The following is a 72,089-nucleotide window of genomic DNA, read 5'->3' as shown; positions in this document are numbered from 1 at the left end:
AAGACGTACTTAGACTTTAGGACACACAGAGAGTGGACCATGAGTTACGTGGTTCCATGCTGCCAATGCACTACTGCAACCATAACCTCTACGGCTGTACAATCTGCACCTAGTTCGGGCACCGACCCTCCACTCCACCAGAGTGGCCAACGCAGGAACTCCACGGTCCATATAACCTCGAATAGAGAGCATAACTCCTATTCTGATCAGTCACCTCAACCTTTATCCCGCTATAATCCTCGTGCGAGAACCACTCAGCAAATCCTGTTTCATCGCAAAGTCTGTTCCGTGTGTCAGACCGTCATATGTCGAATGGCTGATGTTACTTCCCTTCCAACCTGCGCACCACACGTGAGTGGAGGGAGTCGTCTGTTGCCTTATGCTGCAGAAATCTGCTTCGAAACACCCAAAAATGGCGTTATCAACCGAATCGAGTATTACAATTTAACTCCAACGGCCAGAAACGTGTATCGATAACTGTGGTCCAAGAAACCAAGTTAAGCAGCCTTGTTCTCTTCTCTTGTGAGCTCTGCAGATTTCAACGTAATAATATTATGCAAATATAATATTATTATTAAAGATCGCGAGCGAGATAATGGTTGAAGCCTAGCCTCCATATTGCACAACACTTTTTGGATAAAAAAAAATCCTTAAATCTCTAGCCGACCCGAATTCTTCAGGTTTCTTCAGGTGCAGTTTCTGCTGCGATGTTTTGAAAGAAACTAGGAACCGCTATGGAGAGTGAGGGGGTTAAACACGTTGGGGTGCTTAAATGATTTGTTCTGAGCAAATTCGGATATTGCTTTAAGTGGTTTACGCCTATTTTTTTCTAATAACCCAGCTCCCGAGCTAGATAAAATTTTTACAACTTATAAATACATAACAAGATTGTTATAAAATATGTTATTAATTCTAATTATGTAATTAATTAATGCAGTACCTGTAAAACGTTGAATAATATTCCGTATACGTAGCGTACGATTTACCCTGATTATGCAAATACATATAATATTATTTTCCGCTGAGTTTCGTTGGTTTCACATTTTTTGCTGCCCATTTTAATAAGATTAAAGCAAATTTAACTATGAAATAAAGGCACACTGAGTTTTGAAGTTGGATTTTTTACTACAACACATTTGCTTATGTATAAATAGCGGTACTTTAGAAAAGAGTGGCCCTGATTAATAAAAATGAAGCGAAATAACCTAATTTTATAAGGCGTGTCAATACTTTTGTTTCGCTATAATTAGCACTTTTTTCTTTTTATAATTAAACAAATATAACAGATAATTAAATGAATTAAAGCAAATATAATTGATAATTAGTCGTCCTAACTATTTTTTTTTGTATACAAAACTTATTTTATAAGTGGTAAAATACAGTGGTAAAGACGAGGTATCTTCCTGTGCCAATACTTTAGTTCGTCACTGTATGTATGTACATAAGTATACTTATGAAGACATTATAACGTATGTGTACCGAATGCAAGTAGCGCCGTAGTAGCCTAGCGCGTTGCCTACAATTCTCAATTAATAACAAATCTTTAAATTAATGATTTTTTTTGTTTCATTAATATTGCAATTAACAAGCAACATTTTAGATTATCATTTAATTCATTTTACGAATATATAATTAATTTAAATCTTCTTCTTAATTGGCGTAGACACCGCGCGCCAGTCGTTTCTTCTTTTCGCTACGTGGCGCCAATTGGATATTCCAAGCGAAGCCAGGTTCTTCTCCTGCTTCCCCCGGCGGATACTGCGTCAAATACTTTCAGAGATGGAGTGTTTTCGTCCATCCGGACAACATGACCTAGCCAGCGTAGCCGCTGTCTTTTAATTCGCTGAACTATGTCAATGCTGTCGTATATCTCGTATATCTCGTACAGCTCATCGTTCCATCGAATGCGATATTCGCCGTGGCCAACGCGTAAAGGACCATAAATCTTGCGCAGAACTTTTCTCTCGAAAACTCGCAACGTCGACTCTTCCGTTGTAGACATCGTCCAAGCCTCTGCACCATATAGCAGGACGGGAATTATGAGCGACTTATAGAGTTTGGTTGTTGTTTGTCGAGAGAGGACTTTGCTTCTCAATTGCCCATATCAATATCATCGGCTTACGCCAGCAGTTGTATACTCTTATAGAAGATGGTACCTTCTCTATTTAGTTCTGCAGCTCGAACTATTTTCTCCAGAAGCAGGTTGAAAAAGTCGCACGAAAGGGAAGCACCTTGTCTGAAACCTCGTTTGGTATGGAACGGCTCGGAGAGGTCCTTCCCGATTCTGATGGAGCTTTTGGTATTGCTCAACGTCAGCTTACACAGCCATATTAGTTTTGCGGGGATACCAAATTCAGACATAGCGGCATAAAGGCAGTTCCTTTTCGTGCTGTCAAAAGCAGCTTTGAAATCAACGAAGAGATGGTGTGCCGATCCTCTTTAAACGGATCTTTTCCAAGCTTTGGCGCATGGTGAATATCTTGTCAGTTGTTGATCAGGCCTAAAGCCACACAGATATGGTCCAATAAATATATTGACGGTGGGTCTTAATCTTTCACACAGTGCGCTCGAAAGAACCTTATATGAGATCTTGAGTAGTAGTCTCCCTTTTTGTGGATTGTACAGAGCACACTTCAATTCCAATTTTGTTGTTGTTGTTGGTTTCATCGTTACGAGTTTTCCAAGTGTTTCTCTGTGGTATTTTCGCTATTCTCTTTTGTGCGGTCATTTGTTTACGTGTTTAAGTTGTCACAGTTATAGCAGAACCAGTCAAAAACGCTACTCCCTTCCTTCCTTTTCCTTCCTTATCGAGCAAAATGTGTGAACAGTTGAGCCCGTGGTAAAAACGCAGAAATCAACTATCTTTGTTTGTTTTCATTTGAACAATCTTGCCATTGCCCAATACGCATATATAGTTTTGAGCACATCTATGCTTTCAATTACTATTTTTTACAATATAAAATATCAAAACTGAAAAAAAACTATTAAAAATAGTTTATATATTTATAAATAATAGCATTCGACTCTGATTTGGAGTTATTTTAAGAAAATTTCAAACATATTGAAACATATTAAACAGATTGAATTATAAAAGTTGATAATTACTACAGTATATCGATATTGGTAACCCTGCGTTGTGAGAGAGCAATCAGCTGACACGTTTCTGCGGCAAAAATCCAAATTCCGTGAATTCTCACGGCATCCTACGTCAAAGAGAGAAGGGAGTAGCGTTTTTCACTGTTCACTTACATTGCGTGCCCGTAAGATAGGTCGTATCAGCTGACACGGGCCACGATTCTACGTTCCCACTGTTTCTGCTATTATTGTATGACGCGAGTTAGTACTTACCACAGCTAACACATGGCAACTGAACTAATATCAACCTACAGCACAAACTGCACCGATGACATCGTGCATAAAATATTCATATCCAGAACTTTTTCATGAAGGAACGACAAAGCTACATTCTGGAACTACAAGAGATAAAATATTATGTAGCTTTACTTAGGTATAAATACAGCAACGAGTTAAAAAATAATAATATTTGTTTATTATTTTATCTACTTGTTGAGTTTAATATCTCCACCTTCATGTTTGATGGCAATACTAAGCAGAGATAAAGAGATGTTTAACTCCTCTCTCACTGGAAGTGGGAGAGCAATTACTAAACGTCAAAACCACCTAAACTTTGACAGTTGATCGAGTTCAGGAGGTTTTGACGTTTAGAAATTGGACACGAGCGATGGACAGATTGAAATCTTACCAAAAAAATATGTAAACGGAGGGCTTTGTTGCGTCGTTCAAGACCACTTATAAGAAATGTAAAACAATGAAAATTTAATAAATTTGAGAAATTTGACGCATCATAGTATTATTTTCAATGGAAAATGATTAAAAACATTTAATGATTCAGCGCTGGCAAGCTTAAATTCTTTTATTGGGTATTGAAAGGTCAAAAGCCAGCTGTTCTAATATATTTTAAAACGATTTAAGTAGTTTCTCCATATAAAAAATAACCACTATATAGCAATTTTTATTCGTACTAAATGTTGGGTATTGGTTTAACAAATGCCCAAAAATTATTATTTTGTTCAATCTGGAATATAATGGAAAATGTTATAAAAAAACGCAAATTTTGAAGCGCTCTCACACTGGAATAAGTTGAACATCCCTTTATTCCTGATACTAAGACTTAAGGACATGAGGTTTGCTTCCAACTATTTGTACTATCGACAGTATATTCATGTTGTTCTGTTGTGTTCTTCTTTTAGCTTATAAATATATTTGGATAAGTTCTTATCTATTACCGATAATTACAATACATTATTACGAGTATCTGTCATGATACTTGTTTTTATGTTTACAGCTGATAAGGATTTGTTGACATATTTGGGTTCGTGAGTATGATAAGGAATGATATCTTCCTTAACTCTCCCCTCTGTATTAATGTCTAAAATGAAAGGTCCTCATTTCAAAGGCGCTGTGTTTGGAGTCGCTGTACCTCCATTTCATATACCTGCTCGAAAGCTCGGCGTTTTTTGGCTTCTTGATTAATCTGGTAACATTTAAATGCCTTTACTGAGGCGTATATAAATAATCCTAATTAATACAAAAGAGTGGCATAGCTTAAAAACTGTAAAGGGCGTTCCTCAACAGGAATTAGGTATTTGTACATTTCTTGTATATTAAAAAACTAGAGGACTCGTCCACGCTTCACTGTGGCTGATACATAGATAATACTACTACTATCATCTATATGATTTCTATTAGTTGAATTATAACTATTAGTTAATGAGATATAGCGTTTTTGTGAAACAACTTGTGTTAGTTTACAATAACATGGATCATAAACATTTCGTATGTTAATAGAGCATTGCTTTTTGTGGGAAAATACTGTTGAATTTGAGCTCAGGGATGCGTGAAGATTAAAGTTGAGTTTGGGGTTCATACATAGTTACTCCCAGATCAACAAAACTGCATACTTGATCCAACCTAAAGTTTTGTATTGCGTATGAAGTAGGGTCTACAGCTATACGTGAAAAGCACATCGTTTTACATTTTTTAAGGTTCAATGGCATGTCATTTCTATCACACCAAGAAACTAGGTTGTTTATGTCTGTTTGCAACTGACATCTTTCGCTGATGGAAGTATATGTTTTAAAAAGTTTTACATCGTCAGCGTGTAATAAAACTTTTGAATACTTAACAACACATGATATGTCATTAATAAATAACAAGAACAGAATTGGACCAAGATGGCTACCTTGAGGAACGCCTGAAGGAACATTGATTATGTCAGAAAAAGTATCGTTAAATATGACTTCATGAATTCTATTATTAAGATAATAAGCAACCTATTTTAGAAATATTGGTTCAAAACCAAGAAGATCAAGTTTATTCAAAAGAATTGAATGAAATACTTTATCAAAAGCTTCACTAAAATCTGTGTGTATAACATCAGTATTCTTATTCTCCCTAAAGCCCGTTGATACATGAGACATATATTCATGAAAATTAGTTATTTTAGATTTTCCTTTACGAAAACCGTGCTGAGAAAAAGAAATTAGTGGAGAGATCCGGAAGGTTATGTCGTCTGTTATAATTGCTTCAAAGAGTTTAGGTATTGCTGACAACTTTTCTATAGTTTTCCATATGGACGGAAATAAGCCTTGCATAAGAAATTAATTAAATAGTTTTGTTAGGGGGTGGTATATTTTGCACATTCGTTAAGAAAGCATGAGGGAATCATATCTGGGCCATAATTATATAATTGTTCTAACAAATTTAACTGATTTAAGACGTCTGCTTCGGAAATGGTAGGTGCATTAATGATAGAAATCGGAAAAAACTTGTCCTGATGCGGGACATTTTTTGGAGATTTTGGAGAGTAATTGGACTTAAAGAATTCAGTGAACATATAAGAAATGGTGTGGTTGTCACTAGGCATACTAGACTTGTAATGGGGTTTCGTCCATAGCTGAGGTAAGCTCAGCCGCTCCAGGGTCAGCCTTGGGACCCATGAACCCTTAGCAAATAAAAGATTTGATTTTAATAAACGAATTGTCCACGCCCCCCCTTTCAGTGGACAGCCAGACCAGCGTGATGTGTACAGTGGTGATGAAAACGAACGAGATTGGTGAGCCGGGCGTTGACGCTTGTTGCAGCTGGCACGGTGATGAAAACGAACGGGATTGGTGAGTCGGCGTTGACGCTTATTGAAGCTGGCACGGTGATGAAAACGAACGGAATTGATGAGTCGGCGTTGACGCTTGGTGAAGCTGGCACGATGATGAAAACGAACGGGATTGATGAGCCGGCGTTGACGCTTATTGAAGCTGGCACGGTGATGAAAACGAACGGGATTGATGAGCCAGCGTTAACGCTTAGTGAAGCTGGCACGATGATGAAAACGAACGGAATTGATGAGCCAGCGTTAACGCTTAGTGAAGCTGGCACGATGATGAAAACGAACGGGATTGATGAGCCGGCGTTGACGCTTATTGAAGCTGGCACGGTGATGAAAACGAACGGGATTGATGAGCCAGCGTTAACGCTTAGTGAAGCTGGCACGATGATGAAAACGAACGGAATTGATGAGCCAGCGTTAACGCTTAGTGAAGCTGGCACGATGATGAAAACGAACGGGATTGATGAGCCGGCGTTGACTTCCCGCTGCCTACTGCTGTTCCCGGTGACCGTCCGATTCGGCGAACTGGAGCAAAAGAGCGCACTCAGTGCGAAGTGCTTGCTTATATAGCAAGCACAGCGCAGCTTTCGTCGCGGTAGCGAGGTGAGTATGCGTATGGTGCATTAGGACGTATGGTGGAAAGCTCTAGCGGGGTTCAGCATCGTTGTGTGCGTATGGTGCGGGTACATGGTGTACTGTGGGGCGAAGTTGACGTAACTTATTGGAAGGTGGCAAAAGCCACGTTACAGTCCCCCCCTCACTTCGGACAATGATCCTTCGCTGGCGGCAGGTCGGAGGAGATCTCCCACGATGGTTCGGCTGGAGGCTGGCTGGCTGTCCTAGTTGGCGTGTGCCGTGAACGGGGAGCGGGTGTGAAAACCTTTATTTAATAGTAGTTTCTTAGCCTATAGTACCAAGGCGTCTTATAAACTAGTATTACAAATTTTTAAATTAACCTATTGTACAAGGTGTCTTATAAACTAGTATTACCAATTTTTAAATTAATTTTAATATCTTTCTTGTCATTTTGATTATCTGGAAAGAGATGAGCAAACGGACGCTTCGATTAGCGTTGGCAACGTCTATTGTTGCATTACATTAGTGCTAAGTGGCTCGGAGCTAGAGTATTCGGTTGGCAGCTGCTTTAAATCTTGCAGATGCACATGCTCGACTTGAATTTTCTGACGATATATGGGCCAGAATATTTCGGAGCAAGCTTCTGTGCAAATCTGTTTACTGCGGAAGAGAGCGGATGAGCTCTTTTGAGTACTTTCTCGCCGATGAGTGGCTTCCATGGTCGTCTGCGCAAATCGTAGTATTTCTTCTGGCGTTTTGCTGCAGTAAACAAGTTGCGAGAAATTCCTTGCCAAAGCTCGGTGAGTGTCGGCACGATGGTGGCTTCTTCGTCAGGCACATTCCCATCTTTACGGATTTGTTTCGGTGCAGCCGGTGTGTACCCGAAGTTTATCTCAGCTGCTGATGTTTTTGTCGAGTCGTGTGGTGATGTATCTATTGCGGAAGCTATTTCGGCTAGTTGGTGGTCCCAGGTTTGATGATCGGCCTTTGCTCGTCGTGCACTCATGGCTTTCACGATTCTGTTTGTGTGCTCGGTTGGATTGATTACTTCCTGCATCACTGGGTTGCGTGGAGAATATCTCTGCTTTAGTGGACGGTCGTGTTTAAGACGAATTATGTGTTCGGTGGCTGTGCTGGGGCCGGTGATCGTCGAGAATACTGCTGCGTTTTCAGTGAGGAGAGTATTCAATTGGTGATTCTCCTGTTCCGTAAGATGTTGCCTTTCGGTTAGCGTAGCAAGGTGATCGGTAGGTGCCTGTGTGCTTAGGCGTGTTGCGGTTAGGGGCTGACCATCGATGGTGATAGTCAGGTCTCGCTTCCTTAAGAAATCCATGCCTAAGATGACATGTTCCGAAAGCGTCGGTAGAGCTGATACAAGTAGGTGCGTAGACTTGTTTCCCAGCTCTATCGTAACAGGATACATTTTCGTGCTAGGTATATACGTCTGGTTAGCTAGCTGAATGCGACTGGTCTGGCGTCTGGCTTTAATTTGGTGTTTATCTAGATGACGTTGAAGTTCTTTGCCGATATATGTGAGCGTGGCTCCGGTGTCCACCAGAGCTTCTATCTGCATGCCTGCGACAGTAATGGGCAAATAATAACGGCCATCTGGTTTCCCTTCTGGGTACGGAATCGTTGCTTTGAGTGCTGTTGTACTGGGTTTGAACGGAAAAGCTCGCACTGTTGTATGTGTAGGACAATTGCAGTCCCGCGACATGATTCCGTCGCGTCCACAGCGAGAGCAAAATATTCGCTGTTGGTTGCGACATTGGTGTCTTCGGTGTCCCGGCTGCTTACATCGCCAACAAACGTTCTCGCTGCAATACTTATTACTTACCGCCGTCAAACAGTGATTGGTGTTTCTCGCTTGCCTGGTCTCCTCGCCTTTCAACAATTCGAATTCTTCCGTTAATTCGAGTAGTTCGTCCACGCTGTTGAAATCGCTCCGACGGACATATAAGCGATATTCCACCCTTAGACCGTCATATATACGCTCGGTGTGATCTTCATCGCGTAGTTTCGGGTGCTGGCGGATGAGCGTTTGGATGGCCAGTACATAATCCTTTGCTTTCTCTCTGGGTAATTGCTTGCGCTGATGGATGGTTTCCTCCAGATATGCGAGGTGACGTTTCGGTAAAAAGAACCGTTGAGCCTCGTAACGAAAGTCGTCCCACGTGTTGATGACATTGCGTTTTATACGAAACCATTGCAGCGCTTTGTCCTGCAAAATTTCCGGCATAGTAGCAAGAAGCTGGTTGTTTGCTATAGAGTAGCATTCGGCGAGTTCCTCGCATCGCTCTAAAAAGTCGTGTAAATTTTCGCGACCGCTGTAGCGTATGTTCCATTGCCGCACGGAGTTTATAACCTCCAAATCCGGCACTCTTGCGGCTGAGGTTATGTCACGTGTTGCTATCGCTTTGCTGGGGATTCTCACTGTGGTGGTTGGAACGAGTATGGTGGCGTTATCTTCCTCCTTCATTTCCCTTTCCAAAGCTTTCACCAGATCTTCCGTGGATTTATTGTGGCGCTTTGCACGGATGCAGGCGCTCAGCTCGGTACGGAGATCTGCTACGGTGCGCCCTTCGACAGCGATGTGGTGTCGTCTGCACTCGGTGATTAATCGGTCCTTCTTCAGCCAGTAAATCCAACTGGTCGTGTCCGTCTCAAGCGTTAGAGCCTTGTTCGCTGGAGTACTGCGATGCTTATGATTGTGTGGGGGGCGCGGCGAACCTGATTCATGAGCGTTGGTGACCGTTTCATGTTTTTCACTGTCACTCACAAAATCAGGTCCCTGCTCGGGCGCCATTTGTAATGGGGTTTCGTCCATAGCTGAGGTAAGCTCAGCCGCTCCAGGGTCAGCCTTGGGACCCATGAACCCTTAGCAAATAAAAGATTTGATTTTAATAAACGAATTGTCCACGCCCCCCCTTTCAGTGGACAGCCAGACCAGCGTGATGTGTACAGTGGTGATGAAAACGAACGAGATTGGTGAGCCGGGCGTTGACGCTTGTTGCAGCTGGCACGGTGATGAAAACGAACGGGATTGGTGAGTCGGCGTTGACGCTTATTGAAGCTGGCACGGTGATGAAAACGAACGGAATTGATGAGTCGGCGTTGACGCTTGGTGAAGCTGGCACGATGATGAAAACGAACGGGATTGATGAGCCGGCGTTGACGCTTATTGAAGCTGGCACGGTGATGAAAACGAACGGGATTGATGAGCCAGCGTTAACGCTTAGTGAAGCTGGCACGATGATGAAAACGAACGGAATTGATGAGCCAGCGTTAACGCTTAGTGAAGCTGGCACGATGATGAAAACGAACGGGATTGATGAGCCGGCGTTGACGCTTATTGAAGCTGGCACGGTGATGAAAACGAACGGGATTGATGAGCCAGCGTTAACGCTTAGTGAAGCTGGCACGATGATGAAAACGAACGGAATTGATGAGCCAGCGTTAACGCTTAGTGAAGCTGGCACGATGATGAAAACGAACGGGATTGATGAGCCGGCGTTGACTTCCCGCTGCCTACTGCTGTTCCCGGTGACCGTCCGATTCGGCGAACTGGAGCAAAAGAGCGCACTCAGTGCGAAGTGCTTGCTTATATAGCAAGCACAGCGCAGCTTTCGTCGCGGTAGCGAGGTGAGTATGCGTATGGTGCATTAGGACGTATGGTGGAAAGCTCTAGCGGGGTTCAGCATCGTTGTGTGCGTATGGTGCGGGTACATGGTGTACTGTGGGGCGAAGTTGACGTAACTTATTGGAAGGTGGCAAAAGCCACGTTACAGACTTATATTTCATAGCGGACGGAAAAATAGAAATCCTGCGTTTGGAGTTGACGAAACCATAGAACAATTTTGGATTATTATTTACTTTTTTTTTATTTTTTATTTTTAACTTTTTTATATAATTATTATAACATATTTTGTTAAGTTCAGCAAATTGTCGACGCAATTTAGAATATTTTGAATAGTCAGCAACTAAACCAGTTTTTTTAAGTTTAAAAGCACAATATTTTCTATTTTTTAATTTACATAATTCTTTCGAAAACCATAAATTAGAACTAATTTTTTGAGTAACACACTTTGGAACATATTTTTCAAATAAATTTAAAATAGTTTCATTAAAATGGAAAGCACTAAATTCAATATTGCCACTGTAATCTGGCCAAGTTACTTTAGAAAGTTCGTAATTAATCTTCTTAAAATTAGCTTTCGCAAAGTTGAACCGAAAACAAAGGTCTTGTGTGTTATTATGAGCAAAGTTGGCTATGATTTCGATGTTATTTTCCAAAGCAGGATGATACGAGTCCTCTGGTCGAACCAAAGGATCACATCAGACAAAAGAGAACATTGAAACGTTATCAACGTAAACCAGATCTAAGAACTTACCAAACTCGTTTGAAATTAAATTAATTTGGTTAAGACCCAACTCCGACATTTCATCTAAGATGTCGTTAAAACGTAAGAGAGTACTATTAGGAATGGTGTAATCATCCATTGATTTCCATGATACACGCGGTAAATTGAAATCTCCCAAAACAATCATGGAATCAATATTATTAGCCATTGAGAAAACATTATTTATTAAAGAAGCATGCTGCATATATACAGATACTAGCGGGCCCGGTGCCTGCTTCGCACGGCAAAACAAAATAAGAAAAGAAACACACTTGTTTTTAATAAAGTTGGTTTTGTTACCTATATGAAACATATAACTGGCCGTGTGAAAAGCAAGGATATTCTAAATCAATTCCACAGAATTCCAACGATTGCCCTTGCGCTTTATTTATTGTAATAGCAAATGCAAGACGTACTGGAAACTGTAGTCATTTGAATTCAAAAGGTAAATCTGATGGAATCATTGGAATGCATGGAATTAATACATCTTCACCTTGAAACTTCCCCTTTAAAATTGTTGCTTCGATCAAATTGTTCATGACCTTTTTAACCGCTAATCTTGTCCCATTGAATAATCGTGGTTGATTTATATTTCGAAGCATAATAATGGAAGCACCCACTTTCAATTGTAAACGATGAGGTGGAAATCCGGGTAAATCCAATGAATTAAAAAATTCTGTCGGATAATTAACAGCGTCGTCTTTATTCGTAACCGTGCCAACTGATTGATATGTTACAACCACGCCAGGAACATGGGTTAAAATGTCTGCATTCGTTTGACCAACGTCTTTACTTTTAGCGGCCAGTATAGCTCTTTCAGCCAACCAATTATGATTGCGATAATTTTCTGCAATATTTGGAAAAACACTTGACAGCAATTCTTTTTTTGTTGGTGCAATATTACAAAAGTTATCTGGTAAAGTATTAAGCCAGTTTCACGATCAACAGCAAGTTGACCATTGCCTATTGCCAACAGTTGCCTTGAAAATGTGTCGGCCGTTGGATCGTTTTGAATTTGTACTCGCACATTTGTAGTCAAATTGAGTATTTTTACATGTCTCCATAAATAAGATGACTTTGAACATTCTTTTAATTCATCTGCTGGTGTTGAACGGGGAATCACAGGCAATGTGTGGGATTTTCATTTACATTCATATTCAGTGGTAATTTAAGTGCAGAATGGGCTGTCCGACCACCATCTAATAACGTCGCTGCTATTCCAGATGATGCAAGTGCCAATGCAGTATTACTCTGTGATCTTATAGTCCCTAATAGCAAGGAAATCAGAAATGTTTTGCCAGTTCCTCCTGGAGCGTCTAAAAAAAAACATCCCTCCAGTTTCGTTTCGTACTGATTCCGTTATGGTATTACATGCGTGTCTCTGTTCTGGATTCAATTTACGCAAATTCAAGTTTATAAATGTGGTCAACTCATTCATATAATATTGTTTTTCAAGATTTATTTCTTGATTGAATGCATCATGCATTGGTCGATTTGGAGCTGCCAAACCCAATTGTGTCAATGCTTTATTTGCAATTACCAAACAAATATCTTCAATGATAATCAATGCCTCATTAAACACTTCAAGTGTAATCATTAAATAGTTATTTCCTGCAATTCGGCGCATTCGATGCAAAAATGCATAAAATCCTTAAAATTTTCCCATAATTGCAGTGGATCAGATGGAAAAAATGTTGCAATAATAATAGCAAATAATGTTTGTATTTGATGAGCCGAACCTGTTGCTGATGCATCCCTAAGTGTCGCATCCCAGTGATTATCATCTTGCTGTAAATGCAATTCCTGACATGCTTGACGAAAAGTGTGACACCGTTACCTCTTTTCAAACTCAAAAAAGATGTAGGCCCACGCACATGAATCAATAGACGCAAATAAAAGCATTCAGCATGACTGGGATGCACTGTGTAGAGACGTCCAAGGACATCACTTTCAAAAATGCCACCATAACCTTGAACTGGTCTTCCTTGCTTACGTCTGTTCCATTTCTTTCCAGATGCATTCCAAGTGTAATATGTTAGTACTTGTGAATAAAGCAATGTTTTAGCAAATTGATTATTTTGACACAATTCGAAACAATTGATGGTGGTCGCTCTACAAATTGCTGTGCAGTATCAACTGTGAAATATACACGTTGTCCCTTTTGCAGATGTACTGACAAATGAATAACTGTCGGATTTCGATCATGAATTGGGAACGATAATATTCTCCAAACTGTCTCATTGCTATGGATACCTTCCCATTTGATATTGTGTTATTTCATCATTTCGGTTCTCTGCAACACCAAACACAGCCATGTCGCTGCCTTTATTTACATACTTGCAGATATATTAAATCGATTTAGCAGAATTGCAATATTCTACATTGATATGAGCTTTGAATGCTTTTGATAGTATTGACAAAAAGGGGACAACCCACCTATTATGAACTGTAATATCTAGATTATTGACTTGTAGATTTATTGATTTGCTATTATCATCTGTTGAGCGTCGGCGATACAGTGGGTAACCATCTTTTCCATTAATTGTCTCGGAAATCAAATCTCTGGGATACCGCTTCGTGCATTTCCCACCTTTCATACATGGCCAATTAATATTTATAACACCACATGGTCTATGAATCATACTTTTTGTAACAACATCAAATAAACCTGGATCGATTTCCTGATCAAGAATTTCTGCTGAGATGATGTTATCTATTTGATCGCTTGTTATTTTGTTGACTAACCTTACCAAAATAGGGGCATGTGGTAATCCTCTCTTTTGCCATTCCACCGAATACATCCAACATCGAATTTGCCGAAAACTTGACGTTTAACAATAAAATCCATCAATGACTTCAGCTTCTGCCTAAATACTCGTCCGTTATGTCATGACGGTCTGTAGAAGATTGCCGTTCATATAAATATTGCTTGATTTCGTCCCATTGTGGATTACATGTAAATGTAATAAACAAATCTGGTCGGCCATACAAACGAACATAGCAAATGGCATCTTGTGCATATTCATGCATGTGCCTTGGACTGCCTGTGTAACTTGCTGGTAAAATAACAACTTGTCCAACATTGTCAACATTTCCATCATTATTGATTGCATCGGGGAGATGTATATACTCTTCTGATAGCAATTTCCGTTGATTGAATTGAATAAAGTTCAAACGCTCTGTTTCTATCTTTGCATACATGTCTACGACATATTGATGAAAGAGACTCCGACATTTCAAAATATGATTTTCCTGATTTTGCCGCATCATAATGCTATGTGCATAACTACAAACTTATGCAAACTGTAATCAATTGCGTGATTATATCTAAATCCAGCACCAACAACAACAAACAACATTAACGTAGATTTGTGCGGCACGCCTTTGAACATTTTGATTAATACTTGTCGGCCTACGATCTGAACCCGATCTTGCAACACGTTCCATTGTATTTGCAATCTCTAGTTCTCGCTGTTCTTGCGATTGATTTTCCCTTTCGTTTGATCTATTTTGGGTTCTACGCGACCGACGTCCAATGTCAGCTCTTGCTCTTCGTGACATTTTTAGAAGAAACTAAACTAAAGATAATAAAGAACTTCAGTAATAAATTGATGAAATCCAGCAAATTCTGGACTCGAAAAGCTAAAAATGTGTCAAAATTCAATTAAAAATTGGCCAAAAAATCGAAATAATTTTTGTCTTACCGTTCGGAAGCGAAAAGAAACGTTCGAGATCGTCTGCACTCGAAAAGCACCAAAAAGTGACGAAAAGACACGAAAATCTGCTGAAAATGTGACAAAATTCAATTAAAAATTGGCGAAAAAATCCAAGTAATTTTTAGCTCACTGATCGGACATTAAACAAAAAAAATTCACTAAATTTTTTAATTTTTTTCACGAAATATCAAATTTGTGATTATGTCACTTGTAACAATCAGAACACTTGTTTAGCAAAACGATCGATTTTTATCCCAGTAATCATTGTTTTTTTTTAATTTTGTTTAACAAAATATTCAAATTAAAACGATGATTAGAACGAAAATTAATTTATTTTTATCAAAATACTCACCAAAAAATGCGAATTAATATTTTCGAAAATCGATTATGATAAAATCAATCACCAATGACGTCCAAAGAGAAAAGAGAAATGATAACAAATTGCTATTTGCATCACTCCGTGCAATGGTCTCCAATACACAAACGACCAAAGCCTGGCAGATATTTTACCTACTCACGTACGTATACATGTGATCATACTTTTTTGTTGTGCTCATTCAGCAGTGTCATATAAAAAAGTACATCTGTCCTGCTCTAATATCCCCAATCGAAGTCTGATTCAGGGTTGCATTTTAAACAGCTGATGCAAGGTTGTATTTTTTAATTCCTACTTTTAAAATTTCAAACAAAACTTTTAATTTTTTTAAATTTTTATTTTATTTTATTTTTCACATATTCTCATAAAATTTTTATAAATTATATAAATAAAAATATATTACATTTAAAAAATAATTATTATCTGAAAAAAGATTTATTAAAGAGAAACATTATTGATACCTGAAAATAGAAGACAAATATCTGAAAAAAGATTGAAACAAAATAAAGGTTATTAATACCTGAAAATAAATAATAATTACATTGAATTTGTAATATCTAAAAGAAAAAGAAAGATAAAGAAAAAGAAAATGATAATAATATCTGAAAGCAAAGATTAATTAAATAAAAATAGTGACTAAATCTGAAAAGAAAGAATAATTAAATAAAAATAATAATATCTGAAAGAAAAGATAAATATTATTTGATCATAATATAAAACAAACATTTGTTTTCACATATTATATATATATGGATTGTGCAGGCCGCATAAAATACATACATACGTACATATGTACATATTTATTTTTGCGTATTATATTGGACTGCGCAGTCCAATTTCAAACAACAGACACTTTTTTCACATACTTACTGAACAGTTGATATTTGCTGCTTCCGATGGTATTGCTGCTGCTGCTATTTCCAATCCATTCTGATTTCTAATGCTATAAAAGCAAATGAAATAATTATTTGCAAATTATTTAAAAAAAATCACATACAATTCACTTACTTCTTCTTGTTGTACAAGCACGAATGACATGCGTTTTTCAATCGTTTTTTATTACCCTTTTTGGGATTTTCTTTTCGCACTATTGACAATTATGTTTTCTTCTTCGCACTCATTCAAATAAATCAAGAAATGAAAGAAACTTTTTTTCATCGCATTTAGGTAAACAAAAAATAACCCGAAAATGTGCGTACAGAGATGTGTGTGTACAGAGAAAAAATGTGTAGTTGTATTGGAATATTTGTCTCAAGCGGGTAGCCGTGGTTGGCAGGGATATAAACCATATATGGGCCACTGCCTACGTAGTGTGTAAGTTTGGTTGTAACGGTATATAAGATAAAGTTAAGTAGATATTGCCACTATTAGCGCAAATTCGAATGCACTTAAATTGAAGAATGAACAGCAAACAAGACACCACCTCCTTTTCTGTTCAGCCGGTCATATCTTAAGATTTCGAATTGGCTGTTGAACATTTAATTATCAAAAATGTGGGGCTTTAGCCAAGTTTTTGTGAAAGCAATGATTTTAAAGTTACAATTAATGCTATTTAAATACAGATCAGTAAGTTTGGTATTAAGACCTCTAACATTTTGATAATAAATACTAAGCGAATTATTGTTAATCAGTTTTTTGTATCAACGAGTTTTTTTGGCATTTTAGTGACAACTACAGGGGGCTTATCACGTTTGTGCTCGAGTTCGCGCACAAAGACGCCAGATGGTCAGAAAGAGTTGTCAAGTACCAATTGAAAATTGTCAGCGGATACGTTGATCTTAAACGACGAAATATCCCTATTTGAAATTAAATTTACGGATGTCTGTATCGACCGTTTTTAATTTCGACGAGATATAACTTTTTATATCATCGACTGTGGAATCCGCAGCAAGTCTTGAGATAAAAATTGCCTTTTTCCGCGTTCTAAGTTTTTATTAGCTGACTTGCAGGTATTTGGAGGCGGATCTTGATCATTTGGAACCTTCTCTCCTTGAGGATAAGGGAATGAAAGATTGATGAGGTCAATAGTGGGTGGAGACATTCTTTTTAAGGAAGATGCAATGGTATCTCCATCATGGTTAAAATATGTATGTCTTATTATCTAAAGAAGTGCTAATATAAAACTGAATAAATTTTGTGCCTCTAATATTTTGGCCGTTCCATATATGGTTTCCGTCAATTATAATATTTCCGTGATCTAATATTAATAATGGCACATTGTTTTCTTGAACAATGTTACAATATGCTTTGTCCTTATTTAGTAAAGGGATAGTACAATTACCTTGCAATTCTTGTTTACAAATATTTATTCCTACATTATTATTACACTTATGTAGATACTCTTATACATTTATTTTCACATTTTGCTATTTTTCTTTTCATTTGTAATTTTCCATGTTTGTATGCTAAGGGAATTAATTTGTGTAATTTACATTTATTATTAATGGTAGGGTATTTATTATTTTGTTTTTTTTTTAACTATTAATTTTTTTCATTCCCATTATGAAATTTCCTTGGAAATATCCTAAAAAAAATCCCTGAAAGTTTTAGCCCTTAATATTAACATTAAGGACTGGACCAAGGCATGTACAAATTTTTCATTGAAAATACAGGACGATCGTGATTTTTTATCTTTAAATTTCTATTACTCAGACGGCATCGATTTGACTTTAGACACATATTCATCAGGATTTAACACTCTTAAAAAGTGCCCATTGCGACAAAGTCGAAACTCACACCTATCTTTATTGTAATAATTTAATACTTTTCGTTTTTTTTTTGAGTAAAATATTTTCTATTTCCAGATACTTTTCCCGATTGAAGAATACGCCTTCCGGTTTGTATATTGTAGTTGAATGGATAGTTTTATTGTCTGTCGTACCGCGTTAAACAATTCTTCGCCAGGAGCTGTTTTGTTTTCGCTAGCTAAGCTTGTTCGATTAGTGTACTGTGAACCCATTCAACTTCACCGTTCGTTGTTGAATGGAGTCAATGCATGTGTAATTTGAAGTCTGCTATACACTGCCTTCGCTACGTTGCCTACGAACACATTGTCGTTATCAGTCATAAGATGTTTGGCGTTGGGGTACACTTGAGAATACATTTCCTCTATGTACTCATGACAATTTAGTTTGCTTTCCTGTTTTCGTAAGTAACAATATTTTGAGTACTTATCAACGGAGCTGATATATCTATATATATAAAAGAAGGTGACGTTAGTTACTACGCTTATAACTGGAGAACGTCTGGACCGATTTCGATGATTACCACCAATTCGGACAGATCTCCGCCCAAACAAGGAGAATACTTAAGAAAATTCTGGAAAATTTTCCGAAAAAAATTAGGAAGAAAATAAATTTTCAAATACGATTTTAAAAAGGAAATAGAAACGAACATGATTTTAAATGCTGTATTGCCAGTAGATGGCGTTGTGTGCATTAACTTTTGACAGCTGCATGCATATGCACAGTTGGCAACCCACGCAAGATGCAATGACATATGTGACTTGAGTTTAGTAACATAAATATCGGCATTTTCTTAAGCTTTTATCGGCTTTCGTTAGTTATTGTAATTCAATTTGATTTAATACATTATCTATATATATAAAACAAAGACGGGTTTGTTCGAGCACTTATAGCTTGAGATCTGCTGAACCAATTTTCATGGTTATTGATTCGTTGGATTTGTCTCCACCCCGAATAGCAGAATACATATTAAAAACAATGAAAACTCGATAAAATTGGATAATTCCAAATAGTAACTTTTTTCCATACAATTTTTTTTTTCAATTTGTGTTTGTTTTGTTTTTCAATATTTTGATTTGTAAATTATTTGAATAGTTTAATTTCGGTCGCTTGCTTTTTTATTCCGGTTATTCCAAAGAAAAATTATTGAAAATTATTCAGAGAAAACTTTACGTGTGTTTCATATAAAGAGGTCAATTGCAGATTGAAATTTGTTACGAAGCCACGAAGAGGTCGCCCTAATATCGGTCGACGTTCGTTTTGCCATCAACGTATGGCAGCCCAAGGCAAGGCAAGGCAAGAAGTACTCCCAGGATGCGGTGACATACGTGCGGAATTATGGATCGCGGTCAATCAGCAAGCGATCATCACAACACGACTTTTCAAACAACAGTTGCGATGTTTGATTGACTTTATCTTGAAGCAACGTATATATGGTGCTGTTGGATGCTAGATGTACTCTGTTGAGTGGCAAAATAAAGGTTTTCGGCACGCACATATTCTTCTTTGGCTGGTGGATGATGGTTACATCAGATCAAATTGATGAAATCATTTCTCCGAAAATTCCTGATGTAGAGAAAGATCCAGTATTATATGAAGTGGTGGAAACCAATATGGTTCATGGACCTTGCGGACACTACAAACCTTTTTCGGTTTGTATGTCTGACAATAAATGCACGAAACAGTATCCGCGGGCTTTTCTTTCGGAAACACAAACTGGAAATGATGGATATCAACTCTATCGGCCTCGCTCACCAGATAACAGAATATTCAGCATTCAACTTAGAAGAGTGAATATCGAAGTTGACAACACTTGGATCGTACTATATTCACCATTATTGTCTAAATCGTATTCAAAACTCATATCAGTGTTTAGTATTGCAGTTTGGTGAAATCGATAAAATACGTTTGTAAGTACGTCACCAAAGGAAGCAACATGGCGATTATTGGTCTTGAACGATACGGTTGATACTTGAACTGCAATAAAGCGTTTTGTAGGATATTTACTTGTGCAATTCATGAACGTTTTCCGACTGTTGTGCGTCTCGCAGTTAATTTGGAGAATGGGCAAAAGGTGTATTTCAACCCAGAGAATACAGTATAGCCACCGGAAACATCGCCAGCAACAGAATTAACATAGTCGAGTTTTTTCTCAACTTTCGTCAGTGATCCGTTTGTGAGAACATTGCTCTATTCGGAAATACCTTGATATTATACATGGAATGCATCGTCGAAGAAATAGTTACGCAGAAAGCAAGGCCAACCAGTAGATTGACATCCAGGTGTCTAATGCATTAGGACGAATTTACACAATCCACCCGAAAAACGATGATTGTTTCTACCTTCGGTTGCAATTGATTAATGTACGCGGTTCAACTATATTTTAGTCATTGCTTACTGTGAATGGTTCGATGTGTGCAAGTTTTGGAGAAGTAAGCCAGCAATTACATTTGCTGGAACACGTTAATCACTGGAATGAAAATGAAGTTCGCATACTTTTCGATATAAACATCGACATTGCCAAAGACATTTACATCGTCTTCGCTAAAAATTGGAAATGGTACAATTTCGGTTGATACTTCCGGTGGCTCGATATCAATTCACGAAAGATGAACTCATCACAAATGTTCGGACATTGGCTAAATTATCGTAACTGCGATTCCTTAAGTGCACGCGCAATGTTAGCTGCCAAAAATACCGATGTTGTTAACTTAAACTGGAAGATTCAAAGTCAAATTCCGGGAGACTTGCGCTCATACAAATCGATCGATCGTCTTGACAATGAAGACGACGCCGTGAATTAGCCAGCGGTATTTCTAAATTCTCAAAGTAGGATCCGCCGTTATTATGTTTTGCAATCTTCATGGGCCGAATACAAGGGGGAGAATTCTTGATTCTACGAATTCCTTTGAGTTCTAACGATTTTCCATTTCAGCTCAAGCGTATTCCGGCATAAATAAGGAAATGCTATGTTTTTCACATGGCCGTGGCGTGCTCACGAGTTGGAAAACCATCTTTTCTGTACACCGGAACAGAAACTAAAAAACGTTGTTTATAAAGCTGCGTTACATTGAAAAAAAAAAATGAAATAAAATAAATAATAAATTTAACTTTCTTTTCATTTCAAAATACATAATATCACGCAGGACAACGGCTGCGGGGTCAGCTAGTATCTATATATACAAAAGAAGGTGACGTTAGTTACTACGCTTAGAACTGGAGAACGTCTGGACCGATTTCGATGATTACCACCAATTCGGACAGGTCTCCGCCCAAACAAGGAGAATACTTAAGAAAATTCTGGAAAATTTTCCGAAAAAAAAATTATGAAGAAAATAAATTTTCAAATACGATTTTAAAAAGGAAATAGAAACGAACATGATTTTAAATGCTGTATTGCCTGTAGATGCCGTTGTGTGCATGAACTTTTGACAGCTGCATGCATATGCACAGTTGGCAACCCACGCAAGATGCAATGACATATGTGACTTGAGTTTACTAACATAAATATCGGCATTTTCTTAAGCTTTTATCGGCTTTCGGTAGTTATTGTAATTCAATTTGATTTAATACCATTGTATAACCCTACAAGTAACAAAAGAATCAGCTGTTTTCCAAGAATTTTTCACAGCTGAGATCACCTGTTCGAAATCTGCCTTTTTTAGGCACAGAGATGTAATTAAAAGAATGTAGTAGATCAACTTTTTTGTGAAAAAATATTTGTAACGGAAAACATTAATGAAAACTTTCAAGAATATTTTTGAAACAAAAGTTTATTGAATATTTATGGCTCTTCCTCACCCCCTCTGAGGTTGCAATGCAGGCGCGTTACCGATCTTTTTTGGGTGTTCGGTTCCCCAGGAGGCCTATTTTCACCCTTTTTATATATACAGCTTACAATCTACTTATTATAAAAAATATAACATTGAAAATATAAGTCAAAACAAACAACTAGAAACTATTTAACAAAAACCAAAATAAATATAAAAAAATCAGGTACAATTCCATTGTATGTATACATTAACTAAACAAGTCAAAAGAATCAACTTGTGTTAATTTCAACAAAAACAAAAATTAATATAAAAAATCGGGTACAATTCAATTGTATGTATACATTAACAATACAAGTCAAAACAATCAACTTGTAATTATTTGAAAAAAGAATAAAATAAATATAAAAAATTGGGTACAATTCAATTGTATGTATACATTAACTAAACAAGTCAAAAGAATCAACTTGTGTTAATTTCAACAAAAACAAAAATTAATATAAAAAATCAGGTACAATTCAGGAACAACAACAATAATATTCAAAACAATCTACTAAGTAATAAATAATATTTACAAAATATTCTAAATCACCCACAGCGAAATACTTATTAAAAACCCTATCAAAGGAATAGTGGTGGAAAGAAGGGTCCTATACCTGGTACACGAAAACACTTAAAAAACAAAAAAAAAAAATATATAGATAATAAGCGTACAAACCTAATCGCTAAAATTCTCATTTCAAAATCACAGATAAAGGTAACTATGGAAATGCGGCATTCGACAGATAAACTTTTTGACAAATATAAAATAATTCAGACTGACAGACATACATATATACAAATAAATTCCGACTCATATAAACAGACAAACGGACGTGATTACTATTTATGTGTAACACACAAGAACTTTACGTTTTTGAAATCACTTTGTTTTACTTTTTTATTAAAAGCATTTACTAAGAAATATGTTCTAATTCTAATGAATAGACATTTTATAATATCGGAATTACAATTTTCACAACAATAGTACGGGTCTACGTTAACCATTTTTTCAAATAATATTTGGGAAAACCCGATCCTATGGCAAGTAGAATCAAAATGTTGTGTATAAATATCCTCGATTTTTGATAGAAAATCTATAAATTCAAGGGGTGGTTTTACTATTTGGCAATTACTATATTGCTTTTCTGAAGTGAAGAAAAAATCTTCTTCAGTAATACCACCATCAAATCTTGGCAAGGGCATTAAACAATTATGTTGTTTAAAATATTTATAGTACAAATAACCGCAAAAATACACAAAAGCATTTTTATGTAGAAAGCTACTTTCATCTACGTCCACATTTACCTCGATTTGTATATTTTGAAATGAGGTAGAATTGGTAGGTCTTGGTAAACTTTGAAAAGTTTGCCAAGAGGTATTTTGAACCAAAGCGTCGTTGCGGGCGCTTTCGAGGGAGCTATTTGAAAATGACTCACACTGGTCAACTGGCAAGAGTTCGCAGTTCCCTTTATCCACACAACGGATATATCCTATGCCCCAGGCTTGTCTGAAAAGATATGAGAAACGCTGCGGAGTTATTCTCACATCAAATCCCCCCCCTCTTCGTATATGTCCGAAAAAATTTTCCAGTCTATCCTGAGTCAGTTTTCTAGTCATTAAATGTGTGAATCCCTTATGTGACCAGAAACGCCACAAACGTCTTAAGCTACTTATATTTAGAAGCCAACCTTTTATAAAACTGAAAGTGTTTGTTATTTCGCGACCGAAAGAATCGTACACTTTTATGGAGTTAAGAAACTCCTCGGCTTCTTTAAGAAATTTTAATTGGTCCGCAGTTGCCGAAAAGGGTTCTTTAAAATTCCCTACTGCTCCAAAGACATTACTATTAAAAATATTGAATAATTTATCAAAAAAAAGGACAAACTCGGCTGTGTTAATAAAAGATGGAGACTTAGAAGTATTAAGTTTCCCGGAGCTATAAATGGCGAACATAGCACTTGCAACAGAATGACTAAAAACTTGAGAAGCTAATTGCACGCTCATTTTTTGAAAAGGTTTAGGGGCTATGTGTGCCGAGGTCAATTTATGGGTGCAACTAATGTCGTTTGGGGTACCATTTTCGTATATATGAACGATATCTGACCATTCAACTGGACGCCCATTTACAACGACTTTATTTTTTTTATTTTCTAAGCAGTTTCGTGTACTTTTTAAAAGATGAGGAGAGTCAAAGAAGTAAATGACTTCCGAGTCATTCACTTCGAAATAGGGCCTTTCTTTACATACTCCTAATAGCCTAGCAAAATTAACAAAATTTGACCCTTGGTCGCTAACTATTTGGCAGGGACGCAATCCAATACCCTGGAGTTGACCTATGGCTTCGAATATATATTTTTTCATTATATCTCCTTTGCAAGCTTTGTGCACAAAAAAATATGCTAAAGGGTGGGTCCAAGTTTCTCCACCAATACCTTGGACGAAAAGTGTTAAAACACTAGAAGCTACTCGAGAGGTACGATTTTCATCACCGTAATCCTCCAACCCAATAATCCAGTCCCTATTTCTTTCATACTGAAGGTGAATTTTCAGAGACATTTCGTCACAGCATATCGAAACATATCTCTGTGCGTCAGTGAAACCACGGCTTCTCAACTCCAGGGCTTTAATGCTGCTAAAATTGCAGCCAGGGTTACGTGGCCAACCCTGAACAAATTGTTCGAGGGTCACTTGCGATGGCCAATTAAAAATGGGCTGTAAATACCTGAACGCAATAGGTGATACAAATTTTACAGCCAGAGCTAATGTTTTTAATTCCCTATCATATCTATAACCCTTCGAAGTACGGGGTGCATTTTTTAAACAATTTCTCACACATATCGCAAGATGTGGAGGAAGTTTGCCACATAGCTCTGAAATTTGTCTATTTTCTTCCTGCCCTACCATAGACAAATTTTTATTATTTTCTAAAATTTCTATTCTATTCTCTAAAGCTCTCACCTTATTGCGTAAAAATTCTATTTCCTGCGATTTTTTGTCTAACTCCTCCCGATACATTCTTTTTCTAGGTGTCCCTTCTGTTAAATATTGTTCTGTTTGCGTTTGCCTACTAGTTATTTGCCCAAGTGCTAACTATTTGAGAGTTACCTAAAGAGGAAGAATACGTATGATCTTCATTATATAGGGGTTGAAGGGATTTACCCAAAGTCTCAACTTCAAACATATTAGTGTTTGAAGTCGAGACAGTTCTAATTGGAGAAGAGCTAAGATGTATCGGGTTGAAATCTGCACTACCTAATTCTATAATGTCTTGTTCGTGTTGGTCAAATACACTACCTACTTGTCCACTACAACCTATTGCCTTATCTACTCTAACTGCAGGTGATAATACTCTTAAATTTAAATCTGGTGTAGCTGATCTGGAGATAAGCCGTCCCTTCCTCATCTTTAAAGAGAAATGTCTTTGGCACGCAAATAAATATTTCGCCGTTGGATTTCTTATGCCCAACAGCTTCATCCATTCGTGCCGCCTAATTGAAATTAAACAAAAAATACGTACATTAACTAAACTAGTAAACTAACAATTTAAAAATAAACAGTTGCATCAAACATATCACAACGACAATACAATATTAGAAACAAAATTTAAGTTTTCGTTATAAAATAGATAAATTTTGGTTTTATATCTGTCAGCGATTTCCATTTATTTTTGATTATACATTGTTTTGTATTTTAGGTGACGATATTTATATTTTTATATTTAAAATATGAGTTTTGGGTATAAAGTGGTTATATTTGATGGTTATCATGCACTCATAATGAAACAAAATTTGAGTTTTCGTACTGTACTCATATACTTTACATTTAATTTCGTCATATTATTATATAATATTACTTATACATATGTATATATAATATTATTATATAATATTACTTATTTGCTTAATAAATTTATAAAAGAAAATATCCATATGCATGAACAGAGGAATTTTTGCGAAAATGAAGTGTAAAATGTGGATTTATTTAAAAGTTTATAGTGTAATTTAATTAATTTGAAGTGAAAAATGTGAATAAAGTGCGTTTAATGTGGTGAAATAACTTTTTGAAATGGTCCAATTTGGCGAATTTTCGAACTTTAAGGTCGAGTATCTCGTAAACTAAGCGTTTGCGGTCCCTATAACCCGATATATTTTTTAATCAGGAGGACTTCCGTTATGCCATACTTTTAAATTAATTTTTTAACATTTAACACGATTTTAAAACTTCACTTTTTAATAAAATCACGATTTAGGACGACCCTATTCACTTCTTGTTCATTTTAAAACTTCACTTTATTATAACATCACGATTTAGTACGACCCTATTCACTTCTTGTTCACTTATTTACATATTTATTTACCTACGATCATATTATGTATATATTTATATACATACGACAATATTATGTACATAATTATATTATTTTTATACATAAAACTCACCTGGACATTTCCCCTTCTGATGGGAAGGGATACAACGGCACCCCCAAACTGCAACCAGCAACACACTTTCTGGAAGGCATCCTATACAAAATCAAACAACAAATATTAACAAATTTAATTAATTAATGTTACTATACTTACATACGCTGAATATCTCTTTAAATGATGTTTCAATTTTTCTTAAAAGCACACTTAAAATTACTATCACTTTTCCTTAGCTTTTTAAGCTTAAAAAAATGTCCGTTGAAATGATTTGACACATTACACGGTTGCACGAAATACATAGTTTTTACACAAATATTATATAAATATTTTTCTATAAAATTGGAAACATTTAATAATATATTGATACAATAATTAATATTTTGGACAAAACTGATTAAATTTAATATTTAGGAATTTAAATAATCGAAAAATATTTGAATATTTAATAAAAATATTGTTAAAGTTATAAATTTTAAAACCGAACACGGCAACACACTATATCAGATTTGAGGCATTTGAACGTTTTAGTAGTAGAATATTTGGGGGCAACCCGTACCAAGTGACTAATTAGTAGCAGAATACTTGGGGGCAACCCGAACCAAGTGCCCGATTTGTAGTAGAATATTTAGGGGCAACCCGTACCAAGTGCCCGATTTGTAGTAGATTTTTGCGTATGTGTTAGTGAAAAATGAAGGATTGGTTACTTGTAGGTTTATACAATGTTTAATACATTATCTGTATATATAAAACAAAGACGGGTTTGTTCGAGCACTTATAACTCGAGATCTGCTGAACCAATTTTCATGGTTATTGATTCGTTGGATTTGTCTCCACCCCGAATAGCAGAATACATATTAAAAACAATGAAAACTCGATAAAATTGGATAAATCCAAATAGTAACTTTTTTCCATGCAATTTTTTTTTCAATTTGTGTTTGTTTTGTTTTTCAATATTTTGATTTGTAAACTATTTGAATAGTTTAATTTCGGTCGCTTGCTTTTTTATTCCGGTTATTCCAAAGAAAAATTATTGAAAATTATTCAGAGAAAACTTTACGTGTGTTTCACATAAAGAGGTCAATTGCAGATTGAAATTTGTTACGAAGCCATGAAGAGGTCGCCCTAATATCGGTCGGCGTTCGTTTTGCCATCAACGTATGACAGCCCAAGGCAAGGCAAGGCAAGAAGTACTCCCAGGATGCGGTGACATACGTGCGGAATTATGGATCGCGGTCAATCAGCAAGCGATCATCACAACACGACTTTTCAAACAACAGTTGCGATGTTTGATTGACTTTATCTTGAAGCAACGTATATATGGTGCTGTTGGATGCTAGATGTACTCTGTTGAGTGGCAAAATAAAGGTTTTCGGCACGCACATATTCTTCTTTGGCTGGTGGATGATGGTTACATCAGATCAAATTGATGAAATTATTTCTCCGAAAATTCCTGATGTAGAGAAAGATCCAGTATTATATGAAGTGGTGGAAACCAATATGGTTCATTGACCTTGCGGACACTACAATCCCTTTTCGGTTTGTATGTCTGACAATAAATGCACGAAACAGTATCCACGTGCTTTTCTTTCGGAAACACAAACTGGAAATGATGGATATCAACTCTATCGGCCTCGCTCACCAGATAACAGAATATTCAGCATTCAACTTAGAAGAGTGAATATCGAAGTTGACAACACTTGGATCGTACTATATTCACCATTATTGTCTAAATCGTATTCAAAACTCATATCAGTGTTTAGTATTGCAGTTTGGTGAAATCGATAAAATACGTTTGTAAGTACGTCACCAAAGGAAGCAACATGGCGATTATTGGTCTTGAACGATACGGTTGATACTTGAACTGCAATAAAGCGTTTTGTAGGATATTTACTTGTGCAATTCATGAACGTTTTCCGACTGTTGTGCGTCTCGCAGTTAATTTGGAGAATAGGCAAAAGGTGTATTTCAACCCAGAGAATACAGTATAGCCACCGGAAACATCGCCAGCAACAGAATTAACATAGTCGAGTTTTTTCTCAACTTTCGTCAGTGATCCGTTTGTGAGAACATTGCTCTATTCGGAAATACCTTGATATTATACATGGAATGCATCGTCGAAGAAATAGTTACGCAGAAAGCAAGGCCAACCAGTAGATTGACATCCAGGTGTCTAATGCATTAGGACGAATTTACACAATCCACCCGAAAAACGATGATTGTTTCTACCTTCGGTTGCAATTGATTAATGTACGCGGTTCAACTATATTTTAGTCATTGCTTACTGTGAATGGTTCGATGTGTGCAAGTTTTGGAGAAGTAAGCCAGCAATTACATTTGCTGGAACACGTTAATCACTGGAATGAAAATGAAGTTCGCATACTTTTCGATATAAACATCGACATTGCCAAAGACATTTACATCGTCTTCGCTAAAAATTGGAAATGGTACAATTTCGGTTGATACTTCCGGTGGCTCGATATCAATTCACGAAAGATGAACTCATCACAAATGTTCGGACATTGGCTAAATTATCGTAACTGCGATTCCTTAAGTGCACGCGCAATGTTAGCTGCCAAAAATACCGATGTTGTTAACTTAAACTGGAAGATTCAAAGTCAAATTCCGGGAGACTTGCGCTCATACAAATCGATCGATCGTCTTGACAATGAAGACGACGCCGTGAATTAGCCAGCGGTATTTCTAAATTCTCAAAGTAGGATCCGCCGTTATTATGTTTTGCAATCTTCATGGGCCGAATACAAGGGGGAGAATTCTTGATTCTACGAATTCCTTTGAGTTCTAACGATTTTCCATTTCAGCTCAAGCGTATTCCGGCATAAATAAGGAAATGCTATGTTTTTCACATGGCCGTGGCGTGCTCACGAGTTGGAAAACCATCTTTTCTGTACACCGGAACAGAAACCAAAAAACGTTGTTTATAAAGCTGCGTTACATTGAAAAAAAAATGAAATAAAATAAATTATAAATTTAACTTTCTTTTCATTTCATAATACATAATTTCACGCAGGACAACGGCTGCGGGGTCAGCTAGTTATATGTACATATATTATTGTTCATGTGAAATATATCCATTTGTATGTATCCCCCTACTTTAGTTGGAATTAAAGTTTTTCGTATAGGTCGTTTGTTTGGATGTCTTTCATACTTGTGTTGTAAACAAATTTCACATTTCATTGTTTCTGTTTTACACATTGGTTTTACAACTTCTTTTAATTTTTCTATTAAGTCATTCTTGTATTTGTAGTGGATTGTATGACTTACTCTATTTGAAAAAATTGTTTTCGTTGGTACGCCTACGTTTGCTAGGTCATAAACAGGTACAATTTGATTTTTAAATGAATTAAATGGTTGTTTTACTCTTTGGAAATGTTCTACAGGGGAACTTACTGCCGAACATTGAGAACAATCAGTCGCACAATGGTGGCATTTATTTGTTGTCTTGATAAAGCGTCTGCTACAACATTTTGGTGTCCTGGTTTATAAACAAATTTTGCTCCATATTCTTCAATTAAAAATTTCCACCGTATTCGGATTCTTGTCTGATATTGAATATATGACGGACTGATGGTCCGTGAAAATAGTTAAATTTGCTATCCCGTATAGATAGTTTCGTAACTTTTGAAGTGACCAAATAGTTCTTTTTCATTTGTGCTATAATTCTATTCAGTATCATTTAGTGTTCTTGAAATGAAGGAAATTGGTTGTTTATTTTGAGATACGACTGCCCCAATAGAAAACTTACTTGCATCAGTAGTTAAATCAAATGGTTTCCAAAAATCTGGTTGAAAGAGTTCTGTTCGGTGCTTCCTCGTCTAATTTTATGTCTACTTTAGCGCTCTGATTTTTTCTTAACATTCTTTGATCTCCTCTTAAATGAATATTAAGGGTTTAGTGATAAATGCAAAATTCCTAATAAATTTTCTAAAATAACTAGCTAATCCTAAAAATTACCTTAGTTCTTTAAGAGTTTTTGGAACTGGGAAATTGTTTCAGTCTTGTTTGGATCCACAGTAATCCTATATAGACACCGCTTACGCGATTATAGCCGAGTCAACAACAGCGCGCCAGTCGTTTCTTCTCTTCGCTACGTGGCGCCAATTGGATATTCCAAGCGATATTCCACTTGGTCCTTCCAACGGAGTGGAGGTCTTCCTCTTCCTTTGCTTCCCCCGCTGTCTTTTAATTCGCTACACTATGTCAATGTCGTCGTATATCTCATACAGCTCATCGTTTCATCGAATGCGCTATTCGCCGTGGCCAATGCGCAAAGGACCATAAATCTTTCGCAGAACTTTTCTCTCGAAAACTCGCAACGTCGACTCATCAGTTGTTGTCATCGTCCAAGCCTCTTTCCCTATATCAGGACGGGATTGACTTATAGAGTTTGGTCTTTGTTCGTCAAGAAAGGACTTGTTGGTAAGAGTTAGTTTGCGTTAGATTTCGAGGCTGACATTGTTTTTGGTGTTAGTTCTGTTTCCCAGACAGACGAAACTGACTACGACTTACAGTTTATGACTGTCAACAGCGACGTCGGAGCCAAGTCGCCAGCAGATGGTACATTCTCTATTTAGTTCTGCAGCTCGAATTATTTTCTCCAGAGTCTCCGACTATCACTCAGAGCGAGCGGTTATCTCATTCCCGTGTGCATTTCGTTCTTTAGTTACTTGTGGTGTAATCCACGTGCTTTGTTTTTATTGTTTCACAATATATTTCAGTTTGAAGTGAATAAATTACTTAGCCGATTCCAACTTATCATTGTGCAACAATGGCCCCAGGGCCCACCCCCCTTGGGAAGAATCGGTTTGCTCCGCTTGCCGATAGTTCCAGACTAAAAAAGAAAAAAGATAAAAGACTTAAACAAAAAATCGATATTACTGATATATTTGACTTCCCAACTCTACCTTCAATCAGTAGAAGTAATAATGACCCTAAATATATTACAATCGAATCTACCGAATCAAATAAATCAATTGCGCAATTTTCTTGCTTTGCTGTACACAAAGCCATACGCGCGGTGAGTAGCGAAATTAATTCAGTGAGTGAGCTCCGTGATGGTAAATTGTTATTCAGCCCTATTCTGCATTTCGACTCGAATCGAAATTATTTCAGTTAGGCAACTTTGGTATTCTGCGTTTCGATTAGTTTCGATCAATCTTCGAAATTTCCGATTTTATGTATTCTACATTACGATCGTAGTTCCGTTTTTGTAAGTTGAACTTTTGTTGGCGTAGAGCGGTCATATTTTGGTTTTAGTGTACTTTTAAAATATAAAAATGTAAGTAAAATTTGTTGTTGATAGTTTAAAAGTCACCAACATGATTTATTGAAGTTTTTTGTGCTTTAATATATATATGCTTGATATATTTGTAGGTCAAAAACAACAACACCAGAACAGTATGAAAAATTGGCTGATATAATGGCAACCAAAAGAGATGTTGCGCAGGGCTTCCAACAGCGACCGAAGGAAGAAGTGAAGGAGTTTTGGGAGGAGATTGCAAATGACCTAAATGCACTTGGTCCACCTTCAAAAGACTCCAGTACATGGAGAAAGGTACTACTGAAAATACATTTTTTAAATACTTCAAACGTTTTGTTACAGGTGTGGATTGACTGGAAGAGCTATATAAAACGCAAGCTGTCTGCAAATAAAAAGGAAATAATGAGCACTGGTGGAGGTCAATGTCGGTTGCAACCTATAAGCCCACTTGAGGAGAAGGTTATAGCTTTGACAGGGTTGGAAACTTGTACAAGTGGAATAAGAGGTGCGCGGGCTTATGGCGATAGTGCGCAGGTACAAGACGTTGCCCAAACTTCCGAAATGGACATTTCCGCATGTTCGGAGGATCGAAATGAAATTCCTTCATGCAGCAGAGTTAGCAGCCAGCGCGGAGAAAGAAGAACTGATAAGGAGAGCGCTTCTTCCTTACTAAAAGAACAAATAGCTCTCCAAAAAGAATTCTACGAGGACACCAAAAACCATAATGAAGCTGCAGTTAATAAAATGGAAGAAGTGGTGACATATTTACGTCGCATGAATCGTCCTTTAGAATGTATGGCGGACACCGCAGTGAAGCAACTACAAGAACAGAAACGACACAATAAAATGAAGGAAGAATTGCTAAGGGAAAAAGTGGAAATAAAGATGCGGATGCTAAAGTTAGATCCAAATTATAAATCTGATTCGGAGTAATTTAGTAAATAACCTAAATTTTGTACCTGAACTTTTTTTTTAGTTTTTTGTTATAATTATCTTAAGAAAGAAGCTGTGAACTGAACTGCTGTGAATGAACTGAATTCAATTTATTATCTTTAAGTAACAATTTGCGAAATGCACTGAATGCAAATTATTTTTTAATATACGAATAGTACATATGTATACATACAATTTTGAATTTAATAAAGATGTTTTTATTATTGTACTCGTTTCTCAAATTTATTAAAAAGTAGCGAGTATGTTGTCTCGAATACGATTTGCTATGGAAGTATAATCGGGGTCACTGCTTTGCTCTTCTTCCTCCTCCTCCTGACGGCTTTCAAAATTAAATTCATTTGCGTTCAAATCTCCCACTTTGTAGTAAATGCAAATGTTGTGGAGAGCACAGGCAACGTTTATTATTTGACTGACTTTGTGTGGTGAGTAATGTAGTTCTCGAGCACCCAACAAGCATCGGAAACGGTTCTTCAATACCCCAATCGTCCGCTCTACTATATTCCTTGTTGTGGAGTGCCGCATGTTGTAATTACTTTGCGGGCTGCCTTGACTTACAGATCGATATGGAGTCATTAGCCAAGGCTGCAATGGATACCCCGCATCACCTGTTAATAAAGCGAATAACTATTCAAAACTTACTTTAACAAACGTATATAAATAAATACCTAACAGCCACGCGTTTCTTTCACCTTCCCGATATCGCCGTTCCATATGCGATCTCAGCTTGCTTAAGCCCCATACATGCGAGTCGTGATTGCACCCAGGATACCTGGCATCAATGCTTTTTATACGCATTCTGTTATCGCACACCTGAAAAGCAAAATTAAATTGATAAAATGAATTTTGAATTATGGCATTGATGCGATGAACATTATTCTCACCACCATAGCATTGATGCTATAAAAACCTTTTCTATTATAATATAGAAACCCCTCTTCAGATGGCTTCACTATTTTTATGTGCGTACCATCAACACACATAATGACTCCTGGAAAACTAGCCTTCGCATAAAACTCTTGCTTCGCTTGTATTTTTTCCTCTTCACTCTGGTCAAATTTGATCCACTCAGGGCAAAGCTTTCGTTGCATGACTTCGAGAAAATGAGACAGTGACTTTGACACAGTTGACTGACCCATTCCGACATTATAATCAGTACCAACTCCACGTTGGTAACTGCCTTCCGCAAAAAATCTTAAAGCAGCCACTACACGATTAAGCGGAGATAACGACGTCAAAGTACTTTGTTGAGTTTCTTCCGCAAAAGTATCTAGGACATACTTGAATGCGTCCTTATTAAGTCTAAAGTTTTTTTTGAATCTAAATAAAATCAATGAATTAAGATTTATCACTTTCAAACTCAATTTCTTACAATTCGTCACTCATTTGAAATGGATCACACATATCCCGCAATCTTCTCCTTTCAACTTTCGCGTCAGCATTCTCGGATGTGTTGCCGTCCTCCTCAAGAAATATCGCCGCGGCTATCGATTCCATTACGCAATTATATATTTAATTTATTTTATTTAAACACCAATAGTTTTTCCACAAATTTGTATCTGTTTGCTTTATTATGTTTCAATTTCACACATTCCAAGGCAAACAGCTGATTTCGAAAAGGTTATCGCTCTTCCTCTTTTTCTTTCGATTCCACCGTAACTCGGAATACCTACTTTCGATTCAGACGGAGCGTAGAGCGGGAACGTAATCGAAATGCAGAATAGGGCTGATTATTGGTGAACAACAAAAAAGTAGCCGATCGCTTCATTGCTTTAAAGCAACTTCCAGGAATCTGTAGCATCAAAGCTAAGTATCACGACAACCTGAACTTCACTAAAGGTACAGCATTCGCCCCCTTCCAACACAATGTAAGTGAAACCGAAATTGTTAGCGAGCTAAGTGCACAAGGTGTAGTTGCCGCTTTCAAACTTCAGAAGAAAAATGAAAACAACCAATTCACTCCAAATGGCGTTGTGTTGCTTACTTTCGATTTGTTCAACTTACCTGGACAAATTTATATTGCCTAGCGTAGAGTCAACGTCAGACAATATATACCAAATCCCATGCGTTGCAAAAATTGTCAATTGCTTGGTCATACCATAAAGCAGGGATGGGCACATTTTTAGCCCGCAAAGTTAGCAAAGTGCGCACGGTGCTAGATGAGGGGAATATCAGTTTACGGAGAGAAGGGCATAACAAGTTGCGACAAAAATCAATCACATTCCATCGTAACTTAATGTTCATCGCAGAGTGGTTGCGCCAATACTGACATTGTACACAAATTAAAGAGCCGAAGTTTACTTCATATCGGAATTATACAGTTGTGTGAACAAAAAGAGGTAAACATAATTTGCAGGGTTTAGAGTTTCGCATTAAAATTTGTTTTTATTTACCTTTGCATGGTGGGAAATTCTAATCACTGTTAGGAAAAAATATATAAGTTATACTTGTATCTAAAACCAATTTTATTTAATAAGAAAACAGCACATTTTAAAACTTCACACCACCTATATTTGTTCCTATTTTGTTCACACCACTGTACATGTGATAGATCAGTTAATGGTGGTGATGCCAGTTGTAAAAATTCATTTTAGATACAATTGGGCAAACTTTTCTCAAGTTGTGGGCTTTTATACGTACATATGTATATCTGCATAAATAAAAAAGAAAAGATACTTGTGACCGTTATATTTACATATTGTGTTTAAACATATTGCAGTTCCATTTAATGAAAATGCTTATATAAATATATGATTTGTGATATTTTCAGTTTGGTTGTTTTATTAAAATCAAAGAATTGAGGTTTTTTTCTATAATTGTTTTATTAAATTTTAAAAATCTAAGTTGCCTCTGGAAATGTATTAAAATAATAATATGCGCTATAGAATTGGAACACATATTTTCAAAAATATAAGAAATAATCAAATAAAAATATACAATATTTGCGCGGTATGGCATTATTGATTGAGAGTGGTCAAGCACACAAATAGAATACAAACGCTAATGGCAGAAACATCTTCTCACTTCGCCACGAGCGGCAAGCGTTTTGTTCTCGTTTTCATTCGAACAATGTTGTCATTACTCAATACGTATATGTAGTTTTGTACACATCTAAGTTTGCAATTATAATTTTTCATAATAAAAAAAAACCAAAACTGAAATCAAACTATTAAAACTAGGGGTAAAATTTAGAATAGCATCCCCGGATTTCGCGGATGAAATGGGTATCACTGGAAAGGTGACGTTCTCCAGATCACGAAAATATATATATATAGTTGCCGCCGACTTATAGTTTTAAAGATATTTGCATTTAAAGCTGAAAAATTTACAACTTTTACATTGATAATTTGTATATTGCGAATAACTTTTTCACTTATATTATGCACTTTTCACTTACTAACACTTCACTATAACGTTTCTGTATATTAATTTTTTTAATATTTGTTGTAAATAAAGCTTTATTTTAATTATTTTATTTTAGTTAAATTCTCTGCATTTGCACAAAAAGAAAGTGCTGCCATGGTTATTTTTTTTCCGCGCCGCGCTTCAAAAAAAATAACCATGGCAGCACTCATATGTGTTTAAAGAAACAGTGGTTCATAAACTGAAGTTATTATTGAAATTACTTTTTATAAGGAAGTTTAAAGAAATAACCTGGTTTGAAACTTTTTGCTCGGAAATTATATATTAAATAAGAAGTAGGTTATCTGATTTAAATTTTGGTACTTGGTACAATAATGCGTGGAGCTATAGCAAATGACATTAAAACAAACATATAATTTATTATTTCAAATAAACAAAATTAAATGCTGATATAAAGACATATTAAAAAAATGATTACTAAAATCAAATATTTTTTATACTTTTTGTTATTTGTCTTATATTTTATAAATTTATAGTAGTTATAAAGAAACTTAAAATTGTTAGGCAATTTTACTGTTATTACCCACAGTGCAACTTCCCATATATGTATGCGTGCGCTCTCATTTGTAAACATGGTGAGGTAAAATACGTTGCTCTTATTTCCCTCTTCATGTTTGCCCGCGATGATCCCCTCACCTGGCCCTCAAAATGTGCAGTCGTGCCCGCACGGGCAAAATGCCACTGAGGGCTAATATGCCCATCCCTGCCATAAAGCACTGCAAAGGAAAAGCAGCTTGTAATATTTGTAGTCTTCCTCCCCACAACCCTCAAAAATGCACACGCACTTTCTGCGCCAACTGCCAGGCTGATCACGCAGCTTCTTCAAACAAGTATCCAAAATATATGCAAGCAAAGCAAATACAAGCAATTAAAACAACAAAGAAATGCACCATGCGTGAAGCTATTAAAATTTATAACTCAACTGTCTCTTTCCCCGAAAACTCGCCTTCTTTCTCAACGACAGTCTCTCATCAGCAAAATAGCAAGCAAGAAACTCAGCACTTTAACTCAACCCCAATTCCCTTACCTACCAATTCGCAATCAACCTCTAACGAAAATGCTTCAAACGAACAACAATTATCAGAAAACAATATACAAACTCACATACATAATACACCCACCGCAATAGTTGAAGAACTCTCTTCTCAATTTCCCGATCCCAATTTACACGATCTCACAGCACCCGACTACTCTAAAGAACTTGAGCAAAGTTATCACGCTCTCATGCAATAACAAAAAACTCACCATCAACCAACAAGTAAAACAATTTCTGACTCAAACTCAAACTCACCTATAAACTTCTCAACTTACCTCTCAAACACCAACAACACAAGTAACACAGTTTATAACGCAACCAATATCTGTCTTTCTCATGGAGGCGATTCTCTTATGTCCTCAGAAGACGACGAGGACATGTCTTATTTCGACAAATAACTCAACAAACGAAAATAACTCAAAACACAAATCATATTTCCAAGCTAAACCTTTATTTCTTTTCTTACAATCATGTTTTCCATTTTACAATGGAACATGAATGGTTTCTACAACAATTACCATGAGCTTCAGCTCTTGGTGCAATCCCTCTCACCCTCAGTAATTCTACTAAATGAAACGCATTTACCTTACAATGCGAATGCAGTTCACCCGAAGCGCTATTCAGGCATGTTCCATAAATTGTCAAACATAACTTCAAGTAAACAAGGTGTCGCAGTGTTGGTTAAAAAAGGCTTGCCTATAATATATATAATTTCCGCTTACATACCGCCGACACAAACCTTTTCAAACGCAGACATATTATACCTGCTGCAACAAGTCTCATCACCTGTTATACTAGAAGGTGATCTTAATGCTTGGATCTCCAAAAGAAAACACAAGAGGAAAACACATTGAAGATACTTTGCTTACTTCCGACCTCATTTGCCTTAACGATGGTAGTGCAACCCACTTTTCAACTCATGGCACATTCTCGCATCTTGACCTCACCTTTTGCTCAGCATCCCTTGCCCCAAATTGCAGTTGGAGTTTGTCAAGCGACTTACAAGGTAGCGATCACTATCCAATTATCTGCAAAATCAACACGCAGCGATATCGTTCCAAATTCAAACCAAAATTCATATTTAAAACTGACTTCGCTGACTGGCGTAAATTTTCAGATCTATGTGAAGAGGCAAATAACAAAATTCCCTTCTCTAATAACAATAATAGAGAAGCTGCTCTTATTCAAAAAATTATTCGCTCCGCAGCAAATCTGTGTATACCACATACAAATGCTAGAAAATCCGAGCACAATGTACCATGGTGGAACGCCAATCTAGCGTCTCTTAGATCAAAGAAGCAACATGCATGGCACGAATACAAACGTTGTCAAACGCTTGAAAACTTAATAGAGTACAAGAGATCGAACGCTATTTTTCGACGCATGGCTAAAGAAGCGAAACGACTCTGCTTCCAAAAGTTCACAGCGAATATCAATCCTGCTTCCTCCCCCAAAAAATCTGGAATGAAATAAATTTATTGACAGGTGGTACTAAAAATTCGTATATCCCACGGATCAACACTCCTGTTGAAGCGCTAATCATGTCCGAACAAATTTCGAATTTCTTTGCAAACCACTTCTCTGCCGCGAGTTCTGATGAACACTTTAGCTTTCAATTTCGTAATAGCAAAGCATCAATTCCAGACAGCTTCACTGATACAACATATGACCTTTCCTCAACTGCAAAAATGTTAGAATCGAGAATCTCGCTTTCTGAATTTAAATATGCTCTTTCCTCAGTAAAAGGGAAAACGCCTGGGTTAGATAAAATATCTTACCCAATGATGGAAAACCTCCCGATTTCAATTAAGATACGTCTAGTTGATAAGTTCCAATCAGTTTGTTTACGGCGGACTTTAATCTTTCACACAATACGTTCGAAAGAACCTTATACGCGATGTTTAAGAGACCTTTTCCACGGTAGTTGGCGCAGATTGTGGGGTCTTCCTTTTTGTGGACTAGGCAGAGCACATTTAAATTCTAATCCAAGCAAGCTGATGCATGCTCCTTATCAGTTCTTCCGCCGTGTTGAATAGCTCGTCCGAACATCCATCGGCCCCCGCCGCGTTGTTGTTCTTTAGACGGGTAATTGCTATTCGAACTTCTTCATGGTCGGGCAATGGAACGTCTACTCCATCGTCATCGATTGGGAAATCGGGCTCGCCTTCTCCTGTACGTTCACTGCCATTCAGCAGGTTGGAGAATGTGCTCCCTCCATAATTTAAGTATGCTCCGGGCATCGGTCACTAGATCATCTTTGGGGATTCTACAAGAGTATGCTCCGATCTTGAGACCTAAGACGGATTCCTTTGTTGGTTTAAATAATGTGTTGGCCTCTGGTACTGCTGGGAATTGTCCAGTTTTTGCTACCGCTACGCCAGAGCATTGCGCAGAATTTCATTTTTTGCTCCCGCTCCAGCTATAGTTTTTTACCTAACAAAACTCGGAGCAGAGTAGAGCACATACTTTTACATTGTTATGCTAAGGTTATGCTGTGGCTCCCGACAAAGTGAGAGCGGTAGCGAAAGCATAGCAATAATTCAAGAAATTTTGCTGCTACGGAGTAGTAAATGAGAACCCTGCTTGTCGCTAACTTTGAAACTCTGGCTCACAGATTCACTTTGTCACAAGTCGCTTCGCAAACCAACTTCAACTGCCTAAATCTAAATACTTCGCTTCGGTTTCTGGAATTGGGGATGTAAATTTTTCAACAAACCCCTCAACTATCGACATTTATTGTAAGCCAGAGATCATCTAGTGGTATTGATAACGATATCCAGTTAGACAAATTAGTTCGACGCTTTTGGGAAATTTAACATGTTCATGAACCAATAACCAAAACTTCATTAAGAGCAGCTTAGATTCACTTGGTGATTCATGTTTAGCTGCTAGACGCAAATTCGAGAATATTGAACGCAAACTTAGTAGAAATCCTAATTTAAAGGCGAAATATAGCTCCTTCATTAAAGAATATGAGCACCTTGGTCATATGTCGTTAGTTTCTGAAAGAATGATTTCTAAGTGCAGCTACTTTATACCTCATCATTGCGTTATTGAGGATGATAGTACGTCAACGAAATTGCGAGTTGTTTTTGACAGTTCTGCGGCTACAACTTCAAGGTTATCACTAAATGACATACATACTTATGACTGGTCCTACCATTCAGCCCAAACTTTTCAACATTCTCGTTCGTTTTCGTACCTTTCCAATTGCACTCACTGGGGATATTTGCAAGATGTATCGATGTGTTCGCATAACACCTCCAGATAATATGCTTCAGTGCATACTATGGGGAGATTCCCCAGAAGAAGAATTACGTATGTATAAAATATTCAAATGTAATGTTTAATTAAAAATTACTTTATTTACCGTCATCTCGGCTTAGTTGTCAAGTATAAAGTGAAACTTATAATTATTCCTAACTTAGCTCAAGCCACCAACCCGCATCGCGTTGTGGCTCCTCTGCTGACGTTTTGCTGACCTTGCGCCTCGTGCATGGTGTTAGTTTACTTTGATGTCTGGCCAATGTTCTCACGCAAAATGTGCTAACTTAGCGACATGTGCAGTAGGGTGGGTCGATTCCGGAATTTTTTCGATTCGGTATTTCTAATAGTGCGGAAAAGTTGCCTTAGTACTTCCTGATTCCAATGCAACTTTTTGTTTTGAGATCGGATTGCATCTTCAACCCGAACCTCGGCCTTGAAATTTCGGAAATTCGCCTAAAATCGTGAAATTGTCTACCTAGCACCTGAAATACGCATCTCATGGCAAAATGTATCAAACAAAAGTTATTTGTCACGTCATTTGCTACCGAAATGGAATATGTGATCATGGCCGTAGGACGAACCGTTCCCGAGATACGAGCGAAAAGGCGGCGCGCCACAGCGCAAGGTGAAAATCGGCTTGCGGCCACACTTCTTGACGTTGATTTCGCCGATTGCTATCACTCACATTCATTCACCTACGCCAAAGGACACGTTCGGATAGGTCTCCACACAAATATTTTTTCATCGAGTTCCTTCACTCTTGTCGGTGATTTCGCCGAGTTCTATCACTTACATTCATTTCCCTGCGCCATACGACATGTTCGGACTGGTCTCCACATAAATATTTTTTCATCGAGTTCCTTCACTCTTGTCGTTGATTTCGCCAGGTGCTATCACTTATATTCTCTCAACAAAACACAGAACTCAAAATGTCTGTATCTAAATTTAAATTTAGACAGAAATGTCCTGTGTTTGGCATATATCCGTACAATCTCTCTGAGTCCCAGTTACCTACTTACCAGGATGTTCTTTTATGTTATCAGTTTGAAAGATTTGGTATAGGGCGACTCCGAGGCGACAACTATGAACCTAGGAGTAAAGAGGTTACAGATATAGTTGCAAAAAAGGTTGAAAATACTTTCAAAAAGTCACCTATTCCGATAGTTTCACACACCAGAGTTGTACAAATGCTCACCACATACCATAAGAAATTTCTGACTCTTAAAAAAGTGTTTTTAAGGAACCCAATAGGTTTGAGCTCTAAAAGAGACGACTTTGTCTCTTCTGCCGGAAAATTATTTGACATCGCTGCTTGTAAATGCATTTATTTTTCTTCTTGCAGTTGTCCAAAGGAAAGGAAAGTTCCTATCAATGAACAACCATTTCTCTTGGACCAGAGAACCACAAGAATTGGTCGCATTGGAAGTGTTGATCTACCTGAAACAAAAAAGATTACAAAGAAAAATGAACGTAAAGAAAAGCTTTCAAAACGTCATTCAACATCAACACTTACCAGAAAAGTATCAACTAGAACACGTGACCATTCAGACCAGCCAGACTCTCATACAGACGACAACAATGTAGGCGCGTCGCACATTGATTCTTCGAAAAACGATGGTGATGATGAATTTTCTCTTCCATCCTCTAAAACCAAACAAAACACACTAGTATTACAACACACTGCTTTAGCTGCCCAAAGATTTGGAGTAAGTGATAGAGCAGCGGCCTTGATTGTTTCATCGGCTTTTCTGGATGCCAAAAAAGCAGGTTTGATAACAGAGGATCAGGCTAGCTTTGTTACTGACAAATGCAAGATTAGTCGGGCAAAAAAAAGTGTTGGTGTTAAGCTCCAGAACACCGAAAGTATTGACTCCGTATATGGGCTGTATTTTGACGGCCGCAAAGACAATACACTTACACAAGTCAGCGAAGGTGAAAAGTACTCTCCTTCCGGGTCAGCTGAGGATGAGAGGCAAGCTATATGGTAACATTTAGAAGACAATTCAGTTGATGTGGAACATCTAGATGTTGTCGGTCCTGATGGCACCAACACTAACACAGGTTGGAAAGGTGGAATCATTCGGAAACTAGAAGAAATAATAGGTAGGCCATTACAGTGGGTTGTTTGTCTTCTACATTTCAACGAACTTCCATTCCGTGCTCTTTTCGAACACATAGATGGTGTCTCAAAGAGTCCAAATACATTCTCTGGCGACATAGGTAAACTGCTCCCTTATTGTGAGAAGTTGCCTGTTGTCAAATTTGAAAGTTTTCCATCCTGCCAATTACCTTCTGAGGTTATTAATCCGACCCAACTTAGCACAGACCAAGCTTATCTCTATAAAATATCAGAAGCTGTTATTTCCGTTCAATGTTCCTCAGATTTAGCGTCGATGCATCCAGGTAACATGTGCAAATCTCGCTGGCTCACCTGTGCAAATAGAATTCTGAGATTATACATTTCTACTGACAAACCAACAAAGGAAATAAAGATTTTGGTCAAGTACATACTTACAGTTTACTCACCTTTGTGGTTCTCAATAAGATTCAACAGTTCAATCAAAGATGGCTCGCGCCATCTCTATGCTGCAATTCAAAGGTCGAGATACTTACCCGCTAAACTGCGCAAGGTTGTCGATTCATCCATTCAACAGAATGCTTTCTTTGCTCTTCCAGAAAACATTCTCCTTAGTATGATGACTGACGATCGGATAGAAGTCAGAAAGTTGGCCCTTGACCGTCTTCTGGCAGCCAGAGAAGCAGAGTCTGACACCATAAATGGAAGAGTTAGATGTAATAAAGTGCCAAAGCTGAATTTCAAAGCTAATACTTATTACGATATGATTAACTGGAAGACTATTACCTTGACTGTTTCACCAGTTCTTTGTTCAGTTTCTAACGAAGAACTCATAAAAGGGCTGTCGGGAGACACTGCAGAGGTATGGAAATTTAGTGAATTCCCCTCTCACACCGTGGCAGTCGAGAGAATCGTCAAACTGGTGACAGAGGCATCTTCTAAAGTTATTGGCCCCAATCTCGTGATCTTTTTATACGCTCTACACTGAAATCTAGGCAACAAGTGCCAAAGTTTAGTACAAAATCTGATTTTATCAATAAATTTGACACAGATTCAGACTAAAACAAGCCTGACATATGGTTGGTTTGTTGGGTTGGGCTTGGGAGGAACCCGAAGAGCAGCTACCTCCACGCGGTGGGTTCTGGGTGACCAATACAGGTTAGCTGAGAGCTGCAACAATTTTGACCTTGCGCTGTGGCGCGCCGCCTTTTCGCTCGTATCTCGGGAACGGTTCGTCCTACGGCCATGATCACATATACCATTTCGGTAGCAAATGACGTGACAAATAACTTTTGTTTGATACATTTTGCCATGAGATGCGTATTTCAGGTGCTAGGTAGACAATTTCACGATTTTAGGCGAATTTCAAGGCGATCTCAAAACAAAAAGTTGCATTGGAATCAGGAAGTACTAAGGCAACTTTTCCGCACTATTAGAAATACCGAATCGAAAAAATTCCGGAATCGACCCACCCTATTGTCCACTTCCATTGGTTCTGGTGCAAGTTGTTGTTGCGGTTGATTATAATTTCTAGGCTGATAACCCCTCTGTGGTCTGACGTTTGGTCTGTATTGAAGACGTTGCCTGTCCTCTCTATGTGAATGAATTTGGCCTTCGTTGAAGCGAGGATTATATTTCTTTTTATTAGCAGGTTGCTGGAATCTTTGTTGCTCGTTCCCCCGTGGGAGGTTAGAATGTACCTCGAATTGGCGATTCACATTGTCGTGGTAAATAGTATACGCAGTAGCTAGTACTGTAGCTGTTTCCAAATCTTTAGGGTTATGACTTTACAATGTCCCACTTGTATATTTAACCTTACGATGAAGGTTCGCATAGTCTTTCATAGAACCACTGTTTTGGTTTTCGGACATCTCATTTTTTGATAATGCCAAAGTAAGCGCTTTGCTCACTTCACTGTGAAATTCGGCTAAGGTTTCTTGTTCTTGTACGATCTTTTTCATTTCCTCTAAAAGGGCGAATAGTAGCCTTTGGTCCGCAAACGTGTAACCCAATCTACATATCTGCTGCTGCTCCTGTTATTTTTGTGCGTACTATACCAAGTGGACTGTGGTGTTTATGGTGGTTGGTCAATCCTTTTGTACCATCCATAAAGGTCCATACTTGCGGTCTCCAGGATCTATATTGATCTTAGTTTCCATCGAACCGTGAAAGTGCTTTGAAAATTGCCAGGGGTCGTTAATGTGCAAGCGTATTGCCTTGTGTTGATCGACCGTCGATACTCATTTTAAACGATTGGTTTGATTCAATTGCTGCTAGTCGATTCTGCATCTCAATTCTTTGCTGCTGCAAAGTTTGAGTTAGTACGTCGATGTGAGCGCGTAGTTCTGCCATTTCTGATGTCATCGTAGCTGCTTCTGATTTGCTGCGACTGCCGTGGATTTTTGCTCTTTTTCCCTACCGGAATTTCTTGATGTGCTCCAGTTTTCAGTGGTTTCTCAGAATTCTGTTTTTGTTCCAATTTTTCAGGAACCTGCTGTATCTTTCTTTAAGACCGTGGATTTTGGTTTTTTAAGTCTTATATATCAAAGACTGGCTGGAAAGCAAGTTGATTTGTGATCCCGGTTGAGCCTCAATTAAATAATTATAATATTGTGTTTATAATTTTATCTATTTGTTGAATTTAAAATCTCCACCTTCACGTTTGATGATAATACTAAGACTAAAGGACATGAGGTTTGCTTACAACTATTTATACTATCGTCAGAAGATTCATGTTGTTCTGTTGTGTTCTTATTTTAAGCTGATAAATATATTTGAAGAAGAAGAAAAAATATATTTGTAGTTATAAGTTCTTATCTGATACTGATAATTGCAATACATTATTATGTGTATATGTTATGATACATGTTTTTATGCAGCTGATACGGATTTGTTGATATATTATATTTGGGTTCATGAGTATGATAAGAAATGTTATATTTTTTTAACTAACGCAGCTGTACATATTCGTCTTTAATTATACGCGTCTAGATTGTGTAAGTAATTTGATTGCTTAATAAAGAACTCTTGTAGTGAAACTGTAGATATAGAAGGTAGCTACACTACAAATCCTATTCTTGATCCACCAAGCCAGGAACAGTTATATAACTAGACACGTCCACTACATGTGTACTATGACAACCTAAACCAAACATTGAATGTAGTCTTGTCAGAATTATAAATTTCACACAAGTATGAATATGTAGTACATGCACTCAAGCAGGTAACTCAACTGAAAGCCATTCGGACATTCACAGCCATCAATAACTGATTATATGCTAGAGCATGCACGACACTCATTGAAACATATAAGGGAAATTCAGAGTCTGGTGCCTCTGAGTTTGCAATTATGCAATTGCACATATTTACCATCAACAGTGAACGTCTTTTTTGTGATTTCTGTGCAACCCTTGCAAATTTCATTAATTCACAGCTGATCGGTGAAGAAAAATATTGGTTGTAAACAAAATTGTCGCACAAATTGGAAATTATGCCGAAAAAAGTTTTAAAGAAAAATTAACTGACGCTTTAATTGATGAAGCTGCTGAAGAAATTATGGAAATTGAAGGTAAGAAATATTTTTATGCAGAATTTCAGTTAATAACAATTTTCTTCTAGAAATCGAAAGTGATGATGACGCAGTGGATGCAGTGTTAGATATGGAATGTCGGCGAGGAGTTTATAGCACAATTCCTAAGTCAGACATTTCGCGCAATAATATTTTGACAACACTGGACGAATACCGATAAGAGTAGATAGAGACCAATATAATATGCTGGTTGATGTAATAAAAAACGATAAGGAATTCAACAAAGCGCACTCATGTAAGCAATTTTCTGTCGAATTGCAATCAGCAATCGAACTGTATCGATTGGGTTCGTCGGGAGAAAGCGCAGCATATAGAAAAATAGCGACAATTTTTGGAGTGGGAGAGGGCGAAACTTTATCGATAATAACAAAAATCTTTAGAGTGTTCTTGCGTCACCAATCTAAGTATATATAGTATATTGGCCCGATGAGGTTGAACGATCGAAAATAGTATCGGATACCTTTCATGAGTTACCGTTTTGTATTGGATATATTGATGGAACCGAGATTAAATTAGCAGAATCGCCAATTGAAGACCATATATCATACTTCTCCAGAAATCTCATATATTCAATAAAAGCACAACAAGTTTGTGACTATAAACAAGTAATTCGACATGTTATGGCTGGTCACCCTGGGAGCTGGCATGATGCCCGTATATATCGAAATAGCTCCCTCTTTCAACAAAATGATCAGTATTTTTCTTCACAGCAATGGATTGCTGGGGACTCGGCATAACCTTTATCTGCAACGTTAATAACCCCTTACAGAAGCAATGCAAGACAGTTGGATTGAAATGCCCGAATTGCATTCAATTTACGGCACAGTAAATACCGGGTTAGAGTAGAACATTGTTTTGGGCTTTTAAGAAAAAGATTTGGAAGCCTTAAGCAGTTAAGAATGCGTTTATCTAACAAAAAAAAAAAACAATAAGTTATGCTGCGATTGGTTTCTTGTCTATTGTATTCTCCACAACATTTTAATTAATAATGGTTCCACTTCGTTCGACGATGGTTCAGATCCATCAACTACTACCAAAGATTCTATTGAGCCTGATGAGCATATAACCAACAATGTTGGAGAAACTAAATGACAAGCCATATACGCATTAATGTTTTCTTAAATGTATTTTAATTCATTTTTCAGTTTTTAATTACATATGTGTCGGATCTTAACTTATGGTAACCAGTGTAAAAGACTCAAATCAAACACATGTGCCACATGACAATTCTCATTTATGTATTCTAACGGTCGTTTGTTGGTACGCTTTATTCCATCTATTCGCCAGATGGTCAGAATAGTTCGATGCGAATATGAGAGAAAGACGTTGCGTGAGATTAAAGGTTTGAAAGAAAGATACGCACTACGACTGTTGTGCGTGTATGCTTGAGCCACTGCGAAGGACAAAGACACAAGTATGTTCGTGCAACATTTTCTGAATGGCATTCTCGGTATGCTAAAAATGTTGGCGGCATTCTCAAGTTGACTGTGGCGTGGGCAAGTATACTCGCCATATACAATCAGTGTAAAACATGGAAAAACATAATGGTAACCCAACATCAGAAGTGGGATCAGTGCCAACTCCTGCATTTTCGGAAAATCAGTGGCGTACCATTATGGAACTGCAAAATCGAAATCTTGTCGAGATGTGCAAAGCGATGCAAGCGTCAGTGCGTTCACCAAATCAAGTGGTTTTGCCAAAATTTAACCCAGATGCAACCGGAGCTGATGCGACTCAATGGTGTGCAACGGCAAGCATTATTATGGACGAACAGCAGATTGATGGCAGCGCACTTATCATGATGCTGAGTAGTTGCATGCAGGGCAGTGCTTCAGCGTGGATTGCACAGATCTGCTATCCCGGCATTAATTGGGAGCAGTTTAAGGAGTTATTTATACAGCGTTTCGAGATTAAGGAAACGCCGGCAGCTATGTTCCTGAATCTGCTGAACAGCCGTCCAGCCCACAATGAGTGCCCTGCAGTGTACGCAAGCCGTATGGTGACGTCATTGACCACAAAATGGCGCAATATGAACGCCGAAGAAATAGCTGTATCCACGGTACTTGCGCATATGGCCGATTTTGACAACCGTTTGCAGCGTATGGTGTTTTCGTCAACTGTACAAACCAGAAGTCAACTCCAGATGGAACTAAAAGCATTTACATTTGACAAAAAGCGGAGCGCTGGGAACACTGATAGTAATGGCGGCGACTACAAGCGAACCAAAATTGTGTGCAACTTATGCAAGAAACCAGGACATAAAATGGCGGAATGTAAATCACAGCGGTCTGGATTGGAGAATAAACAGCATCGCGAGTTGCAGAATGTGACCTGTTACCGGTGTGGACAACTTGGGCATCTTGCGAATCGGTGTACGAGCAATGCAGCTAAATCTGGAGCAGTTACTGAAAAGAAATGTCATCAATGTTTTGTGACTGAGCCAAAAGGAGTTTTGACACACCAGGGTGAGATCTTTCCTATTTATTTTGATTCTGGAGCAGAATGCTCGCTTATTCGTAGTAGTGTTGTCGATAAATTTGATGGCAAACTTATTAATAATATTGTTATAATACGAGGTATTGGCGACGCTGGCATTTCCAGTAAGCTACAAAAGTTATCTAAATGTATTATTAATGGAAATATGGTAGAAATACTGTTTCATGTCATAGCAAAATGTGGATTCTTAAAAACTACTGTACAATACTTGGGCTATGAGGTTCGAGCTGGAGAGTTAAGGCCTAATCCGCGAAAGATTCTTGCGTTGAATTCCTTGCCACCACCGCAAACAGTTCGTAGCGTAGGACAGTTTATAGGATTGGCGTCTTATTTTCGAAAATTCGTGCCTCGGTTCTCACAGATTATGAAACCAATATATTCCTTAACTTCGAGTAAAAGTGTGTTTAATTGGAATAACGAGTTGGAAGATATTAGAAAGAATATTATTGCTATTATATTTTTGATCCACAACATCCAATAGAGTTACACACAGATGCAAGCTCTTACGGTTATGGTGCAATGTTAATGCATCGAATCAATGGTAGTCCTCATGTAATAGAGTATTTTAGTAAAACTACTACCCCTGCAGAGTCTAGATACCATTCATACGAATTAGAAACCTTGGCCGTGGTAGAATCCGTTAAACAGTTCCGTCATTATTTAATTGGTCGTACGTTTGTAGTGTATACTGATTGTAATTCTCTTAAATCATCGCGGACAAAGATTGATCTAACACCAAGAGTGCATCGTTGGTGGGCGTATTTGCAGTCGTTTGATTTCAAAATCGAGTATAGGGAAGGTAAGCGCATGGCGCATGTGGATTTTTTATCAAGAAATCACATTCAGGAAGCCGTGCAAACGGTCGAGTTGAACGTGTGATGAGTACACTTAAGAATCTACTGTCAGCGGTCGAATCGAGTCACCGATCTTGGCAGGATGCTTTAGGTGAGGTACAACTTGCCTTGAATTGCACAATTAGTAATACAACCAAGGCAAGTCCGCTAGAGTTGCTTATCGGCAAGGAGGCTCGTCCTTTGGGTTTGATTCCACCATACGATACAGAGATGGAGGTAGATAAAATTAATGCTAGAGATAGGGCAATCGAAAATATGAACAAGCAAGCTGGCTACGACAAAATAAGGTTCGATAAAAATAAAGCAGCAGTTGAACGACATAAAGTTGGAGATTTTGTTTTACAAAAAAAATGAAGAACGGCATCAAACTAAATTGGATGCAAAGTTTAAAGGGCCAATTTTGGTTAGTGAAGTTTTAGAAGGAGATAGATATATCTTGAAGTCATTACATAATAAGAGAACTTATAAATATTGTCATGAAGATTTAAGAAAGATGCCAGATGGTTATGTTCCCAGTGAATTCGAGTGCCCGCCTGAGACTTGTTGAAATGGTTATAATATATCCGTGCGAGAGGATATGGTATGCGAAAACAAAATGTCCATATAGAGTATGGAATGGTTGAAATGAAGTTGCAATAGACTTCGATAAGAAAATGTTTGTGAATGGCGGATGTGTTTAGGAATTCAAATGGAAATAACCTGGCGGATGCAAAGTTTATGCATGGTTGATATATGACAATATTTGACTGAAATGTATGAGTTGGAGCTGTGATTTTGAGATTTGAGATATCTGCGTCATTGAGCAAGCACAAGTGAAAGACGAAAGTTGGAACATGGCGTGTGGCGCTCTTGACGGGACTATGCTCTTAATCAAAAGGAAATCATAGTGGCAATAACTAGAGTCGAATTTTGAATTGCTGAAAAGCAAATGGAATGAATTAAATGTTAAAATGAATCTGATTATGTAATGACAATAAGAATTGGAATTTGTTTACAATGTTGTGTAAAATGTAAAATAATAAAAGATTAAGAAATAAGAGAAAATGTTAAGCGTAAGGTAATAGATTGGATAAACCTGTAAATGATATTTGAAATTGACGAGTAAAATAAAACACAAGCTATAATCACAGATTTATAAATCATATTTGTAATAATACGATTACAGTACACGAGGACGTGTAATTGTCAGAATGGCCGTGTCGGATCTTAACTTATGGTAACCAGTGTAAAAGACTCAAATCAAACACATGTGCCACATGACAATTCTCATTTCTGTATTCTAACGGTCGTTTGTTGGTACGCTTTATTCCATCTATTCGCCAGATGGTCAGAATAGTTCGATGCGAATATGAGAGAAAGACGTTGCGTGAGATTAAAGGTTTGAAAGAAAGATACGCACTACGACTGTTGTGCGTGTATGCTTGAGCCACTGCGAAGGACAAAGACACAAGTATGTTCGTGCAACATTTTCTGAATGGCATTCTCGGTATGCTAAAAATGTTGGCGGCATTCTCAAGTTGACTGTGGCGTGGGCAAGTATACTCGCCATATACAATCAGTGTAAAACATGGAAAAACATAATGGTAACCCAACATATGTATATAATAATTATAATTACATATATTTATACATTTAGTACAAGACAAGCATGAAAAATATAACGCTTTGAATGATAGAAGATAGTAAAACATCAAAAACCGTATTAAGTAAGTATTCATCTCAACAGTAATTGGAACTACATATTTTAAAATAAAAAGATAAATGAAGTACAGAGATAAATAAATTAAGATAAATAAATAGAGATAAATAAAGTACAGAAAAATTACTGGTGAGGGGAATACTTATATTTCATTTCAATTTCGAACCTTTGCAAGCGTTCCTCCTTTTCAATTTGAAGTTTTTTCAATCGTTCATCCTTTTCCCATTCTAAGATTTTTAAGTCCAATTCACGGTTCTTGCATATTATTTCAGCTTTACTTCTTTTAATTTCTTTCCTTCAAAGCGTGATCTTTTTCATGTTTCTCTTTTTCCCATTCCATTTTCATTTTAAACATTTGCCTACGCTCGACTTGAAAAGCAACAAGATTTGCAGCAGATGATTTTGGAACATGTTTTTTCATATTTTCCGCGAAATCTTTTGCTTTTTCATGAACAATCACTTCACTTACATTGCCTGGTGGTAGATTTTCAATATTGGTTATGTCAATTGGAGACGCAATTTCTTCGCCGACATCAGAAAAAGTTATTTCCAGTATTTGGTTAGCCGCGCTTTCATTCATTATAGACGTACTGCCACTATCAACCACTTCAAATGGTAATTCACTTGTGGCTTTTTTTCCAAAAATATGTTTAAGCTGATTAAAGTGTGAGCACATCTGCAACACTTTGCCTGAAATATAAACATTAGACAAAATTTTGTCGCATTCATTACGCTTACCTTCAACACTCGACGTCCCGGTATCAGACTCAAGAAGGCCTGCTCCTGTTGACATTCGCCAATCGCTTGCTTTTTTGTATGAAGCCTTCAGGTGCCGCACTTTCCACCGTATTAAATCCCACGTTGCATCTATTTTTGTGCTCTCAATGAGCTTTTTATAAAAAATTTGAGCTTTGGTGCCTATTAAAATTATCAATTAATATTCACTTAAATCACTTACCTCTACTTCTGGAGCATCCTGCAAAAAATCCAGTATACTCTGGATTTCTTTTTCACTCCTCTTTTTGTTTGGTTTTTCACGTTTAATTCTTTTTTTGTTTAAACCTGTTTGCTCCATCTCTTTTCTTTGTTTGCTTTTATTTTTGACAACAGCTGATATTTTGCAAACCAGTGTTGCAAATAATACAATGACGTTTTAGTGTTGCTTCTTTGCAAGGGTGTAGCAGGTGCATCGCTGTACATTTTGTTAGTGTAAAAGCAAAAATATGCTCGCTAATTTGCAATTACAAATATGCAAAATCATTTGCACCAGATTCTGAATAGCACTATAGTATAGCCAGAACGATGCAACACGATACGAGACATAAAAACCTTAGGTACATTCCACGAATGAATCTTTACAATACAAATAACCATGTGGGGCAAAATACACACAGTAACCCCAATCAGCAACAACGCGTCGAACCAATGGTCGTTGTTCACCAGCAAAATACAGAAGACTAACGCGACAAAACTACAACCACCAAAACCACACCCAAATGTCGCAAACACCAGGCAAGCAGAATTATGCGCAACCTCATCATAACCCATTTCAACCAGTAGCAAAAGCATTCGGCTACAAAAGAGAAAGAGATAACAGCGGAATGAATCGACAACAATGAAGAAATAGAAGACATCAAATTATTATACAACGAAACCCAGAGCGAATATACACAAGAGAAGCATTTTTTATAAGACGGCACGGTCTTGCAACACTACAATGAACCGCACCCAATTAATTGACTCCGTTGCCACAAGTAGCTATGTAAGAAGTGATTACCCATATGCAAGAAGAATTCCATTAGAAAAAACAATAAAAACAAATACGTTGCTTGGTAGTTCAAGTAGTAAATACAAAAAATAACTTATTAGGATTTGAATTAGATTTTCTAGAAATTCACAAACTTAAAAGTTTTTAAAATAATACTATGGGAGAACGCTTTAAGAAAAATTAAAGCACAAATAAATCTGTTTGACTACTCAGTAAGTTGTACTCAAGTGCCGTCACACTCAAAAAACAAAAAAATAAACTAAAAAGTAGGAGATAAAGATTCCGAAAATATAGGGAAAAACTAAATGAAAAACAATTACAAAAATTAAAATTTACCTTCTACAACAATTGTACAAGCAGAAATTAGAACTGAAACTAGTGACGCTATTTAGGAAAGGCAATAACAAAATTTTGTGAAAACAAGAAAAAAACGTTAACATCGGCTGCACCGCAGCTAAGATACCCATCATAGGTGCCTTTCTTTCAGTAACTATGTGTTCAGTTTGTATGGAAGCTATATGTATACGAGTAGTAATCCGATTTTTTCGGAGAATATATTATTACCTTAAGGGGTTAGAGGTAGTCAGACTTTTCAAAAAAATATTTTTTTTTTGCATTTTCGTTAAGTGTAATATCTTAAAAATAGTCTCTGAATATTCACGTTGATCCGATAATTAGTTTTTGAGTTTTTCGGCAAATAACAAAGAGAGCTCGGACACTTCAAAGCGCTAGTGTGCAACTTTAAACGCGTTTTTCTAAGAACTATGTTTTTTGAACTGGAGACAACTGTAACTTGAAAACCGCTGAGTAGATTTTAATGAAATTTATACAGCTTTTAAAATACATAATAAACTCAGCCTGATCGAAGGATTTTTTTTCAACAATTTCGGTTTTTTAAGATCAATTAACTGTTGATTTTTTCCAAAAAATTTTGACAAAAATTTCCTGAGGCCGCAATTTTGTTAATTTTTGAAATTTTTCGATCAAGCCCAGGGTTATCTATTTATAAAACTTTTTTTTTTGTCCGATTGATTTTAGATGAATCTCCAAGGACTTATGGTTGTCACCGCAAGTACCTTTTTTTGGAACTGGGTCAACACAAACAACTATAACTTTGGAAAATATTTTTTTTTTTTGAAATTTTCGTGACTTCAAGTCAACACATTCTATAATAATGCCATATTACTACTTTTGTAAAATAACACGATTTAATAGCAACCCCTAACCCCTTAAGTTGTAATTAATGTCAAATTTCCGATCTGAACAATTTCTTCATATATTACATTACTAACTTAACCTGTGCCAACTTTTGTGAAAATACATTGTCAAATGTTGTTTATAACTCAATAAAGATTTTTGTCTACCTTACCGCTGGTGGGGGGATTTCAATAAAGTCTTTAGTCGAGCTGAGAATATTTCATTCTAATTTTATTTTTAAATTTATAAACCTTATATACTATTTTAGAAGTTTAACTTATCTAGTTATATCAGTGTTCCCAACTTAGGGGTTTCCCCCCCAGATTTAGGGGGAAAATAAGTGAGATTGGATTTTTTTAGGGTTTTAAAATTTTTAGGGGTATTTTCAGGGATTTTTTCACTTTTTAATATTTTTAAATTGATAACATTATTATTTTTTTATTTTATAAGATAAATATACAAATGGCTGTGGTGTAAACCAATGTAGCCAACAGAGACATTAATATTTATTTCTCGACCTACCGACTCATAACGACATCTAGTTCGTAATTCTACAACCATTCTATGGTGACTGGCGCAATACTGGCGCCACTGGCGGTTATTTTATAGCCTGTTTAGGAATGGAGAGGAAATGCACATTATCATTGGCTATTGGTTACAAATCTCTTACCCAAACCTCTAAAAGTCCGTTTTTAAAAGTTACGCTACTTCCGAAAGCGTTACTTTATAGAGCGTCTACTGTAAATATTTTTTAGGGGGACAACTCAATAATTAAGGCGATTTTAGGGGGTTTTGACACAAATTTAGGGATAAATATTTTTGAGAGTTGGTAACACTGAATTAAATATATACATATATATTTACAGCACACCACATGGGGTTGTTTTCAACTATACAATACAATACAATACATTTGTGTGTGTGTGTGCTGTCAAACAAGTATAATTTATGTCGCTTCCCTGTAGTTCGGCTGGTGTCAAGCGATTACCAGAGCGTGAATTCTACTAGCGATTTCATGCATTTCCGCTAGTTAGTCTTTTCGCTAATGATTTGTAATGCAACGAGGCATCGAATCTGAAAAGAACCCACCCCTAAAAAACGAAACTCAATGCGTATATGAAATTGCAATAACAACAATGTGCGAGCAGATCAAAATTCAACAGAAATTTAGTGTCCCGTACTATTCCTGCAGAAATTCGCAGGAATTGTAGTTCGATCGAACGCTCAGTCTGCCGTTGTCATTTTTACACTAAATTGTTTAGATCTTGAGTGTCAATTGTAGTTGAAGAGCAGTCGAAAAAGGTCAATAAAGAACAGACATTCCTTAAATAAAAATAATTTATTTTAGTGTTGTTAGTGAAAAAATTAAAGCCGAATAAAAAATAAAAAAGTGAAGTGTAATATATGGATGGTCCGAACCCAAAACGAATTAAAAAGACTTGCTACAATCAAGTATATACAGAAAAGACATGTAAATGCGAAGATAAGGAAGCTTTAAAGGCTTTCTTCGAAGGTAAAGTATAAGCTGCCAACAAGTATATTCCTCTTTTCATTCATATATATTTTTTATTTCTAGAACTGATGGAAAGAAAAATGAGCCAAATTTCTGCACAGTACCAAGTGCTCCTAGAAGAAGTAGCGCAGCAGAAAGTCCTCATTCAGCATCTTCTGAAAGAACGCACCGACGACTCATCGAAAATGAGAGAATTTCCAATTAAAAACAAAACAGATTTGGGCCGAATTAATGAAAATATAGAAGTTCGCGGAAAAAAGAACTACGTAAGTAATATTTTTTTTTCGATTTCCTTATTTAAAATACGTTTCAGTAAATTTCGATTTTTTTTTTTATTTTTACCGTTTCAACCCTTTACTTTCTTGCAGATCAAATGTATGACTCAAATTCTCCAGGGTTCTGGAGTGGTGACAAACCTGAAGAATATTATAACAGACGAATTGGCCATGCAGTACAATATTGATGGAGTGTTTGGCAAGGATTCGCTCAAAAGCTTTACAAATTTTTTCGACGCCCTTATTGGTAAGAACAGGTCAAGCTTTTTAATTAAAACAGCTAATAACACATATATTTTAATTATTTTAGAGTCCATACCTACCAGGATAGACGCTGGATCGCCAGAGAATCAACTGCGCCAAGCCCTTCAGCGTCAAAAAAAAAAAACGAGTAATAAAAAAAAATCATTTAGTAAATAAAGAAAATAAATGATTAATAAATAACAATATAATGTAAGACAGTATATATTTTAAAACTACTAAGAAAGAAAATAAATTAAAAAATACATATGTATAATTGAATTTAATAAATCTATTGCTTTGAATTTCATAAAAATTTCTTTTATTTTCGTAAAATTGAACCAGTAGAATGGCTAGCGAGTTAGAATTAATGAAATCGCTAACGATTTTGAATTAGTCAAATCACTAGCCATTTTGAATTAATGAAAACGCTAGCGATTCTGTATTAGCGATTCACTAACGATTTTGGAACTTGTCATTTCACCAATGACTGGTAATGTAGCGTCGCACCGCTCGATTACTCTCGTAGGACATTGCAATGTAAAAATCATTAGTCAAATAACATTGCGAGTAATCGGGCTGGAACTGGTTCTAATGATTAGGAATTAGTCATATCGTTAGCTCTTCCCTGATGGTACCGAACTACAGGGTTGGTTTGGGTTGTTTTCAAGTGCACATGTGCATTTGTAATCAATTGCCCAAACCTAAGTAAATATAATTAGGTAGTTCACAAGGTGTCATACAATCGTAAATCGTATATGAAAATCTTAAAAAAGTATTAGACTTGTGAGCATCCCTGTGAGTTGTAAATAACATATAGTCGTATCGAATCAGCTGTTTGCTAAAATTTAAATAACTAAAATGCCGCGCGCAAGTGAAAAAGACAAAATTGTAGCAGTTTTGTGCCTAAATCATATGATTAATTTACTGGATATGAATTCGAGTATGGGTTACATTTTTTACAGCATTTATTTACATATTTATTATACACCTTTACTATTTTGCAGCCGACGAGGAAGATGAAGCGATTGAAAATTTTAATTCATACATGCTTTGTGTGCTAAATAATCGCAGGGGTGTTCACCTTGGCATTCCAAAATCATGCGAATGGGAGCAAACGGTGCTCAGAAAATTCGATGATAACAGGTTCAATCAAATGGTTAGGGTCCGTCCCGATGAGTTTTGTTATATTTTAAACTTAATAAAGCATGACGAAGTTTTTAACACAAGTTCAAGTACAGTGCAGCTCCCAATAAAATTGCAGCTTAAAATTGTCCTTTGCCGTTTAGGATCATCCGGTGAAGGACAATCTGTGCATAAAGTAGCTTCCCTTTTTGGTATTGGTGATGGGGGCACTATTTACAATCTAACCAGGAGCATATTTAAAGCCATTTTAAAATTGAAGTCTAAATTTCTATTTTGGCCCCATGAAAGAGAAAGGCAGCAAATTGTGTCCTCAACCAGTACAGAAATGCCGGGATGTGTTGGATATGTAGACGGTTCTGAGGTTAAACTATCTGAAGCTCCTGTTAATGAGCATACGATGTACTATTCTCGCAAACGGCAATATGCGGTCAAGCTTCAAGCTATATGTGATTATAATTTGAGAAGAAGGCAGTTAATAGTTGGTTATCCGGGTAGTGTACATGATGCAAAAATATTTTCGAACTGTTTACTCTTCAAACAACCGGAGCGTTTCTTGTTAACCTCGCAGTGGATAGCTGGGGATAGTGCCTATCCACTGAAGCCCTTTTTAATTACGCAATTCAGACAAAATAGCAGCGAGTACACAGAAGAAGAAAGGCACAGTTTCAACAAATATTTCTCAAAATACCGTGTACGAGTCGAGAACTGCTTTGGTCTTTTGAAAGAAAAATTCGGTAGCCTTAAGGAACTTAAATTCAGAATGCATTCGAGAACAAATAAGAATCAATGCAACGACTGGATTACTGTGTGCTGCATTCTTCACAACATTCTTATTAATTTTCACATTGAAAATGAAGACGGAAATGAAGTTCCAGGTCCTCAGTTCGATTTCTTTTAAATTTTATACAAAATGAAACAGCTTAGTTTGCATATCTAGCTAATACATATGTATTGTTTCAACATTCCACTTTTATATGTTTAGGCACTCGGAGCTTTTCTCGAATGTCAAGAACCGATTCTTAATCCACTTCGACTACTGAAAATCGATTTTTAAAAATCGATTATTTTACGAGAAAACTCGATTTTCGAGTAGAATCGGAGTCGAGTTTACCATCCCTACTGGCAGCTATCGGGGCACATATAAAACCTCCGCACAATAACCACCACAAAAAAAAATGATTTTTTTTCCATGTAATTTATATGGAAAACAGAAAATTTGAAATAGGCACCTCTTAATATTAATATTAAGAGCTCATCTTTTGAGTGACTTTTTTTTTTTACACATTTTCGAAAGTTTTGAGCCTGTTTTTCAGTTGAAAAAAAAAGGTTGCTTCAGAATGACACACCCTAATGTACATATATATACACATAAGTATATTTCCTCAAATATATATTAGAGTAATTTTTAATAGAATCATTAAAAAAACATACATACTCTCTCAAAACAAATCAATGATTTGCGTTTAAACATATTGCACTAACATAACTACATTTATTCACTTTTACATTTTCAAGTATACGTGTATATTTGGCGTTTATTGTACGTACATACATACGTACAAATGTACATACATATAAAATTATACCATTAACAAAAATTTAAATTAAACCATCGTATAAAACGATGTGTGAGTCCATCTCATTGAAAACAAAAGTAAAAAATATAAAAATTGGTCATTTCGTATACTAAATAAGTTTTAAAAATTTATTTGTACTTCAGCTTTAGCTCCTCCATGGCGATTCGCTCTTTCATCTGTAGCTCTATTTGTTTGATGTCTTTTAGCGCTTATATTTCAATTTCTTTGAGCTCCACTTCTTTAGCTTTTAACTGCAACTCTTTTTCTTTTTGCTCGAACTCTCTTTCCCTTGCAGTGAATTCTGCCTCTTACTTTTGCTTTCGCAATGTCATTATTTCGCCATGGATTTGCATAATATCGGAAGCCGCTTTTCTGGAGTATATTCCTCCTTGCCTTGGAGTGGTAACTGTTTCATTTACAATAGGAATTTCAATTTGCACAGGACTTCAATGGTAGTATCAGCACTTTCCATTATTTCTTCAACTACAGCACAAGCGTTTAGTCGGGCACCGAAAATATCGTCAAATTCGTAGAAATAGCGAAACTTTTTGAGCAAAACGCCTATATAAAGTTGATTCTTATGTATTAACAATGATATTCAATTGAAGACACACTCACTTTTTATAGTATCGCCATCCATTCAACCAGCGCCAGTACTTCCTTCCCATTCCTTTGCTTTATTATTTGCAGATCGCATATTTCTTACTTTTGAGCGCGCTGATTTCCACTCGACCAGGATTTGTTTTTCATTCGCGAAGCGATTATAAAATAGCCGTGCCGATGGTTTCTGTAAATAACTAAGTAATTAGTAGTTTCCATTTACCCTAAAAAATAACATCAAACTTCAAAATCGCGATTCTCTAGAAGGAATTCAATCAACGCTTTTTCCTCGGCAACTTCCCAACGCTTTTGGGGGTTGTAGCGCTTGCGTTTTGGTAAAAACTAAAAGAAAGTATTCACAAACGTTTAAATTAAAAAATAATTCAGCATTTTCTATTATATTAGCCTCAACTTCACCGTTCGTGCTCATTTCATCCATTTACTTATTCGTTTAACGAATTTGCGGCCAATTTATTTCAACTAAATGCAAACAATAAGAAAAAGAAAGATAAACAAACACAGCTGATTCAAAGTTGGGCACAATTCCGATTTCTTTGGCGCCGCGATTTGAAGGTACCGTTGGAAAGAGGAAGTCCTCTTGATTAAAAAACATATAGGGTTATAGGGTCCGCAAACGCTTATATTCGGCCTTAAAGTTCAAAAATTCGCAAAATTGGACCATTTCAAGGAGCTATTTCACCACATTAAACACACTTTTTTCACATTTTTCACTTGAAATTAATTAAATTGCACTATAATCTTTAAAATAAATCTACATTTTACACTTTTAGCAGGTTTTTTACCTAAAAAATCTTTATTTTAAAAATCACATTTTACACTTGTTTGAACCTCATTTGTTTACCAAAAATTACGACGAAATGGAGCGCTGCCATGTGATGGTAAGGCAATTCGCTGAAATTTCTCTTTTTCGCAAAAATTCCTCTATTCATGCATATGGATATTTTTTTTTTTTAATTTATTAAGCAAATGAGTAATATTATATACATGTATTAGTAATATTATATATACATATGTATAAGTAATATTATATAATAATATTACGTAATAAAGTGTAAATTATACAGTACAGTACGAAAACTCAAATTTTGTTTCAATATGAGTGCATGATAACCGAAAAATATAACCACTTCATACCCAAAACTCATATTTTAGATATAATAATATTATTACGAATTTACTCCTTGCTAGTTTTACTTTACTAGGTTCCTATCTCTGGATTGACAAATAAAACCAAAAGCTTTTGAATTCACTTCATAAAAATCTCTTTATTTTACAACTCGTCTACACTATAGCAGTTTACTCTTAGCACTAGTTGATTACGTTGACGCTGCCACGGCTTATATAGCCACGCGCCCCTCGCTGATGCCGAAGTGTCCTTGGACAACACTGTTCTAGAATATTGCGTCTGGCAATTATAAGAACATAATGCTATACGGCGCTAGACGCAACTATTGTTTAGTCAAGCAGACAGCCGCGGCGCCAGATGTCTACAACAAGACAAATGCTATTCCATATACCTACAGCTATTGTTCATAATAAGGGATGCATATAGCAATATAAATACAACTTAATACTACTTTTGTAACACTGCCCTCCACTAAAGCCTAATCGTCCCGATTAGGCACAAATCCTCTTGAACCAAATGGGGCGAGCCTCTCCAAATGTACTACTTTCATTTTACATCGTGCTTTTCCATTTCTTTGTATGCGGTATACCACGTCATTAAGTCGTTTCATCACCATATAGGGTCCTTCCCAGGCTGTCTGCAGTTTCGGGGACAAGCCTTTCTTTCGAAGTGGATTGTACAACAGGACCAGATCACCTTCTTCAAAACCTTTTGAATTTGCCGCTTGATCGAACCGGTCCACAATGGGTAATAGGCGGCAAAAATATGTAATTTTTAACTATCTAATTTTAACAAAATTTCATTCCAGTAGTGTTTCTAGACAATGAATATAGTTTAATTTATCACGTAACGGGTAATTTTTTTGAGGTTAGGATTTTCATACATTAGTATTTGACAGATCACGTGGGATTTCAGACATGGTGTCAAAGAGAAAGATGCTCAGTATGCTTTGACATTTCATCATGAATAGACTTACTAACGAGCAACGCTTGCAAATCATTGAATTTTATTACCAAAATCAGTGTTCGGTTCGAAATGTGTTTCGCGCGCGTGTTTTGTTCAGCGATGAGGCTCATTTCTGGTTGAATGGCTACGTAAATAAGCAAAATTGCCGCATTTGGGGTGAAGAGCAACCAGAAGCCGTTCAAGAACTGCCCATGCATCCCGAAAAATGCACTGTTTGGTGTGGTTTGTACGCTGGTGGAATCATTGGACCGTATTTTTTCAAAGATGCTGTTGGACGCAACGTTACGGTGAATGGCGATCGCTATCGTTCGATGCTAACAAACTTTTTGTTGCCAAAAATGGAAGAACTGAACTTGGTTGACATGTGGTTTCAACAAGATGGCGCTACATGCCACACAGCTCGCGATTCTATGGCCATTTTGAGGGAAAACTTCGGACAACAATTCATCTCAAGAAATGGACCCGTAAGTTGGCCACCAAGATCATGCGATTTAACGCCTTTAGACTATTTTTTGTGGGGCTACGTCAAGTCTAAAGTCTACAGAAATAAGCCAGCAACTATTCCAGCTTTGGAAGACAACATTTCCGAAGAAATTCGGGCTATTCCGGCCGAAATGCTCGAAAAAGTTGCCCAAAATTGGACTTTCCGAATAGACCACCTAAGACGCAGCCGCGGTCAACATTTAAATGAAATTATCTTCAAAAAGTAAATGTCATGAACCAATCTAACGTTTCAAATAAAGAACCGATGAGATTTTGCAAATTTTATGCGTTTTTTTTTAAAAAAAAGTTATCAAGCTCTTAAAAAATCACCCTTTATTTGCGAATTGCCATTTCACTGACTTAACAATGTATTTTTAAAGTCAAATAAAAATAGAACTCTTGAAAATTGTGAAAAATATTGAGAAACATATGAAAACAGACGTATGGGGTTTCGACGTTTTATGCAATAAGAAGTGAATTCAAAGTCCATCCTAATATATATTATATTATATTATAAAATAATTATTTTCATTTCATAGGCCTAATTCATGTCAATTTTGACAAAGTTTTAAAATAAAACCATTTTTAAACACTTTTACATAAAAATTATAGTTTTGACTATTAGCTACGTGTACCTACATTGTCTAGTTAGTCCTAATATTTTATGTACACTTTAAGGAATATGATAACGAAAAAATGAGCTGCGGATACGTGCGGATAAGGATCAAAGATAGCTATGAACGGTTGTTGTGTTGTTCACATATTGATAATTTAAAGTAGCGTTTGTGTAATTTCGAAATTCGTTGTGTAATAAAAACCTAACAGTTCTTAACAAGTGTGATTGTATAAATATATATTGCAAATAATATTTGCAAAATGTCATCCGTTTCCATAAGTAATCGACAGCTTACTGAAGAATTTATTCGGTGCGGCCAAAAAAGTGATATGTTGACGCAGTTTTTGAGGGATAAATTCCCTTCTTTTAGTGAAGATAAGGTGAAGTTAATTTTAGAACAAATTAAAAAAAGGTACATAAGTTCATTCAATTTAAAATGAAACCAATGCCACAGGAAAAAAACATACTATTTAAAAATCATTCTGTATGGCTGGAGAAGAATTTTACTGTATAGATGGTTGATAAATTATTACCCGGGACTTCAAATAAACGTAGTTTAATTGCTGGACGACCGGTAAAGAAATTTGAAAAACGTAGTCAACGGGCTAAACGTTACAAGGTCTAACAACTTCGAGATAAGTATTCTGAACAAGAATTAAAAACCGCAGCTGGATCAGCTGCTATTAAGAAGATATACTTAGATTCTCAAAAAGCGTTGGCGATGTTAATTGATGCACAGTTATCAAAGCATCAGTATGAAGTTGTTCGAAATGTGCTTAAAGACTTCGGATGTGATGTGTTGCCACCGCATTATAGAGTTCGGAAGGAAAAAAGGCATTGTTACCCTAAAAATATTACTATTACACCAATATCTACACAAGTTGATTTGCAAAGTTTACTTGATCACACAGCTAAAAGAATTATTTTGGCCGCCGAGAACTTCACAAATCTAGCTCATGTTCCAGAAATAATGACTCTAACATCGAAATGGGGTTGTGACGGTTCGTCAAATCAAAGTCAATACCACCAGTTCATACCTAACGAATTTGATGGTATATCTGATACAAATTTATTTATGGTATCTTTAGTGCTTACAACTATAGACCAAACAGACACGTTATGGAAGAACTCTAGGCCTTCTTCCACAAGGTTTTGTCGGCCGATTCAATTTGAATATGCCAAGGAAACCGCAAACCAAACTAAAGAAATTGTCGAAAGGATACAGGAAACCATAATCAACATATTGCCAACATTTGTGACTATAAAGGACAAGGTTATTGAAATACGTCACAATCTTTTATTTACCATGATGGACACAAAAATAGCTCAAGCAGCAACTGGTTGTAAAGCATCATCTGTCTGTTACATATGTAATGCAAGCCCTAAAGAAATGAACAACCTAGAATCCGTTGTCAAAAAATCATGCAATCAGGAAGCAGTTAAGTTGGGAATTTCTCCCTTACTTGCTAGAATTAAAACAATGGAATTTATTTTACATATTGGGTATAATTTAACTTTTAAAAGGTGGTCTACTAATGCGGAAACCAAGCCACTTAAAGAAGAAAATAAGAAACTTTAGAATTGGATGATGATGTTAAAAAATTACTTGTTGAATAAATAATTAATAATATATGATCATTTTTGAATATTTATTGGTTATGTTATATGGGAGGTGGGCGTAGTTGTGGACGGACTTGTTTCATTTTTAGAGAAATAATAATTTTTATTGATTCAAATCCGTTTGATAATTTTTAACAGTCTAGCTGTGATAACAGCGAAAATATTGCAACTTTTGTGATTATATTATATGGGAGATGGGCGTAATTGTGGGCGGATTTGCTTTATTTTTTCTGGACAAGCTTATATTTACAAAATATTACACTGTAGAAAATTTTGTTACTGTAGGATGATTTTTGATTCTTGTGTTACATGGGAGGTGGGCGTGGTTGTGGGTGGATTTTAACAAAATTTTTTTTTTTCATCTAATTTGGCAATATGAGAGATGTGTGCCAAATTTCAAAGCCCTACCTCGATTCCTTCTATTTTTTGCCGCGGCTTGTATGAAGCGGCCCCACTGTGCGGTCCTTCATCTTATTGCTCATCAGATGCGTATGCTGTCTTACCATTAGATGCAATTCATTCATTTCTTCTTTTAAGGCAGAACAATAATCTCCATCATTTCTTACAGCTGTAGGATTCGTTCCAAACTTAAGATCAGCAGGGAGTCGCAGATCAGATCCAAAAATAATCTTTTCTGGCGTGTAACCAGTTGTCTCGTGCTTTGCTGAACGATACGCCAGCAGGAACATCTGGATGCACTTGTCCCAATTCCGTTGATCTTTATCAACGATTTTCCGCAGATGTTCTTCGAGCGTTCGGTTGAATCTCTCCACCATTCCATCTGATTGTGGATGTAACGCTGTTGTCCGTGTCTTGTGGATGCCCAATAATGTACAGACTTCTTGGAAAATGGAAGATTCGAAATTTCTGCCTTGATCTGAGTGTAATTCGACGGGCACTCCGAACCTTGTTATCCAATTTTCTACAAACGCTTCGGCTACTGTCTTCGCTTCCTGGTTTGGTAAGGCATATACTTCTGGCCATTTACTGAAATAGTCCATGACAACCAGTAGATATTTGTTTCCGGCCGTACTGGTTGGGAACGGACCTGCAACATCCATTGCGACTCGTTCAAATGGTGATCCCACGTTGTACTGTTGTAGCCTACCGCGACTTTTGGCTTTAGGACCTTTAGCTGCCATGCACTCTACGCAATTACTTATCCATTCTGCTATGGAATCTCGACAACCGATCCAGTAGAACCGTTGTTTAATCTTCTCTATAGTTTTTGTAATTCCAAGGTGCCCTCCACTAGGTCCATTGTGATATTCTTTCAATACTTTTGGGATCATGGACTTCGGTACTATGATCAGCAGACGAGACTGTTTGCCATCTTCGCTTTCCCAGGTACGATGAAGGTATCCATTAACGAGGTTTATGCTGTTCCATTGGGCCCAATATGCTTTTGCCGTTGGACTCTCGTTACTTATTTGTTCCTTTGGTGGTCGTACCCCATTTTCTTTGGCCATTACCAGCTTTGCAAGATCAGGGTCCTCCAGCTGATTGATTCTGATGCGATGAGGAGTCCAATCATCTTCAGGTTCTATGTTCAGTAATCGCACGTCGATTATACCTTCTTTTCCCTCTGATTTGGAGCAATGTTTACATTCCAGTGGACAAGGGCGACGTGATAATGCATCCGCATTTTTGTGGTGAATCCCCTTTCGATGTTCCGTTTCGAAGTCGTAATTCTGTAATCTTTCGATCCATCGTGCAATTTGGTCTTCCGGATTCTTAAACTGTAATAACCATTTTAATGCTGCATGATCAGTCCTCAGCAAGAATCGTTGTCCATACAAATACTTGTGGAAGTGTTTTACACATTCCACCACAGCTAGTAGTTCTTTTCGCGTCACACAGTAGTTTTTCTCTGGTTTCCCGAGCACTCTGCTGTAATACCCAATTACTCTTTCTTGTCCGTCGATGAGCTAAGACAGGACACCTCCAATTCCATAAGCGCTCGCATCTGTATCCAGGATGAATTTCTTTCCAGGTATTGGATAAGCTAACATCGGTGCCGTACAAAGTAGTTCTTTCAGCTGCTCAAACGCTTTTTCTTGTTCCAACTGCCATACAAACGGGCGATTCTTCTTTTTTAAATCATGTAAACTTCTAGCCACGTTCGCAAATCCAGGTACAAAACGGCGGTAACCCGTGCATAAGCCGAGGAAGCTGCGGAGTTCATGTATGTTGGTGGGTTGAGGCCAATCTTTAACTGCTTTTATTTTTCCCTCCTCGGTGTGAATGCCCAGTTGACACTTTATGTCCGAGATATGTGACCTGCTTCTTCCATAATGAACACTTTTTGGGATTCAAGCGTAATCCGGCTGATGCTATTCGCTGAAAGACTTCCTCTAGATTTTTCAGATGATCATCAAAACTTTTTCCCAAGATGATAATGTCATCAAGATACACCAAACATGTCTTCCAGTTGAGTCCTTTTAACACATGTTCCATCAGTCGCTCGAACGTTGCAGGCGCATTACATAACCCAAATGGCATCACAGAGAATTCCCATAACCCGTCGCCTATACTGAAAGCGGTCTTTTCACGGTCACATTCATCGATCTCGACTTGCCAATATCCACTTTGTAGATCTAATGTAGAAAACCATTTCGCTCCAGGCAAGGTGTCTAATGTATCGTCGATTCTTGGTAGAGAATAACTGTCTTTCTTTGTGACATCATTCAACTTCTTATAATTTACGCAGAAACGGGTGCTACCATCTTTCTTTTTAACTTAGACGATAGGTGAGCTCCATGGACTTATTGAAAGTTCGATTACACCGTTTTTGTGCATGTCTTCAATAATTTTGTTAGCATCCTCACGTTTTGCTAGTGGAACCCTACGCGGAGCTTGTCGGATTGGTTTAGCGTCTCCAGTATTTATGCGATGTTTGACAATGCCGGTTCTTCCTGTGTTGTTTCCTTCGTTTGCAAATATGGATGCGTATTTTTGTAATAGTTTTTCTGCTTTTAATTTTTCATTTCCATGCACCTCATTCAGCAAATTGTTTAGGAGCGTAGGACTTATCTGTTGTGGCTCAATAGTAGGCTTCTGTTGTGACCGTTCGCATCGAGCTATTGCACTTATATTCTGGCACTGTCCAATTACTGCTCCTTTCTTCAGACTTATAGGCGTGTTGAATTCATTCACTACTCTGACCGGAATGGTGGCGTCTTCTCTAGTTTTCACAAGCGTTCTTCCTACCAATATGGGTGTATCTATTTTTGTTGGTTCCACAATCCACAACTCTTCAGTCCCACCTCCTCCATTCACTTTAGCCCATACAATCGCCTCAGATTTTGTTGGAATACTCTGATTATCATCAACAATCACCCTCTTACTTTCAACGTTGGTCACATATCCGGTGTTTATAGGCATCTCCATGTTCTGGCAAAACAGCATTTGCTTGTTTAAATCCAAAGTAACCCCGTGATCAATCATGAAATCTACTCCCATTATAATTTCATCCGTGATTTCTGCTACGATGAAGGTGTGATTAACTTCCAGGGTACCAATCATCACTTCGCAAAACACTTTTCCCGCGACAGCTGCTTCCTCCCCGGTGGCCGTTCGAAGCTTGCAACCGACTAATGGTTCAACCGTTCCTCTTACCACATCCGGTCGGATAATTGAATGTGTGGCACCAGTATCCAAAGTAAGCGTTGACAGTCGTCCATTTACGATGCCGTTGATAGTAAGATTGTTATCATGGCGACCTATTTGTGATATCGAGATGGCGGGGCAAATAGTTGTGGGAACCAGCTCACGCCCCTTTGAACTGTTCCGTTTTAGTTTAACGACTTGTGAGATGTGGATGCTCCGTCCTCGTTATCTGTTGGTTGTTTCCGTTTTGATGAGTTTACTTTTATATCGCAATTTCGGACAAAGTGACCCGCTTTTCCACAGTTGAAACATGTTCCTGTTGTATTTACTCGCGGTGCAGCAATTGTCTTCAGAGTCTTCAATAATTCTTCCATCAGCGCCGGTTGTTCCATTTCAACCCTTTGTACTTTGTGTGCTGGTTAACTTAGTAGGGAAGCTGTTTCCTGTGTGAGGGCGTGCGAAACCGTTTCAGCAAACGTTCTTTTTGGCAATGCATATGTGGCGCGTTTGGTGTCCACATCACGAATTCCATTTATGAAACATTGAATTTTTACCCTCTCAATGTAATCCACAGGTGCATCTGAATTTGCCAAATGAGCCAGTCGTTCTATTTCAGTTGCGAACTCTTGCAATGACTCGTTCATTTTCTGACCCCTATTTTGCAGTTCGATCTGGTATATTTGTTTCCGGTGTTCACTACCATATCGTCTTTCTATCGCACTCATCAATGCCTCATAGTTGTCCCGTTCACAGTCTGGAATAGTCTGAAGGATTTCTGCCGCAGGTCCTTTCAATGATACAAACAAGGACGCCACTTTGTCCGCTGCATTCCAGTTATTGGCCATTGCTGTCTTTCGAACTGAAGTTTGAAAATTTGAAATGGAATACTTCCATCGAATGTGGGTGCCTTCAATCTTTGATTATTTGTTGATGGTGCAGGGCCATGTAGTTACAGTTCTCGCACACGATTACTTAATTGAAGAACTTCTGATTTTAAATTTTCTTCGTCATTTTTTAAAGTGCTTAATTCGTCTTCAAATTTTGAAAATTTCTCTTGCACTTGTTTTTGTAGTTGTGTAGTATTTTGCGTAATCTGTTGTACCTAACGATTTTCTAACTGCGTATTATTTTCAGTCATTTGTTGTGTAAGGCGAGACTCTAAGTGTGATGTATTTTCAGCTATTTGCGTCATTTGCTGTGCCAGACGATTTTCTGTTTGCACTGCATTTTCTGTATTTTCAGCTATTTGCTGTGCCAGACGATTTTCTATTTGCTTAATAGCCACTAACAGCAAGTTCATGTCTACACTTGATGATGTTCGTTGTTCTTCTACTTTTTCTTCTACCTTTGTAGAAGTTTCTGGCCCAACAAATTCGAACTCGTCCACATTAATTCCATCCGCTTGCATTGCTTCACGTAATCATGCCTGCAGATCCGCCTTTTGCCCGCTTATCGGCAAATTACGCTCCTCCAGTTCCTTTTTTAATTGCTGAATTCTCAATTCTCCGAATTTAACCATCTTGAATTTGGATTATTTGACAATCCCACTTCTGACACCAATTGTTACGAATTTACTCCTTGCTAGTTTTACTTTACTAGGTTCGTATCTCTGGATTGACAAATAAAACCAAAAGCCGTTTAATTCACTTCAACAAAATCTCTTTATTTTACAACTCGTCTACACTATAGCAGTTTACTCTTAGCACTGGTTGATTACGTTGACGCTGCCACGGCTTATATAGCCACGCGCTCCTCGCTGATGCCGAAGTGTCCTTGGACAACACTGTTCTAGAATATTGCGTCTAGCAATTATAAGAACATAATGCTATACGGCGCCAGAGGCAACTATTGTTTAGACAAGCAGACAGCCGTGTCGCCAGATGGGACTTTCGTTTAGATAAGGTTATTTTATCTGTCAGCGATTTCTATTTATTTTTGATGATACATTGGTTTGAATTTTAGGCGACGATATACATATATATTATTATATTTAAAATAAAGTACTTCAGTCACCCCGGGTATTCGCTCGGCCAGGGTTATTTTTTTAGAGCGCGGCCGAAGGACGGCAATGCAGAAAGGTTTACTACGCGAAAGTTCTTCAGTCACCCCGGGTATTCGCTGTTGATTTTATTATAGTATAAAATTGTAATATGTATATAAAAATGTTATACTTGTATTACAATCATATATACATATAATATAATATTATCACACGATTTTACTTATCTGTGTTTATTAAATATAAATCACATATTATTCATATATTGATATATGTATGTATATAGAAAAGTGTTCACATATTCAATTTTATCTAGAAAAATCTTCTTTATAGTTTTTTATAGTTAATAAAGAAAAAAGAATCACTCGAATGTACAAACAAAGAAAACGCTGTGAAACGCTAAAAAATCTTTCACTTTTGGTTTTTAAGGTGTGGCAATGCTGGTTTTCCTCGTAAATATAAACACTCTAAACTTTTCAGCCATAAATTTGATAAGTTATTTTAAATTACTAAGTTTGGCTGAAAAATTACAAAATAAAAGTGAAAAGTGAACTTATTTCAACGTTAAGAGTGTATATTTAAATATAGTGAGTGAAAAACGTGAAAATATTCTGTGAAACATGGAGAAATACCATGTGTTCTTAGTGCAAATTTTTGAATTTTTAAACGTGAATATTTTTAAAAATATTAGTTATTTTTACATACATTTTGGATATTCCATTTATACGGAAATTCGGGTTTTTTACCCCTCCGCCAAAGTAATCGGAATCGTGCCCAAAGTTGCACTGAACTATTGTCAAATTTATATTTTTGCATTTAAAACAGCAACAAAGGCTCTACAACAGTTGTACAAAACTATGACTTACGACAGGGATGGGCACATTTTTAGCCCGCAAAGTTAGCAAAGTGCGCACGGTGCTAGATGAGGGGAATATCAGTTTACGGAGAGAAGGGCATAACAAGTTGCGACAAAAATCAATCACATTCCATCGTAACTTAATGTTCATCGCAGAGTGGTTGCGCCAATACTGACATTGTACACAAATTAAAGAGCGGAAGTTTACTTCATATCGGAATTATACAGTTGTGTGAACAAAAAGAGGTAAACATAATTTGCAGGGTTTAGAGTTTCGCATTAAAATTTGTTTTTATTTACCTTTGCATGGTGGGAAATTCTAATCACTGTTAGGAAAAAATATATAAGTTATACTTGTATCTAAAACCAATTTTATTTAATAAGAAAACAGCACATTTTAAAACTTCACACCACCTATATTTGTTCCTATTTTGTTCACACCACTGTACATGTGATAGATCAGTTAATGGTGGTGATGCCAGTTGTAAAAATTCATTTTAGATACAATTGGGCAAACTTTTCTCAAGTTGTGGGCTTTTATACGTACATATGTATATCTGCATAAATAAAAAAGAAAAGATACTTGTGACCGTTATATTTACATATTGTGTTTAAACATATTGCAGTTCCATTTAATGGTTATATAAATATATGATTTGTGATATTTTCAGTTTGGTTGTTTTATCAAAATCAAAGAATTGAGTTTTTTTTTCTATAATTGTTTTATTAAATTTTAAAAATCTAAGTTGCCTCTGGAAATGTATTAAAATAATAATATGCGCTATAGAATTGGAACACATATTTTCAAAAATATAAGAAATCATCAAATAAAAATATACAATATTTGCGCGGTATGGCATTATTGATTGAGAGTGGCTAAGCACACAAATAGAATACAAACGCTAATGGCAGAAACATCTTCTCACTTCGCCACGAGCGGCAAGCGTTTTGTTCTCGTTTTCATTCGAACAATGTTGTCATTACTCAATACGTATATGTAGTTTTGTACACATCTAAGTTTGCAATTATAATTTTTCATAATAAAAAATATCAAAACTGAAATCAAACTATTAAAACTAGGGGTAAAATTTAGAATAGCATCCCCGGATTTCGCGGATGAAATGGGTATCACTGGAAAGGTGACGTTCTCCAGATTACGAAAATATATATATATAGTTGCCGCCGACTTATAGTTTTAAAGATATTTGCATTTAAAGCTGAAAAATTTACAACTTTTACATTGATAATTTGTATATTGCGAATAACTTTTTCACTCATATTATGCACTTTTCACTTACTAACACTTCACTATAACGTTTCTGTATATTAATTTTTTTAATATTTGTTGTAAATAAAGCTTTATTTTAATTATTTTATTTTAGTTAAATTCTCTGCATTTGCACAATAAGAAAAGTGCTGCCATGGTTATTTTTTTTCCGCGCCGCGCTTCAAAAAAAATAACCATGGCAGCACTCATATGTGTTTAAAGAAACAGTGGTTCATAAACTGAAGTTATTATTGAAATTACTTTTTATAAGGAAGTTTAAAGAAATAACCTGGTTTGAAACTTTT

The 72,089-nt window shown here is 36.8% G+C and overlaps 3 protein-coding genes and 1 long non-coding RNA gene across 10 annotated transcripts; 2 read left to right on the top strand and 2 right to left on the bottom strand.

Annotated features, from left to right (window-relative positions):
- The first annotated feature begins 15,861 nt into the window (after positions 1-15,861).
- LOC125779435 (uncharacterized) lies at positions 15,862-32,574 on the top strand. Of its 3 annotated transcripts, none has more exons than XM_049460796.1 (4): positions 15,862-19,231; positions 27,352-31,531; positions 31,627-31,807; positions 31,892-32,574. In XM_049460796.1, coding segments are annotated over exons 2-4 (738 nt in total). In that variant the 5' UTR covers positions 15,862-19,231; positions 27,352-31,529; the 3' UTR covers positions 32,447-32,574. The 3 variants fall into 3 exon arrangements, with proteins under 3 accessions (XP_049316753.1, XP_049316751.1, XP_049316752.1); XM_049460794.1 differs by having other exon boundaries at positions 15,864-19,231; positions 31,856-32,574; XM_049460795.1 differs by lacking the exon at positions 15,862-19,231 and having other exon boundaries at positions 27,229-31,531; positions 31,856-32,574.
- A 17-nt stretch (positions 32,575-32,591) lies between these two features.
- LOC125779363 (putative nuclease HARBI1) lies at positions 32,592-53,989 on the bottom strand. 5 transcript variants are annotated; one of them, XM_049460689.1, is made up of 7 exons: positions 51,864-52,741; positions 51,644-51,814; positions 51,375-51,595; positions 33,837-35,114; positions 33,349-33,784; positions 33,133-33,277; positions 32,592-33,072 (listed from the first exon to the last, which is right to left on the bottom strand). In XM_049460689.1, the coding sequence occupies exons 4-7, from the start codon at positions 33,959-33,961 to the stop codon at positions 32,693-32,695; spliced, it is 1,086 nt and encodes a 361-aa protein (XP_049316646.1). In that variant the 5' UTR covers positions 33,962-35,114; positions 51,375-51,595; positions 51,644-51,814; positions 51,864-52,741; the 3' UTR covers positions 32,592-32,692. The 5 variants fall into 5 exon arrangements, with proteins under 5 accessions (XP_049316646.1, XP_049316645.1, XP_049316649.1 ...); XM_049460688.1 differs by having other exon boundaries at positions 51,644-51,794; XM_049460691.1 differs by lacking the exons at positions 32,592-33,072; positions 33,133-33,277; positions 33,349-33,784; positions 33,837-35,114 and adding exons at positions 48,123-48,261; positions 48,318-48,461 and having other exon boundaries at positions 51,644-51,794; positions 51,864-53,989.
- Positions 53,990-54,799: 810 nt separating this feature from the next.
- LOC125779688 (uncharacterized) lies at positions 54,800-57,942 on the top strand. Its single transcript, XM_049460961.1, has 4 exons — positions 54,800-55,383; positions 55,447-55,649; positions 55,752-55,905; positions 55,969-57,942. The coding sequence occupies exon 4, from the start codon at positions 56,947-56,949 to the stop codon at positions 57,940-57,942; it is 996 nt and encodes a 331-aa protein (XP_049316918.1). The 5' UTR covers positions 54,800-55,383; positions 55,447-55,649; positions 55,752-55,905; positions 55,969-56,946.
- A 700-nt stretch (positions 57,943-58,642) lies between these two features.
- On the bottom strand, positions 58,643-59,556 carry LOC125779640 (uncharacterized). Its single transcript, XR_007423427.1, has 3 exons — positions 59,465-59,556; positions 59,240-59,408; positions 58,643-59,182 (listed from the first exon to the last, which is right to left on the bottom strand). It is a non-coding gene; the product is annotated as an uncharacterized LOC125779640 (long non-coding RNA).
- Between the last annotated feature and the right edge of the window lie 12,533 nt (positions 59,557-72,089).

This window comes from Bactrocera dorsalis, chromosome 6, assembly GCF_023373825.1.
Source record: "Bactrocera dorsalis isolate Fly_Bdor chromosome 6, ASM2337382v1, whole genome shotgun sequence".
In the NCBI taxonomy this organism is placed as follows: domain Eukaryota; kingdom Metazoa; phylum Arthropoda; class Insecta; order Diptera; family Tephritidae; genus Bactrocera; species Bactrocera dorsalis.
The sequence above is the reverse complement of the archived record's forward strand: the minus strand, read 5'-3'. Positions and strand labels throughout refer to the sequence as shown.

Coding starts and splice junctions, on each gene's coding strand:
- LOC125779435 (XM_049460794.1), top strand. Junction 31,808..31,855: donor ACTCCAGTACATGGAGAAAG/GTACTACTGAAA, acceptor GTTTTGTTACAG/GTGTGGATTGACTGGAAGAG.
- LOC125779363 (XM_049460689.1), bottom strand. CDS start 33,961: ATGGAATCGATAGCCGCGGCGATATTTCTTGAGGAGGACGGCAACACA. Junction 33,278..33,348: donor ATAGCATCAATGCTATGGTG/GTGAGAATAATG, acceptor TTTGCTTTTCAG/GTGTGCGATAACAGAATGCG. Junction 33,073..33,132: donor AAGAAACGCGTGGCTGTTAG/GTATTTATTTAT, acceptor CTTTATTAACAG/GTGATGCGGGGTATCCATTG.
- LOC125779688 (XM_049460961.1), top strand. CDS start 56,947: ATGCTTTGTGTGCTAAATAATCGCAGGGGTGTTCACCTTGGCATTCCA.